The following is a 60,948-nucleotide window of genomic DNA, read 5'->3' as shown; positions in this document are numbered from 1 at the left end:
TTCTAGTTTCCCGGACCTGTGTACCTGATGTCTTTCAATCTCTCTCTCTCGCGCGCTCGCTCGCTCTCTCTCTCTCTCTCTCTCTCTCTCTCTGTCTCTCTCTCTCTCTCTCTCTGCAATGTCTAATGACATGCGCATTCTCGGGGACGTTCTTAAGTTGTTTGACTTGACGCGAAGCTGCTAGACCTCGGAAGATAATGCGCATGTATTAAAAACGCGTCGTGCAAATTAGCGGTTAAAACCCGGTCGGCAATTCTCAAACTCCGTATTCAAGAGCATGAACCATACCTGAATGAAATAATCGCTTTGCGTTAATGGCCAGGGGTTTCTTTCATAAGAATTGAATTGAGGGTCTTTATTAGCCCGCGCCTGTCTCGTCCCTCTCCGTGGTTCTTTTTGCGCTTTCCCCCGCCCATCAATCAATCATCCGTGGCGCGTCTTTTTCACCTTACTTTTTAATTTATTTTTACTCAGTAACGGATATGATTTAACATGTTGCGTAGTAGTCTTCAATACTTTAAACATACTTAAGTAAAAGTTAAGTACCGATTTTAAAAACTACTCAAAGTAAAAGTACACAAAAAAAAACTCAGTTATACCAAGGTGAGTAAATGTAATTTGTTACTTTCACCTCTGCATGAATGCATAAAAATGTTTTCTTGATCGTTTATCTGCTTCTGTTCTCAGAAAACGAAATATGTTCATGTTTATATGTCAAAATAGTCCAGTTTTAAAACATATGAGGATAAATTGATAAGTGATGGGAAACGTTGTATTCGCGTCGGCTCTGTACACTTCTCTACCACCGGACTGTGTGTCGATAGTTAGGTAAAAGGGGCGCGGGCAGTGGACCAAACCACTGTGAGGCAAGGGAGGGGGAATCAAAATGTTTAAAACGTTTTTTTTGTTGTTGCTCCGTTTGCATTTGTATTGTTTCACTTCTTACACAACTATTTTAAGTGTTATAAATCATTAAATTATTTTCAATACACATATTTTAATGATATTTTAGGGGGGACAACCCTCAGATGGGGGGGTCCTGTCCCCCCCGACCCCCCCGGGATTTCCGCCCATGCCTACAGGGGCTTGTTTTTTTCTGGAAAAGTAGCAGTACACTGCAAAAATGACTTTCTTAATATTTTGTAGAAATATCTAAAAATTCTCAAATTTAGATGCCCTTTCCCGATGGGCAAAATGACCCAAGAAAACAAGTATAGTTTATAGACAAAAAGTATACATTTTAAGTAGATTAGAACAAAACAAGCAAAAATATCTGCCAATGGGCTGAGAAAAAAGTTTTTTCTTAAACACCCCATTGGCAGAAACTTTTGCTTGTTTTAATTTCTAATCTACTTAAATTGTGTAATTTTTGTCTAAAAACTAGACTTATTTTCTTAGGTCATTTTGCTCATTAAGAAAATATATCTTGTTTTAAGTATTTTTAGATATTTCTACTGAAAACAAGACAAAATACTAAAAAAGTAATTTTTTGCAGTGTACAGCTGATCTGCTTTATAAATCTGATAAAACCAAAGACTTTTCAGAGATATGAAGGATGCAATACTACTCTATATTGTAGGTACTCAAGATTACCATAAGATTAACAGAAACACTGTGTGTTATGTGACCTTTAATCAATGTATGACTGAATGGTTCTTTAAAGAACCAAAAGTGGTTCTATGGCATGACTGTGAAGAGTGTAGTTCAGTATATGAGGAGTAATGCAAAATCTTTCATGCACTTCTATTGACCCATAAAATACAGGAAGTATTTCACTCATCTTGCCCTTCATCTCCAAATTGTGGTTCCCAATGTTTTGGTAGACCTTCAAACAAGACTCATTTCCACTGCATCTCAAGTAAGTTCTGTTTGTTCTGGACTATTTGCTATCCAAGTACTAAAACATCCTCATAATTCTCATATTGAAGACACAGTAGTACATCATTTCAATAACAAGCTTATTTCTATTTTCATCAGTGCAGTTTCTATGTGTCCAACTGCAATGTCTTTGTTTTTCCCTTAAACTCGAAAAATGGTTTTTAAAACCTTATTTTCAGTCTATTATTTATTCCACAGTCTGCAAGCATGCCAAGTCGGTACATGGCCTCAGTAAAGCACAGAACACTTCACACAGTGAGGGCATTCATACGATATACTCGTCTCCCGCTTCCCTTCCCAAATTCACTCTTCCATTGAGAGTTTATGTTATACCAACCAATCTGAAAGGGAATCTCAGGGGAAATGTTCACTTAAATCAGGAAACCTGGGGTTACCCACAGTTCCTTTGAATCCTGCTAGCAGACAAACATCTATGGGGCTCAAACATGGGTCAGAATAACATACAGCTAGGAGGTCTGAAAGTTTCACAGGTTGTTGAAGTTTTTCTGTGTGGCTCCATAAAGGTTTTCAGCAGTGTGATATTTTAAAAAGCCCTAATAGGTACTGTATCCTTATTAAGTTAGGGATAATTGATAAGCCCGATGTTATCGTAGAAATAACCCCCGACAGTGCAAAAGCGGAGAAAATGGGCTCATTTCACCAACAACCAGCTGCCTGTACTTTATCCACTTATTACACGGCTTTTCATCTCACAAGTAAGGTAAGGAGCATTAAATATTGATTTGAATTGTTTTATGAGCTAATTTTTTACAAATGCAGACTATCTGTGAGGAAAACACTTTTATATTTCGATAAGATGTCACAAACACACTATTTGGTTCAATTATTTGTAATTAAAAAAAATTATTTTTTTCCTTTAATATTAAACTGTACCTGTCAAAATGATTTGCAGGTTTTTAGTTTTTAGCTCTGGGAATAACAAACCTGCAAATGACGCGACTGTTCAATCAGAATCAAGCATTTCAACTGTGTAATAAATAAACCTATTATAACATATAATTGTGCTTTTCATTATAACAACAACAGGCATTACATTTTTATTACTTTTACATTTTTTATGGTTCTTTAAAAAACTTCCAATATCTCATGTGTCAATGAAAAGTGACAACGTATTTTTGTATCATAATACAAAAGGCTTATTATACAAATCTCAATATAAAGCACAAAAAGCTTTCCAAAAAGGGAAATACCTGCCTTGTAGTCAACCTAATAGTGTTGGAAATAGTCTTTGTCTGTTTAAAAGGCATAAACAATGAATATCAGACAAACAATTCAGTTAAATCTTTTATATTTTTAAATATTCCCTTTCATTACTTTCAATACACTGTCAAAAAAAAGGTCAAAATACGTAGGGGAGAGCGAGGTAAGTTTTTAACACTGTCTATCATTTACTGAGCACCACAATGGTATAAATGTCATACCAAATGAAACAAGAAAGTCTTGGGCACATATCTTGTATTCATTACATTTTCATATCTTATCTCATTATGGAGTTGTACTGTAGACTAATGAATAAAGAATGTTAACCGTGGGTTATCTTCACCCTAAACCCCACTTTTAAACCTAGATTAAGGATCATTTCACACTTGTAATTTAGAAATGGGGTTATCCCTGAAATTAACCCAGTGAAAGGAAGCAGGGTTAATGTTATGAGCCCAATTAAACCCAGCTGAAGCAGCTAATCAATGTGTTCAGGGTTGTTGATAATTACAGACAGGTGTGTATAAGCAGGGTTTCAGACACCTGACTTTTGGTTTAGGAATGCACAGTGTGAAAAGTCAGATTATGAATACCCAGGGTTATCTCTTAACCCCTGGTGAAATGTGAAACAGATAACCCAGGATTCCGTTTATCCAGGGTTTAGAATAACCTGGGGCCTCATGTATAAAACTGTGGGTAGGATTCTTACTAAAAGTCTACGTACGCACAAAAACCAAAAATGGCATACACCAAAATTATGAAGACTTATAAAACAAAGCAATGATCCCTTTATAAATCACAGATCACCTGCAAGTGTGCGTACATGAATCATCCTAATATCCCACCCTGCGAGCCTATTCTCCCATCAAGTTAGTTTTTTATAAATCACAACCTTTGTGTGGGAACTGGCATACGCACGTTTCCAGCCCTGTTTTGTGCGTACGCATGCTTTATACATGTAGAATAAACCGGGGTTAACTATTTTCAGTGTGACAACTTGCCCCAAAGTCATTAGCCTCTTTCACACCGTAATTCTGGTAAATTACCATGAATTTACCAGAATGAATTTACCAGTAAATACAAAAATGTGCTGTTCACACATGCAGTAAACTACTTTTTACCAGTAAGACATCATACACACATCAGTATCAAAAAACCGATAAACTCGGAGAGAAAGCGGAAGTTACCTGTGGCGCGCAGCCGGCGAGCTCCGTCCGTGTCGTATTTGTAAACGGCGGGTTATGACTTAATATCCACAGTCCGTATTTTGTTGTTTTCACATCTGTGGCAAACGGTCGCGAAGTTGCTCGTGACCAAACAACATTGCGTTAGGCGGCGTCAAACGGAACCTGCGCGTTTGCACATTAGGCTTCACAGATGGTGTGCTAAGGACGTCAGCAATTAGATGGTAAGTTGTTTTAAACAACTTTGGTGAAGAAATGTGGATGTTAACTTCAGGTGTGCTCGACTTTTAACCAACATGTGTGTGGAAACGTCTGTAAACAGTCTGGGGGAAACCGCGTCACCTGTATAAAAAACTTTCTGATTGGCCCGCCCGATCTGTCAGCGCGGTCTGACGTCATCTAAATGCCGGTAATGCTATGTTTTTCGTTCACACACAGCGCTTACCGGCAAATTACCGTTAATCTTACAACCTGTCTTACTGGTAAATTGGGAGCACTGATTTACCGGAAAGGTTCTGTTCACACATGACATGTTAACTGCAATTTACCAGTAAATTACCAGTAAAGACTGTATGTGTGAAAGGGACTATTGAGACAGCTTGCCCCAAACTGAGCTGTGTGCTAATGTTGGCTAAATCTCAGAGTTAGCTCAACATAGCATGTCAGCTAAAGTATCAAAAGACACGTTATTGTCTCTTATATTTTGTGCAAAATAATCATTTTTAAGATTCATACCTAACAAAGTTGTACTGCATAAAATATAAAATGCTAATTTTTACTTTTTAAGCCAAAAAATAAGAAAATTGTGCTAACGTCAGATTAGAGTGATCACCACATGTGAAAACAAAGTTGACTAGAAGAGGTAATCACACAAAGTGGCTATTTGATTATTAATAGAGCTTCTAGTGTAGGTTATTTGAACAGTGTGACTACCCCACTCTCCCCTACTCCAGCTGTCACTGGGGCAGTTCCCTTTAAAAAAGGTCCATTAGGTACAGATATGTATATATTTGGTACCAATATGTACCTTTGAGGTGCTACTATGAGATCTTTAGGTACAGATCTTTTTTAAAGGGTATCACCCCAGTAACAGCTGGGGTACATATTTTGACATTTTGTTCTGAGTTTGTAGAATATTATTATCTGCTTAACATTGCAATAATGTATTGAAATTCAATGAGTAGCTGTCCATTCATCTTGCAGAGTCGGCACAGTTGCATCAGTGCAGCTTTGGTTTGCTCAGTCTGGCCATCTCCATAGCCTTCTTCCTCTTCAGTTTTTTCTTGACCAGAAAGAGGTCAATATATACTATTCGATTTAGCACTGAAGAGGCACAAAGTAGTCCACCGTGCATTGCACCAGCAATACCACAGCTAAACACATCCTGACCTGAAACATAAAAAAATGTCTTCTTACTAATAAGCCTCTCATATCAGAATTTAGCTCAATTTTGCACTTTTGAATACTTATATAAAAATAAAGGATATCCCGCACACTTTTAACTTGCAAAATATACAAAATATTTATTGTGACGTTTCGATCCCGTGATCGAACATCGCAATAAATATTTTGTATATTTTGCAAGTTAAAAGTGTGCGGGATATCCTTTATTTTTTATATATGTTTGGGCCATTGTCTCTCTATCCAACGCACCTATCCGGAACTAACAGGTGTGTGACATTGTTCTTCTAAAACACTTTTTAATACTAAACTTTTTTTTATCATGGTTACTCTCTTCCATATTCGTATCTAATAAAAGTGAAAAGACGACTTCAATGACAATAAATTGAATAAAATAATGCAAAATTATCATAAAAGTAGTTATTATGATTCAGACAGCTGTGGGTGAGGAAAAGACAACATTTCTGTTTTTTTTTTTACTGATAATATTTCTCTTTTTTGTATAACAGTTTCTGCACACGTTGACCGAACAATTTCTTTACTGCACTGTAAAAAATACTTTGCTGCCTTAAAATATTTTGTTGAATCAACTGAATTTACAAGTCATTTCAACTTACTATTATTTATCTTGACTAGAGATGAGTTTTTATAACTACAGGTGAGTTGTTATAACTTATAAAATTAAGTTGACTTTTCTCAACTATATTTTATAAGTTGTGACAACTCATCTCTGTTGACATGATTTGTAAATCTGAGTTGATTTAACAAAAAGATTTAAGGAAGCAAAGTATTTTTTACAGTGTGTGTATTGTGTAATAGAACAGGTGTTTACTTTTTAGATACATTTTTACTGTACTACTACTTTTATGGTGTAAGTTTACCTTTCAGGTGTTACCTTTTAGATAACTTAATTAACAGTTTTCTGCTAAGATAAATGACTGTGCTTATACAGACTATCCAGCTACTAAACTTTGATCTTGTTTGACCGCAAAGATGCTACATGGGTTGGTTGGTAAGATCAATATATACCTATTGAAGTTGATCTTTACTGTGGTTGTAAATTCTCAGAGCACTGGATTAGTCAGAGTCATGAATAAATAATTTAGACTGGTTTGTGAACTGCAAAATTGCAATATTTGAATGCCTCTATAATGCTTAAGAATGTACATGGCAATGGGTACTAGAATTGATGTCATGACAAATGATTTGCTCTTCACTTTTTCTTTACCATCTGGCTTCAGAAGTCTTCTGTGTGACTCAGAAGAATATAATGCACAACTGTATGGACTAGTTTTATATTGTCCTTTTTGAACCACTGTGATGCTTGATAGGTTTAATCATAATTCCCTTTAATTATCAGAAAAAAATCCTTTTGTGATCTATAAAAGAAAAGCAGATGAATTCGAAATGACAGGAGCAATGAATATATTACAGTTACAGTAATACCACCATACCTGAAATGTAAAGGTTTTTTACAGAGCTATCACAGCGATTCTTAGCAATGGTCTCTGCGTTAAAGCGTTCCAAGTTGTGATCAGCTGAATAAATGGCTCCTCGCATAGAGCCAAGATAGTGCACAGTTGTCAAAGGAGATGCTGCCTCCTGAAAAACAAGCTAAAAACAGAGAGATTTTGAGATGAATAGACTGGGAGTTCGGTGAAGTGAAAAACATTTTTTTTAAGAGATAATAGGAATGTTTGGCACAAAAATGAAAATTCCTTGATCCTTTAATTATCTGCACGCAAACCCAGATATAGCTTTTCCTTTAGCAGATTTTTATAAAACGTCATTGGTTCTTGTGAGTCATGTGACCATGTAATATGCTATTTAGTCACAATACATGCAAGAACAAATGAGATGTGAAGTTATTGACATTTCATTGGTTAAATAATGTGCTTTATTCCTTGATTTTGCTAAATAAGTTTAAAAATCTGGGGTGGCATGAAGATGTAGAGTAAATGACTTTAATGTTTGCGCTAAGATATTAATATTATCTATTTAATATAACAGTTGTTTCTAGTCTACTGATACTTTAAAGGGCACCTATTATGTCCATTTTTACAAGATGTAAAATAAATCTTAGGTGTGCTCAGAACATGTCTGTAAAGTTTGGGTGGAAACGATGGTAATTCAGAACTGTCAGTTAGTGGCCGTGGGTGGGGCTTTATCAGTTGTTTATGACATCACAAAAGACATGCTGTTTTGATTCACTTATCAATGTGACTGGTTTAATGGGAATAAAACAGGAGTGAAACATAACTTAACTCCATTACACTACATAGAGCATCTCTGAGCAATGAAACAGTCCCCTGTCAGGCACTTTATTTCTGTGTAAGAATGACGGACAGTTTTGTACCTTTTCTCTGAGTTTTGGGAAGTGTTTACAGGCCCAGTCAAAGAGGTAGTTGGCATATCTCATTTTATAGGTGTAATAGTCATCCCCTCTTTTCCTCACTTTTGTATCCTTCCACTCCTCAAACCATTCATAATTCACCATGGTCAGGATGGTCATACATGATTTGCCTGGAAAATGAAGCATACACTACTCATGCTTTATATGCTGATAAATCTTAATGTTTTAAAATTGTATAATTTTCCAGTTGGGTACTTTGCCCAGATATAAAAAATTCGGTCACCATTTTCTTACCCATTATGTTATTTGAAACATTAACAGGATCTGATTTGAGCTACAAAGACTGCTTTTGCTTAGAAACACTTTATACTACCATTAAGGGCATTTATGGTACGTGCATCGTTACATATTAGCTTATTTCTTTAATAGTGTGCACATTTCTACTCAATGTTAGTTATACCAATTTAATACAAGAAAGTTGTGGATACTGAGTTTAACTGTTTTGTTGTGTAGCTGCTCAAGTTTAAGCTTAACTCATGTTGTGTTACCTGGATGTCGGATTTGTGATGTGGGGTCTTTGGCAGAGGGAAAGGTGATCAACATCATGGGTATATTTTCTGGTGCCTCCTCTTTACCCATACTGAAGAACTCATCCATCCTACAGATTCATTTTATAAAAAATTGTACACATGATATAATTTGTGTGCTTATAATACACAGTGACATTACAGCGCACACAGAAAACAACATGTGATTGCAGTAATGTTAGGATTGGAAATGTGTTTTCCCACAGGCAGGAAAAATGAGAATTGCTGCCTGGATTGAGAGCAGATTCATTGTCCAGACAGAAGTATGGCAGCAAGCCCAGATGCAGGCTGCACCAAGACTTGACCCATAATTCATAGTTTAGGCAACAGCACTGCCTTGTGTTTGATTTAAGTAGCTACAAGTCATTTTACACACCTGAGGTGATCATGCACACACTATGTTGACAAATATTTCACTTTTATAAGCACATATAAAGTACATAAAATAACACATTCAAACAAAAGCTGTGGTTTTCTTAGCAATAATATCATGTAATAAATTACAAAAGGTGCACTTTGTTTATGCATCAACAAACTATAATGTAAAAACTGATAGCTGCTCTACTTCACAAACTTACTTTAATTGGCAACACCTAAAAAATTAAGGGGCCTATAACATACAGCCGGCGCAATGCAGCGCAAAGCACAACGCAAGTGTTTTTGCTAGTTTCAGCTTGACACAGTTATCATTTGCACGTTGTTTAAATAGCAAATGCATTTGCGCCCATTTGTGTGCCCATATTTGTGTCCTGTTCTGGTCTAAAAACGAGGTGTGTTCAGGTGCATTGGCGAGTTGCTATTTTAAGGCAACTAAAAAAACTATGCCATTGACCAACTAAAACCTGCTCCAAAGTCAGTGGCGCAATATTGCTTTTGTTATTTAATGAGTGCATTAGTAATATGCACCTATAAACGGGATGACAACGTGCATTTGCTTTTACACGCATGAAGCAGCACACAAATGCTTTTAAATATGAAAAATTAAAGGATTACAATTATTATTGAGTCTCTTGGACATAAATGAAGACAGTTTAAAAGCTGCTTCACCTGTACCCTGGTAAGCAGATTTTTTTTGCTTTTAAAAGTGCAAATATTGCATTTATTTAGATTTTTTTATGCTACCACACATTTTATATGATGACGATGACTCTCATTGGTTTATTGCATGTTACAGCCAAAACACAGCCATTATTCATTACGAGAATAGGAAAAACCCTTTTAGACTCTGTGCTAGGCGCACAAACCATTTTTTCCCATTGTTAGATTAGCAAAAAGTGGATTGGGACACGGCCGTTTAGACTGCACCGTACACTTTAGATCATGCACTTAGATCGTTAAAATAGGGCCCGAAGTTTTTACTTTAAGTGAAAAATTTAAGGTGAAATGAAAAAAAATTCACTTCTTTTTAGCTGTTATTTATCCAATTGAAGTAATTTTTTAAGTTGATCCAACTTTTACTTTTTACTGTGTACTATATGTACTTTATGTGTTAGGTTTACATAGTAAGTTAACGCTATCTCATGGCAATTTGTACGTATTTAATAAGGTGACTAATTCGTATTGGACCACACTTTTTTGTAAATTTTTTACGATGTGCTTTTGCTCCTGTTATGTTGGTGTTAGGGGTGGGGTTTCATTATTGTTTTTTTATAATAATCGTATATTTTTGTGCGATTCACTTCATAAAAATTCATACAAATTAGGCAACTTGTAAAATACTTACGAATTCCTGTGAGATCAGGCTAAGTAAGTACACTGCATTGACATTTAGAAATTAGATAAATGCCTAATAATATAGTTACTGATTCTGTACTTTACGAGTGTTATAGCTATAATAAATAATATAAAATAAGTTGTTTTGTTACTAACATTGCATCCATGTCATTGGATTTGAAAAGCCACAAATTCGTGGATGTGATGCCTAGTTCTTCTTGGGTTGCATCGAATCCTGAGAATAGAAGAAATGATGCTTTCCCTGGCTTTATATCCAAACGATTCTGAATCTCTGAAAGATTAAAAAATGTGTATTTAGTTTGAGTATTTTAAAGGGATAGTTAGTTCACCCAAAAATTATTCAATCTCATTTTCAATAATTTACTGTGTGGCTTTAAACCTGTGTAAGTTTCTTATTTCTGTTGAACACATGAAAAGATATTCGGATAAATGATGGTAACCACAAAGTTGGCAGTACCTATTGACTTCTATAGTAGGAAAAACAAATACTATAGAAGTCAGTGGGTACCATCAACTGTTTGGTTATCATCATTTATCCAAATATATTTTGTGTTTAACAGAATAAAGAAGCTTATACAGGAAAAAAGAAACACACATTAAGAGATACAGACTATGCTTACCTGGCTTAGCTTGTATCTCTGGAGGTAAGAGCTTCTGGAAGGTGGTGTAGATTCCACAGTTGGAGATAACAACAGGAGCCCAAACCTCCACCTCCTCACCACCTTTCCTGACTGCTACCCCTGTCAATCAAACCCCAACATTGATAGATACATAAGGAAATTATGTAAAAACTACATTTAAAAGAGAAAATCCAACATGAAAATTAGCCCACATTTTATACTTATCCATGTGACTATCTTCTTTCAGCCAAACATAATCACAGTTATATGAAATAATATTCTGTCTCTTTTCAGGTTTATAATGTCATTAGATTATTATTAGTTTTTTGCTATCTTGACGGTTAGTTTTCCCTGTACTCACCATATGCAGATCCCTTCTCATCAACCAGAATACGACTGACAGGGGCACGGACAAGCACATTTCCTCCATATTTCTGTATGACTTTTGTGATGTGAAATGGAATCTCACTGGCGCCCCCTTTGGGGTAGTATGCACCACGCTTGTAGTGATGGAGCAGCAGAGCATTAATCATACAGCTAGAATCTTTGGGAGGAACACCTGAAACAGATATCAAAGACAGACGGCTTTTCTCCACAAAAGTTCCATAAGCCACGGAGACACAAGCTAAAAAACATGAGCCAAAGATTTCACCATAGAAGAAATAGGAGAAGATCAAGTGCAAATCCTTGTTGCTTGTCAGTCTGTAGTTCATCTCTGTGGCACTGGTGCCTGAGAGACGAAACACAGATGAACAAAAGTCAGCCATGCCAGTCTTGAGCAGAAACAGGGCTAACCACCTTGGGATCAGCTTCAGGATAGCTAATAATGGAGTCCTGCTGGCTGCAATCTGTGGAAACCGAGAAAAAAAAACATCATTACCATATGGCTGGAGAATGAGCCATTAACTTACCCACACACCACTTGCTTTGTCAGTGTCTCACATTATGAATGGCCTGTTATATGGCTTCAAAGTAGTTAAACTTTTTGGGAACCCCTTCTGTTGCTCTCCTCTTAACACAGTAGTTGGTTGTGCTTAACATATACTCATGGCGAGAACTGTTTAATCCATACACAAGTTGATCCATACAAAGGTTAGTAAAGGGGCAATTTGGCATCTCGAATTCATCTAACATCCATGTTTTTGGCGTGTGGGAGGAAACCATGATAACACAGGAAGAACATGTAAACTTTACACAGAAAGGCCACCTGACCCAGCCGAGACTCAAACCAGAGACCTTCTTGCTGTAAGGCAACAGTGCCACTCACTGAGCAACTGTGCCACCCAAAATTCACTAACACTGTTTTATCTGGAGTATATTAATTATTATACAACAGTTCTTTCTGGTTCTCGAATCTGATTGGCTAAGAGCTATGAGATATTGTACTGATAACGGCACTGTAACCGCTTCACCTTTCGTATTATTCAGCCACCTAGTGAATGGAGGTCCTAAACAGGCTCATCTCTGAATGGAAAAACACAGACGCCCTGTTTTTAAACACTCTCTGTGTGTCTCATTAGTTCACTAGCTCATAAATCAGTCTGTGAATCCCAATCGGAAGTTATTATTCCGTTAAAGATCAGCGCTTTTGGATGTTACGTTAAACTTAATGGGATTAATGTCTTGTCACATCGTGTGGACGATTAACACTTGGAAAGAGGAATATAAACACTCGGTTTTTCTTCTGGAGCTATCTCTCTTATCAGAACGCGAAAACACCGTGGAACTGCAGGTAAGCACCGCAGCTTTTAAATGTGGACATTAATCATTTATTTAATCGCGACGTGACTATTAAAACATGTTATGAGAATATCGCCACTGGTATATTTATAAGCAGCATGCAAAAACATCTCTCTGACACTTATAAAAAAACAGTTTTATATAGTACTGACAAGAACAAAGATTAATAATAATCGAGTGCTCGTATCGCGTTAAGAGTAAATGGGAAACCAATAGTAACATTATATAAGTATAGTTTTATTAACTTTTACCTCGCACCAAAACAATAACAACACAAAAGACACTTAATATGAATAAGAAAACAAGTAATAGTTTTATCATGACACCAAATACTGCTGATTTGATCTCATTTTGACCATCAAAAACAAACAAGGCGAATATCAGAGCCAGGGAATCCCTGTCAGAGATGTAGCCCAGAGAGGGCGGTGGTCAGCGGGGCGAGTGAACACTGATGTCCGCTCATGCTTTGGTTCTCATACGTACCGAACCTCACTAAGCAAACTTTCAAACAGGCACTATCTTTACTAATCGACTGTAGAATTAAATATGATACATATATATTCTCGCTCTCGGAGTCGTGTGATATAGATCTATATCATCACTGCTGTGATTGCCTCCGGCACTCGGCCTACAGCCTCGTGCCTCTGGCCTAATCACAGCCGTGATGATATAGAGCTATATCACACTCCTACTCGAGCGATATTGCTTAATTATATATTTGGATATAGAAGCGAGCCGGCATCAAATCAATGAAAGAACAGACCCTCTGCTTTCAAACAAACAAAAAATGTTTCATCCTACCTTCATTTGTTTATCACCTCTCAAATATGGGTAGGTTTCTTTAAAAAATTCATAATATAAGATAATTGAGATAATTGCACTTTTGTGAAGGACTTTGTTAGAGATCAGATTCAGAATGATGATCAAACAAACACAGATTTTTTACTGTTTCTAAATCCATGGATACTTTAGTGTTGTAAAAGTTGTGTAAGACTGCCACCTAGTGGATAAAAGTGTAATTGGGAATTGTCATAAAACTCGTCATTGGCAGGAAAGCATTTTTTCTTAATTGACGAGATTGACTCCTCCATGGTGGGAAAAGAGTTATAATCGACAAAAATCTTGAACAACTATATTTGAAAGCACTAAGAATGTAGTTTTTATATTTCATTACCTTTTAGCAGTAGTAAAAATGCGGTGACAACAATTCATTAATTTGTGACAAGAGTAAGCCGCAAACCAATGACACCTAGTGGCCTGTGTTGGTAAAACCATTAAAAGTGTGACACAAATATAATTTTTTATTTAAAAGGTATAGTGGAAGATTTTCTTTTTCCGGGATCATCAAGACTATTATTCATCCCAGTTGTCAATCATTCTGATAAAATGTTTATGTAAGGCCGTCGTACTTGCTCGTCCTATAGGTTCTCACCGTATTTTTCAAAATGTCTGAGGGTCTCAAGAGAAAAGGTGTTTACGAATTCTATGACAAGAAGATAAAGGCCTCTGAAAAAAGAAACAAGACCAGAGTGTTTTTGGAAGAAAAACAGGTTGGGCTTTCCACTGATGCCTCAGTCGCAAAGTTTCTTTTCGACAGGTAAAGTTTGTCATGCTATGTGGAGAAATCCATTTAAAATCACTGGTAGTAAAAGTTGATGTAAGCTATGATTAGCGATGCCAGCCCTGGCACGAGTCACAAACTGCGCAGACATGGTAAACATCTCAAGGTATGAGCCATGCCGGCAGCAACTTGTAAACAGAGTAAAGAGAAGAGGCTTGTGCATGCTCTCTCTCGTGCAGCATTTATAGGCATTCCATCTCGGGAGCAGGTAGAGTGCCTTTTTTTTAAAAGTGGAGGGGCGTTTCTTTTCAAAAATTTGGGAAAATCTTCTGATGTACCTTTAGTTTTAAATTTGATCAAAACTAATTTAGACTTATGGCTTGTATTTTGAAAGCTTTTATTTTTTTTATTTATAATTTTTTATTATATTTATTTATTAAAATAAATTTAAACTGCTATAAAAGAGGCCAGGATAATGCTTCTAATTATATTCTTTTGAAGGTGCACATTACATTTTCAGCCCCCTCTGCGCCAGTTAAGTGGTAGCTCACATGATTTGAAATATTTGTGGCCATCCTCTAAAATGTAAAAGTTAAATCGTTCAAAATGAAATCATTCAACAGTAAAGTTTCTCTGAAAAGTTGTATTTGTGCTCTACCTTCATTAGCTTAAAAAACTTCTCCACAGCTTTGACATCCTCAGGGAACTGCTTCTTCAGCTGTTGCTCCATCTCAGTCTTGCCTGTGTAAATGCTGTAATCTCTCCGTTCCTCTCCAGCACCAATCACAAGATGGTCAAAACGCTGATCTATCTCCACAAACTCCAGCTGACCCTCAGTGATTTGGTCCATAGCAACCTTAAACAGACTGTTCTCGTGTAGCTGTCCAATGTAGTGAAGTCCTGTCGTGACATGAAAACATGATTAAATGACCTCTAGCAAACATGGACAAAAACATCATTGTGTTTTGGAACAACATAAGAATTTTTATTAAAGAAGTTTTATTAAACTTTAAAGAGGTTAAAATTTGGACAAGTACATACCAACATCGAACTCAAAACCCTGTTTGGTGAAAGTGTGGCAACAGCCTCCTGCCACATCATGTTGCTCCAACACCAGGACTCTCTTCCCTACTTTTGCCATTGTGGCTGCGGCCGTCATTCCTCCAATGCCACTTCCTATAACAATGGCATCCAGATTTTTGGGAATTTTCTCCCTGGTGAATCCTGTGCACAAGTAAGTAGACATTTTAAACTGTGCTCTAAACAGTACACCTGTTAGAAGGACAATGGCCTGAATAAATTTTGACAATATTGATTGGCAGTGGCAGTGTTGTTGTCAAGTCCAAGACCAGAGGTCGAAGGTCAAATCTGAGTCAAGACCGAGTCCACATCCAGCTTTATCTGGACTCGGTCTTGACTCAGACTTGACAAATAGGTCCAGATTTACAAAAAGGGGCAAATTAGCATGAGAGCGCAATTACAAAAAACATCAACAGGAGTGGTAAGATCTGCGGGTTATTTACTAAAAAGGCGCAAATTAAACAACAGGTGTAACAGCTGATTTCCATAATCACCAATGCAATCTATTAAAAGCAGCGCAAATTAGTTCAGGGTCGCAAATAAGCAGAGCTGATGAGGTGCATCTACTGACACCTGATGCGCTTGAGTTCAACACCATGGACATCACGGCTGTAAATTCTGTGTGAAATCCCAGCCAACGAAGCAATAGTACACTGAAAAGAACTGGAGGACAAAAAATTGACTAGAAGTTTTGAAACACCTGCTATTGTGGGACTTTTCCTAGTGACTCCTATTTTATTTACTTCAGCAAATAAAAAATAACATGGCTTGGTAAACAATAACATTACAAAAAATTATTTAGGACATGCTTTTTTGGCGTTACATAATGGCGCAAATACCAGTTATATCACATGTGCAAACATTAGTAAATCGCGTTGTGTGAATCATTTAAATAATCTCCTCCCATACATTTTGTGAAAGTTGCACTCGACTACAACACTGCTCTTAGGTCATCTGCAGATGCTTTTAAGCCTTTTGGGTGTAAACAGATAAAAATACCATATAGCCAAATTTATATATACCCAAATACCACATCCATTATGATCTGCATGATTGAGTATTTCATTTGCAATGACATTTACAGTACAGGGAGTGAGTCTGTCAGTCAGTCCTTCCAAGCATCTTTCACCTTTCACTAGATTGTGAAACATGGCTGTGGGGATTTCCTTCAATTATTTAACAGGAACATATTAAGATTGCACTGATGGAAAGTGATGAGGCCTGGCCCAAAGTCTGCATTTCAGTTCATTACAAACATGATCAATGGGGTTGCAATCAGTTCCCCTGGTTCAGTAAATCATGCTGGAACGGAAAAACACTAACTAACCTGATATGACGATCATAAATGCACAAAAAGTTTACCAAAGTGATCAAATAAATGTCCCTTTCCTGATCTGGGTCAATTCTTAGCATTTTCTGCTGAAAGAAGTGGTTGAGTATGAGAGCATAGATAATTGAATATCTATGGCCCTTACAACATACCGCCATATGCAAGATTATCATTATCTTTGAGTCAACATCATATACTTTACATAAGGAACTGTCTACAGAATGCAATCTTATCACAATTGGCTAATTTAATTAAGATACAACAAAGCCATTGACACATATATGTGAACTATATGTATGTACATTGTTAGAAACAATGGTCCCTAGCTGTACTGAAGCAGTACCCTTTCAAAAAGTACACAGTGTTCATATTAGTATATTTTAAGCATAAACTGTGAGTAAAATGATGATCCAAAAGTGCTGGATTTGCAAACTATACCCGCTGACAGAAAATTTTAGACTTATGTCATGTAGCAATCTTTACTCAAACATTATATATAAAAAATACATGGTAAATTCGCTTTTAAATTGTGACAGATTAGCCAAAGAAGCTTAAAGTAGCCATTCTCAGGTCAAGTTCCCACCCCCATCCCGGTCAGAGAAGCATTTCTTTCTTATTCACCTTGTTTCAACACTTTGTCTCTTTCCTTCTGGTCTTTCTCATAAGGTCCCGGTGGTCTCACTGACTCCAGTGTAAATGGACTTGGTCTTCCGAACAGATACCAGTATGATCTTGCAGCCATAATCAGGAAGCTCACCAATATTATCAGCAACCACATCCTAAAAGTTGATTTGGTGCTAAGCAGTCAAATGAAGAAAAAAATAAAAATCTTCCCAAACATGTACGCATGCAATCAACTCCAAATACAGTTTTCTTTGGGAAAGTATATAGTTTGTGAAAAGAGAGGGTGCATTATAGTTTGTGCTATTCCGAGTGAAAGTTATGTCTCTTTTATATGCAAGCAAGGACCAAAGGTCTCAGACTTTAGATATGTGCTTGTATGATAGGTCACAGTGACCTAGCCAGTGACTAATGTTGGTTAACCTTCTGTATTTAAAGTATTTCAAAGTTCAAAAGTTACATATACAGTAAAAATATGATATTTTTCTAGTAAATAAATGAAATATCAGGACAGTTTGACTTTTTCCCCTATGAGATTTTTTACTGAAAGATTCTTAAAGTCATTTCACAAAAAAATCTATTTAAAATCTTTAGTATTTCGTTTGCATTAGATGATGTTTTGAAGTTTTATTTTCAGATACATTATTTTGATAAATTAAGCAACAATGATCATTTATTCTTTATCTTTTATTACGAGATAAGGCAATTAAGATAAGACTGTTGTGCAAAACACTCTACCCATAGGCGTGTACGTGCATCAAAGTTACCTTGACTTAATCATTCAGTGTTTATCTCAAACTTTATAAAAGACATTTTTATCGATAAGATTGTTCAGGTCTATACTTCACAGAACTAAACGAAGGAGTAAATATTTATTTCAGATTTTAAACCTTATCAAAGCATGTAGGTGCAGTATGTTATGATGACTATTTACAATATAACTTTTATTTTTACATAGTTTCTCTAAGCCTGTTTGATTTCTACATTTTATACATTCATACATTAACAATACAATTGGTTAAAAGTTACAAGTTAACATTAAATTTCTTACATAAGGATTCTTTTCAAACATTTATTTCTATTTGTGACACTTTTTAAAGGGGTCATAGCATGAAAATGTTAGCATTGCCACTTTGTAACTTTGAGCAAAAAGTGTGTCGTTTTGGGTGTGTCTTTTAAAATGCAAATGAGCTGATGAAGTGCAAACAATGATCACAATGATGGTGGTTTGTTGCAATTCAAACTCAATTGTGCTGTCAAGTCCTTCTTTTCTCTTTCGTTCTATCTTCACTAAATAGCAGTGCAGGGGTTGGATAGTACAGATATCCTTATGACATCATAATGAAAGCCAAATTTCAATGACCTATTTTTGCTCAAACCTACAAAGTGGCAATGCTAACATTTTCATGCCATGGCCCCTTTAATGTTTTTAAAGAAAATAAAAAATACTTGAGTTATATAACTGCATTAATTGTGAAGCTACTGAGTTACAGAATTAACTTCAGTTTAGTTTTTTTTACTGCTACACATCTATCTGGCGTATTGTCAGTATATTTCCTCCATCAGTACTGTTATCCCATGTCTTCTGCAGCTCCAGCCAAAGGCTTTCCTTTGATACAAGTGCCGTTTATTTTTCAAATTGCCTTCTCGTTATGATGGCCACCACTGTAGAATAGAGCCATCATAAAGATATTTAGGACATTTTCCTTACTGGCCCCCTCAAAAAGGCCTGGGTTGGATGAGCACACATTTTACATTTAGGCATTTAGTAGATGCTTTTATCCAAAGCTACTTACAAAAATTAGGAAACAATTAAGCGATTTGTCATAGGGAGGCAATAATTTAAGAAGTGCTAACAAAGTTTTCACTATTCTTATCCAAACTAGCCAGTGTCATAATGCCATTTACCTACAGGTGTCCTCAAGAAACCAATGCAAAAATAAATCAAAAGATCCAACTGGGTTTCTTTCACATACACAAACAGCAACCATACAGTCAACAGTGAAGCTGCAGTTCATCCCAATCACTGCTCTTAAATAAAATGAAAACAGCAGGAGAGGAGTAAAGACAGCAATACAAATTGGTAAACGAGCTTACCGGATGAAGAGCTCAATAAGGATCAGTGAATGAGCTTAAGTTCTTGAAAAACAGGAGCCAGACACTCATTAGAAAAGACATCTGACAGCCAAATCTCATTAAGACCAGCAGCCAATGACAACAAGTGTGAATGATTTAATGTACTGTACCTGCTTTACTCATGCAGTACAAAAAAAACATAGCAGTGTGTGTGCTAAGTAAGGAATAATTGACGACGGACCGTTGAATTATTCGAAAATAATGCACACCCAAGGTGGTGGTGCGTCACGACGTGAGGCGTGCCCTTACAACATGTGTGTATTATTTTCAAAGGACCGGAGTCAATTATTCCTCATACACCAAGGTTTCCACAAACATTGCTCTGGTGGTTATTTAAGACATTTGACAGGTCAAGTGTGCATAAAATAAATAACGGCCATGGAGCATTTTTGGACCAATTAGAATAAAGCATTCAACAGCCCCGTGGCATAATGCAGAATACACACAGTTTTTATTGGTCCTTTGTACATCCCCAACCTTTCTTAAATAAAAAGAAAATGCATTTGCTAGATTTTATTACTATACAGTACAGTAGATCTAAAATGTGTGTACACGTTCCTGTTAAATAATGTTAAATTAGGGGAAAATTGGCATTTCTAACCAATCCATTAGACAGTGAGACTTTTACTTAGGTTGCAAATGTGTTTATTGGATTAAAAGAGACAGATAGCACTGTATCGCAAAAGATGTTGATAGACACGAGGGTGGTCGTCTTTCTCTTCAGCCCCTGTAATATTTATAACTACAGTGGAAAATTGCAGTTTTCCCATAATCCCCACTTAAAGACTGATACTCCATACCAAAGAACATGTTTAGTGCCTCCAAGGTCAAGTCATTGCTACGTGATAATACAGCCACCCTTCTCCTTGAATGGGTTCTTGTCTTCAGGAACACCTTTGATAAGAGGATCCTCTGCTGACTTTGCTTCAACAAAAGCAATGATCTCTGGTGCTGATGCTGAAATCTAAAGGGAAACAATGAAGAATTATAGTTTAGGGAAGATTAAGGGGTCAGTGTCGCGCTGCGTCGAGACGCGTCTAGGAGAACTCATAGGTATCGTAAACCGGAAGTGCACATTAAATAGTGCAAGCTTCGTCAGATAGTGTCTACTTCAAACTACAAAATGTTAGCAGCCAATGTTAATCGTTAATGATTTGGGACAAATATGATGTTAGTTAATGTTAAACTACGTGAGTGGTGCTCTGTGGCGCGACAGGGATTTGAGTCGTAGCTGGGCGGCTCGGACAGGCACCACATGTCGGCGCCGGTGTTCGTATACTAATAGAAAACAATGTTTTCGATTTTTTAGAATGCCGCGACGCTGCACGTTCGGTGTGCGATCCCCTTTAGGGTCATTGATCTTGATCAAACAGTGAAAATGTAGTTGATGACTTTGGTACATAATGATGATGAATGAACTATAGGCTTCAATGTAAGTGCTCACCGCAACTCTGGTGGTGTTCACCTCTTTCTTCAGCTGTTCCAGCTCCATGTTCATGATTTCTTTATCTGACATATCCCGAGCCATCCTGTCTATCAGAGACAAACAGATGAAAAACATGAAATAGATTTAAACTTTCCATGTCAACATTAAAGGTTTACATAAAAACCTTATATATATATATGTATGTATATATATATATATATATATATATATATATATATATATATATATATATATATATATATATATATATATATATATATATATATATATATATATATAAAACTAAATATATATATATATATATATATATATATATATATATATATATATATATATATATATATATATATATATATAAAACTAAATATATATATATATATATAGGAAATAATTATCCATTTGATAATATATTTAACAAATATATTCTGTATCTATTACCTGTTGTTTTTGGGATTCCCAGCAGTCAGAGAAATGTCCTAAAGTCTCTTAGGAGATCATCATCTTCTCTGTGTAAGCACTGATCACTGCCTTCCTCTTCCTAACTCTCAGGTGTATGGGTTGATCCTGGTGGGGATTGGGATTGCTGTGATGTCATCAGTCTTTTCTGATCTCATTATGTCAATGAGAGGAAGTAGGTTGGCCATGAAGTGTAACCTCTGAAGCATATTGGAAATCTGAGTTAAGGGGAGCAGGAAAAGCAAAATGTAAAAGTTGATATGTGATGATTGTAAAGTGAAATTAAATTATAACAGCTTGAAACTCAATTAATATATGCATACACATCATAACAACATTTTATTAATTCATTGACTTACACTTCTATTCAATCTTGTATTCATTTTTTAAGGAAAAATATAATTGCTTCTCATATGGAGCCGACTTAAATTGTTTACTTAAAGGGCCCTCATGAGATCCATCACTACCTGCCAGGCGCGAGGCCCTGTGCTGCCGTACACTTCGCACAGCTCTTGCAATGGCCCTGCACCCATATGCTCATTGAGAACGCCGCTAAACGCCACCTCCGTTAAAAATTATGTAAGGGATAATGTAGAGGCAGCCGGTAGTTATTGGGAAATAAGCCCCGACAGTGTGATCAGGACCCGACGCGAAGCGGTTATTATTCGAAAAGAACGAACCTGCAAATGTCTCAACTGACCAATCAGAATCAAGCATTCCAGAGAGCCGTGTAATAAATTATGATATTGATCAAATGCTCTCAGCGTGTAGGCATCTTACATGTTCATCAAATAACTTCATATCGGCTTAATTCCGGCCTCAGGCCATGAAATACTGCTTTGTTGACAGAATTTGTTAATGGGGACATATCATGAGAATTTAACTTGCATGTTTAAAGATTAACTAAACCCTAAACCAGCTTTATTTAGTTAATGATCTGTAAGAATTGGGCTTTATTAGTTTTGTTCATTGATTTTAATAACTTTTTTGACATTTGGGTATAAAGTGTTTCAATGCTATGGTGTAAAAACATCTGAGTGCTGCCCCCTTCAGGTTGAACATTGGCTACTGCAGTTGAATTTTCCTGTTGGATGTTGAGGTACCGTGTCACGTACAGTAGTAAGCAGGTTCAAGCTTACCACGCCCTTGTTAAGATCTCACCACACACTTGGTATGAGCTCAGTTCGTCTCTTCTATCTCCGTTGGGGTCTGCCCCCTTTTCTTGCATTTTTCAAATATTGCCAGTGGGTGGAGTGAGACTCTGACCAGGGCTTTAGTTACTCTTTAAGTGCTATAAATAGGTCCACAGTGCTTCTATCAACCTAGAAAATGTGAAAAAGATCAACTCAGAAAATTTGCATTTTAAAGGACACACCCAAAAATAGTACATTTTTGCTCACACCTACAAAGTATCAATTTTAACATGTTATAATAAATTATCGGTAACACTTTACAATAAGGTTCATTAGTTAACATTAGTTAATGTATTAACTAACATGAACAAACCATGAGCAATACATTTGTTACAGTATTTATTAATCTTTGTTAACGTTAGTTAATATAAATAAAGCTTTATTTGCTTGTAATCATGTTTGTTCAAAGTACATTAACTAACATTAACAAAATTTTAATAAAAGTATTAGTAATTGTTGAAATTAACATTAACAAAGATGAATAAATGCTGTATAAGAGCAGTTCATTATTAGTTCATGTAAATTAATGTAGTTAACTAATGTTAACTAATGAACCTTATTGTAAAGTGTTACCAAATTATCTATATGGTTTTTTGAGCTAGAACTTCACGAACATACTCTGGGGACACTAAAGATTTATTTTACATCTTAAAAAAGTCTTGTGAAGTGTCTCCTTTAAAGTCCTCTAAGTGCACAGAAGATGAATTGGATGAACAGTGGCACACGAAACAACTGTGGATTACATTCAAACCTGTGTCCCTTGTGCTTACTTGGACCTGATATAATCTGAATGTGGTAATAACATGGATCACATTGCCCCCTAATGTGTGGTTCAGTTTCTTCATTTTTACATTTTGACTTTCATCATTTGCAGTGTTTCTAGTTACATCTTTAGTTATTTTGCAACTGTTTACTATGACCTTGAATTATTGTGATTGGTGAATGGATTACTATCAGCAAAACTATGGTTTTACTACACTAACCATGGTTTTTAAAAAACATAGTTGTCAAAACCATGGTTATTTTGTGGTTACCATGGTTTTACTACAGTAACCATGTTTTTTTGGTTTTAACTGTAGTAAAACCATTGTTAATTTTCGTAAGGGATTATAACAACTGGCTTGTTAAAACTTTACTTTAACACATAAGTAAATAAAATAAAATATAATTATGCAGCAATGATGACTGACACATTGAGTTGTATAACAAGTATGTACCTTATAGCTAGGCGTTTATACCAAAAGTATTACATTTAATTTGGGAACACAAAAGAGCACTACAGTAATTTTAACAGCATTAATGCAATAACTAATAAATACAATAAAGCTATATCTATTAATGAATCAATTTCTGTTCAATTCTGTTTAGTGGTAAAAAAATATGTCTTGTTTCTGCAAGACATAAAGATCAAATAAAGACTTTTGTTTAAGTCTCCTGCATCTTAGATGTTTTCCTTGAATATGTCTCAATGGGATTTTGTGATGTATGAGCCACCATGCGCCACCTAGTGGAACATACAAGAAAGCGCTTTGCTTTTAGCAAGAGTCCACATCAAAGAATATAGAAGAACAATATGCGAAACTCTGATTCGTTTTTGGCAACAGTCACTAGGTGGCGCTTCAGTAGCGCGGTCGCCATTTTGGAATGAAAATTCATGCAGCCAATTCATTCTCAGCGAAGAGCGATCTCACAGCCAAATCAGAAGTGCAATAGTAAGTTTCTTAAAGTAAAATTTTGTTCACTTGCTACACCTACACGAAACGCTGTATTGTATTGTATGTATGTGTTGTTGTTGTTATAAGTTGTGGAATCCAATCATTAAATAGATACACATTTGAGGTAGTTTTTTTCTTGCTTTATTATGTAATTCTAATTTATGCTACTTTACACATTTACTATTATTATTAGTTACAAACTCCACAAGGTATGAAATATATTTTAATCCCCTGGATCCCGATACAATTGCCACTTTTGGACAGTGGCTGTGTTTTTTTTACTTAATCCATTTCGAGCAATTCTGATGTATGTGTATTATGTGTATATGGAGCCAAAGTATTATGTGTGGATGAGTTTATGTCGGTATGTAGGTAAGGTTAGCCTATATAAAATTGAAGACTTGTCGAAATATCTGAAAATATGCTGTAAATAGGGATTAATGATCACTGGTCTGATTGTATGTTATTCGGTGTTATCATCATTTAGTTTGAATTTGATCTTTTAATGTACAAAGTAGCATCACTTCTAGTTGACTCCCGAGTCGCTCTCATTCCAAAATGGCGGATTCGTAGGGCTGCTGCTGGGCCCTGATGTTGCAATGGAACGTTCTATTGACTTTCACTTCTTGTCAATGTAAGTTCTTTGTCCACATTTAACAGCGCGAGGGTCCTGGAAGGACTGAAAAGTACTTCCGCCATCCTGAGCCATGGCTGCTGCTGAAAACCGCAAAAAAGCAATGAGATTTCTCTCGCAGTTTGGAGCCTTTATCTTGACTCGATTCGCGTTCTGGAACTGCTTTTGCATGCTGATGCTGTTTGCGGAGCGGGCTGATGTTAAAAGGTACGTGTATATGTTAGACCCAACACACGGAAGTCACTACAGACACGTGACATAATAGTTTAACAAAAGACTTAATACAGATCATGTGAAATAAAAATGAAAGTTTTGTGGCTTTTAGTTCATGACAGGTCGTTTTAAGGCCATTCTAGTGTTTTATATGAAGTTTTAGCGGCTATATACATCTTGAAAAGTCTTAAACATATTGAGGATGCGTTTTATACTCTAGTTGTGTTCACGTTCCACCTAAGCCATTAAATATGATCTAATAAGACTGAACAAACATGTGGTTCAGCTGCGAAATAGCGTATTTTCTTATTTTTAGGAAGCCGGATATTCCAGTGCCTTACCTGTACATTGATTTGGGAGCTGCAGTGCTGTGTGCCAGCTTTATGTCATTTGGGGTGAAGAGAAGATGGTTTGCGATGGCTGCTGCCATTCACTTGGCTCTGAGCACGTATGTTTCCTATGTTGGTGGGCAAGTCCATTATGGTGATTGGTTAAAGGTAAGTTGTTGATTAAATAACCTTGTCCCTTTCTGTCAGGAGTGCGCGTGTTCTCCCTGTGTATAACTTTGTTACTAACTTGCGAATGATGTCATTGTCACTGCTGGCATCAGACAGAGCTGCACCAATAGGTGTGTTTGACCTCATGATGAGTAACTGTAATGTATGGAAATAATTGTTGCGTTTATGTTAGTCTCTTATATGTCAGTACAGAATGTATACCTACAGAATGTATCAAGTGATATGTTCATGCAACACAGTTAATACTGACACAGTTTGTGGTTTTGGGCGTAGTGTTCCTATTGAAGGCTGCTTTCAACTCCATCCCTGACTTCAAACCACTAATTGGTCAAGCATGGCTCAACCAAAATTGAACACACCTACTGTAAAAAGTATAGAGGGTATGCATTGACGTCACTTTTCCACGTGACCATGAGAGAGCTTGCCCGGTTGAGTGGCGAAACGTGCAACAAAATGGCTGGTTTTCACAGGGGCTGCTGCGAAAATGCCAGTAAAACTGACTATTATCAGCTTAATTTAAATTTAGTTGGACTTGATAGCAGAGGTGGACAATACTTAGTTACATTAGTTAAATTTTCCAAGCATCTGTGCTTTATTAGGATGTTTACTTTGTATTGGGAAAAATGTTACTTCACTACATTCTAAAGCATATAATCATACTGTGTGTGTATTCTTTAATATTGCACATTAACATTTATTTAATATCGAATTACATTAAAATTGTGTACTTTTACTTGAGTAAAAGTATGTTAATGTACTTAATTATTAAATGTTAAACAAACACGTGTATTTATGAAATGTAAAATTATGATAATATTCTTGGAATGTATGTTTTCCAAAGAAAAACACGGATAAAATACAAACACTTGAAAATTACTTTTAAGATAGAAAGTAAAACCTCTGCTTGATAGTGACCCTAGCAACTTATCAACCCACCTGTGGTCTGTGGACGTTGGCATGAACGATCAATTAACTTCTTTCAGTGTTTTTTGTCAGTCTGTAAAACGATAGCTCCGAATTCTTGTTAATCTGTTAGTACAGTCTATCACACAACAGCTGTTTCCCATTTCGATGCGTTTTCACTGTGTTTTCGCCGATGTCACGCTGTACTCAAATCCTGCCGCTCTGTCTTTTGCCACTCAGTGAGCGTAACCGCAGTCCCTCTCGCCTACGGTGATGTCATGTTTATAGAGGGTATGCACACTCCTCCCATCTTCGTTTGGTTTGGTAAATAAGTAGCTTCAACTCAAATGCCATTGGTTAAGCCAGAAAGCTCAGTGTTCACACTCTTTTGAGAACTCACTAATTACTTATGTATTATAATCTCTACTTATACCTGGGCCTGTTGAATGCTTTATTCTGATTGGTTGAGAAATGTTCTATGGTATGCATTATTTTTTGATAAACACACTTAACCTGTGAAAATAATGTCTTAAATAACCACCAGGGCAAAATTTGTGGTAACTGTGGTATAAGCAGAATAAAACTCTGGTTCTTTGGTGTAACAGCCCGACCGATATGCGTTTTTTTTTTTTTTGGGGCCGATGCCGATACAGATATTAGGGAGTAAAAAAAGCCCGATAACGATATATCGGCCGATATCTTTATGTGTATATTATAGTTCAGTACACATATACTGCAGTATATTATACTACAGTACTGTACATAGAATACACTATATACTTTAACATAATATACTGTATATGAATAAATACAATGCAATGCAATGATCACTCACAAATGTGGTGATTACTCACAAATATGGTGATCCAACACTTATATTGATGTGACAAATTATGTACTATAGCTAAGAAGTTAACAATAAACTTTATTATCCAAAATGAGTCGGATATCAGTGCACTAAACAGTAAACCTGACTTATTATAAATAACTTTACAACACAAAGAGAACAAAATACATAAAACTTGCATCATTTGCAGTTTTGACAAGAATAACGTTATAAAGAGAAACTTATAAAGTCATTGATTATTAGCTTTACAGTAAGTTGTGTACTTCACAAATTTGTTAGCCACTCACCGTTACGAAGACAATGCTTGACGGAGCACATACTAATGTACGCTATGTTTAATGTTGTGCACAACGTTTTTATAACACAAACCCAGGGTTCCGTGCAAACTTTAGACTTTATAAAAATAAAGCGTCTTCGCTCCGCCTCTTTTATTTAGCAAGGGTGTAGAGTTGCGCGAGCTTATTGAATCAATTGCTCTGAAATTAGCATGTTAACTAACAACACAAGCAGCAGTAATCTCATATAGTGATATATAAGTGCACGGCTGCGCGTAGTTTAAACGTGTCATTTCTCCGTCTCGCGTCATTTCTCCCGCTTGCGTTTTAACTCGCAAGTCAACAAAGAGACGGATTAAAAACACAAAATGTAAACGGGAATGCGTCTCTTTTGTCCATTTATAATCCAATCGACCAAAGCGCGTCTTAATACCAGGTGTAACAATGTTGTGAAGAAGACACTGTGTGACTGCTTCCATGCCACCTGAACTGAGAGACTGACTGACTGAAGTGAAGGGGGTGGGGGATTGGCTGGTGTCACTACAGTGAGTGATCTGGGTCGCCATTAGCAACCAGTATGGCGCACTCTGCTGGACAAACAAGTACTTACATCTTTCAAATGCATTAAATGTGTTCTGTAACAAACGTTCATATCGGCGCATATCTGCGGCTTATACGCCGATACAGATATATCTGCGACATGCTCATATCGGCAGATAAAATCCGCAAAACGATAAATCGGTCGGGCTCTAGTAACAGCATTACCACTTTGGGTGTGCATTATTTTCGAATAATTCAATGGCCCGTTGTCAATTATTTCTTACATATTTACCAGGTTTACAGGAGAAGAGTTTTTTTTATTAGTGCCTTTGCTTGCTAAAGCAAATCCATTTTTCATATCACACCCAGGAGATTAACCATCTGCAGTATATTGTTATGTAACTGCAGTATAATACAGAAATGTGGGTCATTCAGGTCATCATTGAAAGTCTATTGCTTGTATTTTAACTCCGTTAGACATTTGTTGAAATGCTTTGAGGTCTTGTGAAGATTCAGTGTTATTCCAGTTTTAAAACCATGTTTGTATTTTTTTTCTCATAACCATCACAGGTGAGGATGTACTCCAGAGCAATGGCCATTATTGGAGGGTTTCTGGTGTTGGCCAGTGGAGCAGGAGAGGTTTATAGACAGAAACCTCGCACACGTTCTCTTCAGTCAACTGGACAGGTCTTCATTGGGATCTACTTGATCTGCATGGTGTGTTTCTATCACTATTATCACTGTGCACTCAGTACAGAGTCTTATCAGGGTTCCTAAAGTTATGGAAAACCCAAAAATTTGGGCTTTTTAAAAAAGTAGGGTGAAATTGACTTCATTACAGATATCAATGTATGAAGTAGGGCTGCACGATAAATCGCATGTGTTTGTCATGCGCATCTCGTCAGTAATGCCGGTTCCTTGATTAGTATTAAATCTCCAACAACTGCTTTCATATGGAGCAGCTTTAATTACACAGAGCCGTAGTTCACTGACAATTGGGGCAATTACGCATTAATTATCGCGGACGTATCGCCTGCAATATGTATGGCAGTGGTTCTCAAACTGGGGTACGGGGCCCCCAGGGGGGCCGCGAGATGGTGCCAGGGGGGCCCCAGTTTTATGAAATTTTATAAAATACATTAATGTATCATGAATTCTGTGAAATTAAACATAAAAAAATAACGCATCACTACTTTGTATAATTTAATGTTTTGTTTAATTCAAATGTCAAGTTTTAGAACAGTTTTTTGGTCATACATTTTCTTTGGGGGGGCCGTGAAGGAATGCACCGTACACAAAGGGGGCCGTCCGCTGAAAAAGTTTGAGAACGACTGATGTATGCGATATGGCCCAGGTTGTCAGGGAACTACGGTTCTGTGCAGTTGGTGTCGCGCCATCTGAAGGCAGTTGTTGGCGATTTACTACTAATCAAGGAACCGGTAGGGTTGCCGCGGTGACGGATTTTTCCCGCCGGTTAATCAGCGCGTCACAAACCCGGTTATCCCGGTATCAGCGGGTGGGAGGGGCTTATAAATGAGCATGCAAACGTGCACATTTTACTTTCACTTTTGAATTACGCAACTGTTCGTTAAATCGCGTATGAATTTGTGTGCAATGCGAGTGCAACAGCTGGTAATTAAGTGCTTGAGTCAATGTGCGCAGGTAATTCTCACAGAACCCGCCGGTCCCAAGCAGAGCAACCGGCTACTTCTCCATAAAGCGCTGCTTGAATGATGGGTTTATTATTTTTCTTGATGAAAAACACAACAACAAAACGATCTCGCTTATATTAAACATCATATATGTATACATCATATATGCATATTATAACAAAAACGAGTAAGCACGCGGCTTCTGTCATCTTCTGGTCAGTCAGCTTGCCTTGCACTCTGACAGGAATAAATGAAAGACGGTGTCGCGGTGGGCAAGTGATCTAACCGGTGTGAGGCTGAAGCACCGGTAATCACCGTTTCACAGACTATCGCGGCAAGCCTAGGAACAGGAATTACTGTTGTGATGCACGTGTTATCGCATGCGATTTATCGTGCAGCCCTAGGATGAAGCAGCTACATGGGTTATATTTTTCACTTTATATTACCAAAAATAAGGTGCATTTAATTTGTCAAGTGAAAAGACAACTGATGTTTGACCAATATGACCTAAAAGGACTCGTACAGTCGTTACCATGAGTTAAAAAGACCTATGACATAATGGATAATGTTGTTATATATGATATAGACTAATACATTTTAGGTGCATTTATTATAATGATACTAACAGTATGTGAAGTTATCTTGCCACAATTGACTTTTTCATTTGTGCATTGAACAAAATTTGCATCGATTTCAATTAAGTTAAACTTAAGTGGACAAAAAAAGCTGCGTTCCGGTCCAAAGTCAACATCCAGAGTTAATGCTCAACATCATGATGGAGCACTGTGGATAAATCCCCAGTAATAATTCAGTTTTTATTTCTCCAGTTATACACGCTACAGCACAGCAAGGAAGACAGGCTGGCCTACCTGGACCACATTCCCGGTGGAGAGATCACTATCCAGTTACTAGTGCTTGTGTTTGGAGTGCTAGCACTTTCCTACCTCTCTGGCTGCTATGTACGAGTGGCCTCCCAGATCCTGGCCATTCTGTTGCCTTTAGTTGTGTTATTCATCGACGGCAACGTCGGCTATTGGCACCACACCCGCCGAGTGGAGTTCTGGAACCAGATGAAGCTCATCGGGCAGAATATCGGCATCTTTGGCGCCGTGCTTATTCTTGCTACAGATGGATGAAGGTCTGGGGATAAAATAACATTCTGTACAGGCTCTGCTTGGGACCGATAACACACTTCAAGAGTTTGTCTCAGGGGATATTAAAGAGTTTATTGCCCACGCAATGACAGAGATTAAGTATGTGTATGTAAACATACAGTACAGGAGGATGCAGTTCTCAGCATTGTGACTCATTCGCCTTTGAAATCTCTCAAATACGCAAACATTAAGTCTTTAAAAGACTGTTTACATTTTGTTTATGTTTCATTTTATGCATTATTTAATTTTTACCTATCTAAGTCTTAAAATGTTATTAAATGTTATTTAAATTGAATAATGAATTGTGCTCAGCTATGATGTAAGTTATAGTGATGTATAGGGGATTTCCCCTAATGTTGCAGGTAGTTAAAATATCAATTTTTATTTTGCATTTATTCTCCATTCCTTATAGAACTTGGATAAAAGTATCGCAATATTGCTGTCAATAAAAACATCATTGTTTTCTATGAAATTGTGGCATGTCCTAAATATACTACTTTTAGATTACTTTTATTAATACTTTTAATTATTTTCTGTCCATGGAGCGGGGAAACTGTCATTTCACTTCTGGTTATATACTTTTTTTTTAAGAATTTTGAAAATAACTAAAAAATACATGCATATAGTGCTGGGCAAAGATTAATCGCATACAAAATAAAAGTGATTTTTTTTTGCATAATATATGAGTGTGTGCTGTATGTAATTATGATGTATATATAAATACACACACATTCATGTATGTATATGCACTCACCTAAAGAATTATTAGGAACACCATAGTAATACTGTGTTTGACCCACTTTCGCCTTCAGAACTGCCTTAATTCTACGTGGCATTGATTCAACAAGGTGCTGAAAGCATTCTTTAGAAATCTTGGCCCATATTGATAGCATCTTGCAGTTGATGGAGATTTGTGGGATGCACATCTAGAGCACAAAGCTCCCGTTCCACCACATCCCAAAGATACTTTATTGCAGTGGTTCTCAACTCCAGTCCTCGAGCGCCCTCCCAGAATGTTTTAAATGTCTCCTGATATGAAACACCTGATTCCACTCATTAGACTCCTTCCAAAATGTTTGATTCTGTTTATGCCAAATTCTGACTCTACGATCTGAATGTCTCAACAGAAATCGAGACTCATCAGACCAGGCATTTTGAGACAGTCTTTAACTGTCCAATTTTAATGAGCTTGTGCAACTTGTAGCCTCTTTTTCTATTTGCAGTGGAGATGAGTGGTACCCGGTGGGGTCTTCTGTTGTTGTATCACATCCGCCTCAAGGTTGTGAGTGTTGTGGCTTCACAAATGCTTTGCTGCATACCTCGGTTGTAATGAGTGATTATTTCAGTCAAAGTTGCTCTTCTATCAGCTTGAATCAGTCGGGCCATTCTCCTCTGACCTCTAGCATCAACAAAGCATTTTCACCCACAGGACTGCAGCATACTGGATGTTTTTCCCTTTTCACACCATTCTTTGTAAACTTTAGTTGTGCGTGAAAATCCCAGTAACTGAGCAGATTGTGAAATACTCAGACCGGCCTGTCTGGCACCAATAACCATGCCACGCTCAAAATTGCTAAATCACCTTTCTTTCCCAATCTGACATTCAGTTTGGAGTTGAGGAGATCCCTTAATGCATTGAAGCAACTACCATCTGATTGGTTGATTAGATAATTGTAGGGCTGTAACGATTAATCGTGCAAATGCACGTTTTCTAAATGAATACATTTTAATGAATTATGGTGAAATCCTATGCACGTGAAAGAATAACTAACGTTAATTAAAGCTCGTAGAAAGCGCTCTTAAAGGGATAGTTCGGCCAAAAAACGATATTAAACCCATGATTTACTCACCCCCAAGCTGTCCGAGTTGCATATGTCCATCGTTTTTCAGACAAACACATTTTCGGATATTTTAGAAAATATTTTAGATCTTTCTGTTGATTAAATGTAATGTTACGGGGTCCAGCCATAGTCCACGACCTTCAAGTCCAAAAAAAGTGCATCCATCCTTCACAAATTAAATCCAAACGGCTCCAGGATGATAAACAAAGGTCTTCTGAGGGTAATCCGTGCAGTGTTGTTGTAGAAATATCCATATTTAAAATTGTATTAACGTAATTAACTACCTTCCGGTAGCGCCGCCATCTTAGTCTCATCCGCATTCAGGATGAGCGCTTACGCAGCGTACAGAGGTTTCTCTGGTGCTGCTCTGTCCCCCCGCCCTCCGAATTCGTCATACGTCACTAAGAAAAGTGCGTACACTACGCTAATACTCTCTCCTGAGTCTAAGATGGCGGCGCTACCGGAAGGTAGTTAATTACATTAATAAAATTTTAAATATGGATATTTCTACAACAACACCGCACGGATTACCCTCAGAAGACCTTTGTTTATCATCCTGGAGCCGTTTGGATTTAATTTGTGAAGGATGGACGCACTTTTTTTTGTACTTGAAGGTCGTGGACTATGGCTGGACCCCGTAACATTACATTTATTCAACTGAAAGATCTAAAATATTTTCTAAAATATCCGAAAATGTGGACATAACTTGGACAGTTTGGGGGTGAGTAAATCATGGGTTTAATATCGTTTTTGGCCGAACTATCCCTTTAAGTGCTAAGTTCAATTTTATCGGGAAACACAGGCCAGACCGCCCGTTCCCGTCAGGGAAGACCAGAGTTCCGTCCCCTACCGTATTTATACTCTTAAATTTAATCCCACACCACAAGAATCCTTTTTGTCATTTTACACGGTATGCTGCAAACAGTGAAATCGCAACGCAGCCACATTTATTGGGCAATAGCATACACATTTTTTTTATCACCGTGCCATATCCGAATAAATAATAATTGCAAGAAAAAAAGTTTAAAAGTCGGACTGTATAAGCGAATAAGACTTACAGGAGAGCATGATTGCTCTGTCATATGCACAATCTTATTAAAATGATTTCATTGGCATATGTCTGCTAAGGTATTACATTGATTTAAGTGTGAAGAAGCCTATGGGGCTGTTCTACAACTTAAGGCCTATAAATTTGTCTTCAAGCTTGTGTATTATTTATTATTCTAGTATATGCCTATTATATATTATTATTATTATAGTACAATAATGTTGTTCGCTGGTACAGGTATGCTACACCCTCACGCTCCAGCACATAGGGTGGCCATTCGTGCCAGTTCCGCCGGACACATTCCGAACATGTTTTCGGGTTCGTTCTCCAGAAGTCGCGTTGCTCGTCCGCATACGTCATCGAGGTTCTCACATTTTAGTTAAAATACATTAGAAAGTTAAGATTTATTTCTTTTAAGACATACAATCATTGTAGTTTCATTCGTACCTTGAAATGTAGCGGTTGCTTTTCTGAAATTAAACCCGAACTATTAAACCTTGAGGATGTATGCGGTTGACCAACGCGACTTCCAGAGAACGAACCTAAAAACATGTTTGGGACGTGTCCGGTGGAACTGGCACGAATGGCCACCCTACCAGCACAGCAGGTAGCTTTATGTGTCCGTCTCTTCCTTAAGTGATGAACTGCGACATAGTGTTCCCCTTAAGTTGCTTTTTGATGTTAATATTTATAATGCTCCTGTTCACAAGCTCTCAGAACAAGAGAACTTCGGGTGGACAAAAACGAACTTTGATCATAAAATGTTCGATTTTTTGTTTTGGTTTTATTGTAAATTTATTTGATGCATTAGATCACATTCTGACAAAAACAAACCCAAAACTGGTGTTTTATGTTCACAAGTATAGTGGAATAATAAATGAACTGTTTATTTGTTTTTCTGTTTTGAAGACAGAAACGAATAAACAAATTATCCGAAGGTACACAGACCTTTTTGAAATAAAACAGCCTGTTGAATTGTACTACTTGAAAAAATATGCATTGTATTAACCGTGCTTGACCCAGGTTCGAATCCCACAAGGTCTAAGTGGAATTCTCCATTGACAAGTTAGTTATTTCTTTACCTCTGATAGAGTTTGTGGGCAGCTTCTTGCCTGCAATTCTATTTTACATTCACAAAGCGAGTAGATTGTTATTTTAATCACTGGTCCTATGCTTCCTGAAGCAGTCTTCATAGCTGATGTGGCCTTAAGGTTTCTGCTGGACATTTGAGATCAAATTTAAGATAAAGTAATGGACATAACACTCAGTGCTTTCAAGCAAAATGTATTCATGTAAGTTTCTATACAAGAAAGAGTCCTGGACACAGAGATGGGCATAAATACATGGAAATGTATTTCAAATACAAATACAAAATACTGCGTCGAAAAATGTATTTAAATACAAATACAAAATACCGTGAGGAAAAATGTATTTAAATACAAATACAGTATTTTGTATTTTGAAAATACACAAAATACATGTGAAATTGGTGATTCTGTGCAAGTATCCCTATTAGGCTAAAAATCTATCTGGGTCTATTTCTGAATGCCAAAAAGCATTTAGATGTGTGCAACTGCTTAGAAACTTTCATTTTATTTTACGTACCTCTTGCTTTCCCCTGCCCTGTAAAAAATAAAAAACTAGAAAAAAAACTTGGTAACACTTTACTTGAAGGGGTGTGCATAAGGCTGACATGACACATTCATAATCATAACATGTGTCATGAACATGAAGAAGATTTTATGCACATTTATGACAACTGCCATTAAGTGTCATTTTCTCAATTATGTTATTTTTAATGCAAAGATGACATTGTTTGAGATATCTTTGTTATGACAACTTGACACATAAACCAATACAACACAACTTGTTATAAATTATAAACAATAATTATCAAACTTAAGAAACTACCTAGCTTTGTGGGTTAACATTACATTAAACCATGATTTAAATGGCATTAAGTGTTAATACCATGTCAAATATTATTAATACTCGGTCAAATAAACATTATAAACTGAAGAATATTCATGATGCTGTTTTAAAAACTATTTAACAGAGTATTAACACTTAATGACATTTTAATGACAAATTATATTTGTATCACTGGTAAAAAGTGGTCAGTTATGTTGTCTTGGTTAATGTCAAGTTGTCATGGCAAGTTATGATGTATGGGTTAAAGCAACACAATGTAGTTTCCATGTAAAAATGACTTACAGCTCCCCCATGTGGTTGAAAAGCGCAACAGTGCCTGGTATCAGACACTCTTCTGCAGGCAGGGGGAGGGGCGGGGCTGTGTTTCCTACCCTCCACCGCCACTTTCAGAGTGTGCTTGTAGCAGCTAGGAGGCTGTTCAGGTTGCACCAACAGTTCAATTTGTCCAGTTAAAAGTTGTTCTATCACTGAAATAATTTTAGAGACATTATTTAAAGGTAAAAAAAACTACATAGTGTTGCTTTAATGTCAAGTTGTCATAACAAAGACATCTCAAACAATGTCATCTTTGCAATAAAAATGACATAATTGAACAAATGACACTTAATGACAGTTGTCATAAACATCCATAAAATCTCCTTCATATTCATGACACGTGTCATGTTATGATTATGAATGTGTCATGTCAACCTTATGAACACCCCTTCAAGTAAAGTGATGTTTTATAAAAACATCATAAAAACTTTTTCATGTGTCGTCAAAATGACCCACAACCTAATCAGTTTATATGTTAAGAAATCCATACATTTACAAACGTCTCACGAGACAAATTATTCGGCAAACTAATTCCTCTCGTTGCTGCTTTTTGATGGTTTTGAGAACAATTACTTACGAGTCGCCCTCTGTCATTTCACAGAATTATACAATGGAAAGCATGTCAAGCATAAAAGCCTTTTAGGTTTACACAGTTTTTCAATATTTTACTATGTTCTTACCTGATGAATGAATACATGCCTATCTTTTTTCAATACTGTATGTGCACTTAATCTTTGCACAGCATGTCATTAATGTGTTAGCATTTAGCCTAGTCCCATTTATTCCTTAGGATCCAAACAGGAATGAATTTAGAAGCCACCAAACACTTCCATGTTTTCCCTATTTAAAGACTGTTACATAGTTACACAAGTAAGTATGGTGGCACAAAATAAAACGTGATTTTTAAGTGAATAAACAATTAGAACTATATTGTATGCACTTGAACTCTGGTGTCTGGTCTGAACTAGTTGATGCATGAAAACAGCACCCTGACTGGTTGACTGGCTCAAAGTATTTTGAGTATTTTAAAAATACAAAAATACTCATCTTAAATGTATTTAAATACAAATTACATTTCATTTTTTTCAAAGGCTTTAAAATACAAAATACAAAATACTATTTTGTATTTCAAATACGTATTTTAAATACATGTATTTGAAATACTGCCCATCCCTGCCTGGACATACAATTAGCAAATAATACAGCAGATGCCAACAGTGTCTTTGGGTTTTGAAAGAAACAAACAAACCTTCTTTAGATCTGATAGTTTTCATGTATTTGTGGGTTTGACTCTGACTGTACCAGCCAGCCAACAGTTTGAGCATAGGCAGCAATGCACAGGAACAGAATTTGGCTGCTCAGCTTCAACACATCCTCTGTGGTCTAGGGCTTAGAACACTAGTTCTCCCATATGGGAAACCCAGGTTCAAATCCCACAAGGTCTAAGTGGAATTCTCCATTGACACGTTAGTAGTTTCTTTATCTCTGATAAAGTTTGTGTGCAGCTTCTTGCCTGCAAATTCTATTTTACCTTCAAAAACCGAGTAGGTTGTTAATTTAATCACTGGTCCTATGTCTTCTGAAGCAGTCTTCATAGCTGATGTGGGCTTAAGGTTTCTGCTGGGCATTTGAGATCAAATTTAGGATAAAGTAATGGACATAACACTCAGTGGTTTCAAGCAATATGTATTCATGTAAGTTTCTATTCAAGAAAGAGTCCTGGACATACAATTAGCAAATAATACAGCAGATGCCAACAGTGTCTTTGGGTTTTGAAAGAAGCAAACAAATCTTCTTTAGATCTGATAGTTTTCATTTATTTGTGGGTTTGACTCTGACTGTACCAGCCAGCCAACAGTTTGAGCATAGTCAGCAATACACAGGAACAGATTTTGGCTGCCTGGCTTCAACACATCCTCCGTGGTCTAGGGGTTAGAACACTAGTTCTCCCAAATGGGAGACCCAGGTTCAAATCCCACAAGGTCTAAGTGGAATTCTCTATTGACAAGTTAGTTGTTTCTTTACCTCTGATAGAGTTTGTGGGCAGCTTCTTGCCTGCAAATTCTATATTACCTTCACAAAACGAGTAGATTGTTAATTCAATCACTGGTCCTATGTTTCCTGAAGCAGTCTTCATAGCTGATGTGGACTTAAGGTTTCTGCTGGACATTTGAGATCAAATTTAAGATAAAGTACTGGACATAACACTCAGTGCTTTCAAGCTAAATGTATTTATGTAAGTTTCTATTCAAGAAAGAGTCCTGGACAAACAATTAGCAAATAATACAGCAGATGCCAACAGTGTCTTTGGGTTTTGAAAGAAGCAAAGAAATCTTCTTTAGATCTGATAGTTTTCATGTATTTGTGGGTTTGACTCTGACTGTACCAGCCAGCCAACAGATTGAGCATAGGCAGCAATACACAGTAACAGAATTTGGCTGCCTAGATTCAACACATCCTCTGTGGTCTAGGGGTTAGAACACTAGTTCTCCCATATGGGAGACCCAGGTTCAAATCCCAAAAGGTCTAAGTGGAATTCTCCATTGACAACTTAGTTGTTTCTTTACCTCTGATAGTTTTCTCACTGGTCCTATGTTTCCTGAAGCAGTCTTCATAGCTGATGTGGGCTTAAGGTTTCTGCTGGACATTTGAGATCAAATTTAAGATAAAGTAATGGACATAACACTCAGTGCTTTCAAGCAAAATGTATTCATGAAAGTTTCTATACAAGAAAGAGTCCTTGACATACAATTAGCAAATAATACAGCAGATGCCAACAGTGTCTTTGGGTTTTGAAAGAAGCAAACAAATATTTAGATCTGATAGTTTTCATGTATTTGTGGGTTTGACTCTGACTGTACCAGCCAGCCAACAGTTTGAGCATAGTCAGCAATACACAGGAACAGAATTTGGCTGGCCGGTTACAACATATTCTCTGTGGTCTAGGGGTTAGAGCACTAGTTCTCCCATATGGGAGACCCAGGTTCAAATCCCACAAGGTCTAAGTGGAATTCTCCATTGACAGGTTAGTTGGTTCTTTATCTCTGATAGAGTTTGTGGACAGCTTCTTGCCTGCAAATTCTATTTAACCTTCACAAGGCGAGTAGATTGTTAATTTAATCACTGGTCCTATGTTTCCTGAAGCAGTCTTCATAGCTGATGTGGGCTTAAGGTTTCTGCTGGACATTTGAGATCAAATTTAAGATAAAGTACTGGACATAACACTCAGTGCTTTCAAGCAAAATGTATTCAAGTAAGTTTTTATACAAGAAAGAGTCGTTGACATACAATTAGCAAATAAAACAGCAGATGCCAACAGTGTCTTTGGTTTTGAAAGAAGCAAATAAATCTTCTTTAGATCTGATAGTTTTCATGTATTTGTGGGTTTGACTCTGACTGTACCAGCCAGCCAACAGTTTGAGCATAGTCAGCAATACACAGGAACAGAATTTGGCTGCCTAGCTTCAATACATCCTCTGTGGTCTAGGTGTTAGAACACTAGTTCTCCCATATGGGAGACCCAGGTTCAAATCCCAAAAGGTCTAAGTGGAATTCTCCATTGACAACTTAGTTGTTTCTTTACCTCTGATAGTTTTCTCACTGGTCCTATGTTTCCTGAAGCAGTCTTCATAGCTGATGTGGGCTTAAGGTTTCTGCTGGACATTTGAGATCAAATTTAAGATAAAGTAATGGACATAACACTCAGTGCTTTCAAGCAAAATGTATTCATGTAAGTTTCTATTTAAGAAAGAGTCCTTGACATACAATTAGCAATTAATACAGCAGATGCCAACAGTGTCTTTGGGTTTTGAAAGAAGCAAACAAATCTTTAGATCTGATAGTTTTCATGTATTTGTGGGTTTGACTCTGACTGTACCAGCCAGCCAAAAGTTTGAGCATAGTGAGCAATACACAGGAACAGAATTTGGCTGCCAGGCTTCAACATATCCTCTGTGGTCTAGGGGTTAGAACACTAGTTCTCCCATATGGGAGACCGGGGTTCAAATCCCACAAGGTCTAAGTGGAATTCTCCATTGACAAGTTAGTTGTTTCTTTACCTCTGATAGAGTTTGTGGGAAGCTTCTTGCCTGCAAATTCTATTTTACCTTCACAAAGCGAGTAGATTGTTAATTTAATCACTGGTCCTATGTTTCCTGAAGCAGTCTTCACAGCTGATGTGGGCTTAAGGTTTCTGCTGGACATTTGAGATCAAAATTAAGATAAAGTACTGGACATAACACTCAGTGCTTTCAAGCAAAATGTATTCATGTAAGTTTCTATTTAAGAAAGAGTCCTTGACATACAATTAGCAAATAATACAGCAGATGCCAACAGTGTCTTTGTGTTTTGAAAGAAGCAAACAAATCTTTAGATCTGATAGTTTCCATGTAATTGTGGGTTTGACTCTGACTGTACCAGCCAGCCAACAGTTTGAGCATAGTCAGCAATACACAGGAACAGAATTTGGCTTCTTGGCTTCAACATATCCTCTGTGGTCTAGGGGTTAGAACACTAGTTCTCCCATATGGGAGACCCAGGTTCAAATCCCACAAGATCTAAGTGGAGTTCTCCAATGATAGGATAGTTGTTTCTTTATCTCTGATAGAGTTTGTGGGCAGCTTCTTGCCTGCAAATTCAATTTTACCTTCACAAAGCGAGTAGATTGTTAATTTAATCACTGGTCCTATGTTTCCTGAAGCAGTCTTGATAGCTGATGTGGGCTTAAGGTTTCTGCTGGACATTTGAGATCAAATTTAAGATAAAGTACTGGACATAACACTCAGTGCTTTCAAGCAAAATGTATTCATGTAAGTTTCTATACAAGAAAGAGTTGTTGACATACAATTAGCAAATAATACAGCAGATGCCAACAGTGTCTTTGGGTTTTGAAAGAAGCAAACAAATCTTCTTTAGATCTGATAGTTTTCATGTATTTGTGGGTTTGACTCTGACTGTACCAGCCAGCCAACAGTTTGAGCATAGTCAGCAATACACAGGAACAGAATTTGGCTTGCTGGCTTCAACATATCCTTTGTGGTATAGGGGTTAGAACACTAGTTCTCCCATATGGGAGACCCAGGTTCAAATCCCACAAGGTCTAAGTAGATTTCTCCATTGACACGTTAGTAGTTTCTTTATCTCTGATAGAGTTTGTGGGCAGCTTCTTGCCTGCAAATTCAATTTTACCTTCACAAAGCGAGTAGATTGTTAATTTAATCACTGGTCCTATGCTTCCTGAAGCAGTCTTCATAGCTGATGTGGGCTTAAGGTTTCTGCTGGACATTTGAGATCAAATTTAAGATAAAGTACTGGACATAACACTCAGTGCTTTCAAGCAAAATGTATTCATGTAAGTTTCTATTTAAGAAAGAGTCCTTGACATACAATTAGCAATTAATACAGCAGATGCCAACAGTGTCTTTGGGTTTTGAAAGAAGCAAACAAATCTTTAGATCTGATAGTTTTCATGTATTTGTGGGTTTGACTCTGACTGTACCAGCCAGCCAACAGTTTGAACATAGTCAGCAATACACACGAACAGAATTTGGCTGCTAGGCTTCAACATATCCTCTGTGGTCTAGGGGTTAGAACACTAGTTCTCCCATATGGGAGACCGGGGTTCAAATCCCACAAGGTCTAAGTGGAATTCTCCATTGACAAGTTAGTTGTTTCTTTACCTCTGATAGAGTTTGTGGGCAGCTTCTTGTCTGCAAATACTATTTTACCTTCACAAAGCGAGTAGATTGTTAATTTAATCACTGGTCCTATGTTTCCTGAAGCAGTCTTCACAGCTGATGTGGGCTTAAGGTTTCTGCTGGACATTTGAGATCAAATTTAAGATAAAGTACTGGACATAACACTCAGTGCTTTCAAGCAAAATGTATTCATGTAAGTTTCTATTTAAGAAAGAGTCCTTGACATACAATTAGCAAATAATACAGCAGATGCCAACAGTGTCTTTGGGTTTTGAAAGAAGCAAACAAATCTTTAGATCTGATAGTTTTCATGTAATTGTGGGTTTGACTCTGACTGTACCAGCCAGCCAACAGTTTGAGCATAGTCAGCAATACACAGGAACAGAATTTGGCTTCATGGCTTCAACATATCCTCTGTGGTCTAGGGGTTAGAACACTAGTTCTCCCATATGGGAGACCCAGGTTCAAATCCCACAAGGTCTAAGTAGATTTCTACATTGACATGTTAGTTGTTTCTTTACCTCTGATAGAGTTTGTGGGCAGCTTCTTGCCTGCAAATTCAATTTTACCTTCACAAAGCGAGTAGATTGTTAATTTAATCACTGGTCCTATGTTTCCTGAAGCAGTCTTGATAGCTGATGTGGGCTTAAGGTTTCTGCTGGACATTTGAGATCAAATTTAAGATAAAGTACTGGACATAACACTCAGTGCTTTCAAGCAAAATGTATTCATGTAAGTTTATATTTAAGAAAGAGTCCTTGACATACAATTAGCAATTAATACAGCAGATGCCAACAGTGTCTTTGGGTTTTGAAAGAAGCAAACAAATCTTTAGATCTGATAGTTTTCATGTATTTGTGGGTTTGACTCTGACTGTACCAGCCAGCCAACAGTTTGAGCATAGTCAGCAATACACAGGAACAGAATTTGGCTGCCAGGCTTCAACATATCCTCTGTGGTCTAGGGGTTAGAACACTAGTTCTCCCATATGGGAGACCGGGGTTCAAATCCCACAAGGTCTAAGTGGAATTCTCCATTGGCAAGTTAGTTGTTTCATTACCTCTGATAGAGTTTGTGGGCAGCTTCTTGCCTGCAAATTCTATTTTACCTTCACAAAGCGAGTAGATTGTTAATTTAATCACTGGTCCTATGCTTCCTGAAGCAGTCTTCATAGCTGATGTGGGCTTAAGGTTTCTGCTGGACATTTGAAATGAAATTTAAGATAAAGTAATGGACATAACACTCAGTGCTTTCAAGCAAAATGTATTCATGTAAGTTTCTATTTAAGAAAGAGTCCTCGACATACAATTAGCAAATAATACAGCAGATGCCAACAGTGTCTTTGGTTTTGAAAGAAGCAAATAAGTCTTTTTTAGATCTGATAGTTTTCATGTATTTGTGGGTTTGACTCTGACTGTACCAGCCAGCCAACAGTTTGAGCATAGTCAGCAATACACAGGAACAGAATTTGGCTCCCCAGCTTCAACACATCCTCTGTGGTCTAGGGGTTAGAACACTAGTTCTCCCATATGGGAGACACAGGTTCAAATCCCAAAAGGTCTAAGTGGAATTCTCCATTGACAAGTTAGTTGTTTCTTTACCTCTGATAGTTTTCTCACTGGTCCTATGTTTCCTGAAGCAGTCTTCATAGCTGATGTGGGCTTAAGGTTTCTGCTGGACATTTGAGATCAAATTTAAGATAAAGTAATGGACATAACACTCAGTGCTTTCAAGCAAAATGTTTTCATGTAAGTTTCTATTTAAGAAAGAGTCCTTGACATACAATTAGCAATTAATACAGCAGATGCCAACAGTGTCTTTGGGTTTTGAAAGATGCAAACAAATCTTTAGATCTGATAGTTTTCATGTATTTGTGGGTTTGACTCTGACTGTACCAGCCAGCCAACAGTTTGAGCATAGGCAGCAATACACAGGAACAGAATTTGGCTCCCCCGCTTCAACACATCCTCTGTGGTCTAGGGCTTAGAACAATAGTTCTCCCACATGGGAGACCCCGGTTCAAATCCCACAAGGTCTAAGTGGAATTCTCAATTGACAAGTTAGTTGTTTCTTTACCTCTGATAGAGTTTGTGGGCAGCTTCTTGCCTGCAAATTCAATTTTACCTTCACAAAGCGAGTAGATTGTTAATTTAATCACTGGTCCTATGTTTCCTGAAGCAGTCTTGATAGCTGATGTGGGCTTAAGGTTTCTGCTGGACATTTGAGATCAAATTTAAGATAAAGTACTGGACATAACACTCAGTGCTTTCAAGCAAAATGTATTCATGTAAGTTTCTATACAAGAAAGAGTTGTTGACATACAATTAGCAAATAATACAGCAGATGCCAACAGTGTCTTTGGGTTTTGAAAGAAGCAAACAAATCTTCTTTAGATCTGATAGTTTTCATGTATTTGTGGGTTTGACTCTGACTGTACCAGCCAGCCAACAGTTTGAGCATAGTCAGCAATACACAGGAACAGAATTTGGCTCCCCAGCTTCAACATATCCTCTGTGGTCTAGGGGTTAGAACACTAGTTCTCCCATATGGGAGACCCAGGTTCAAATCCCACAAGGTCTAAGTAGATTTCTCCATTGACACGTTAGTAGTTTCTTTATCTCTGATAGAGTTTGTGGGCAGCTTCTTGCCTGCAAATTCAATTTTACCTTCACAAAGCGAGTAGATTGTTAATTTAATCACTGGTCCTATGCTTCCTGAAGCAGTCTTCATAGCTGATGTGGGCTTAAGGTTTCTGCTGGACATTTGAGATCAAATTTAAAGGGGACATATTATGAAAATCTGACTTTTTCCATGTTTAAGTGCTATAATTGTGTCCCCAGTGCTTCTATCAACCTAGAAAATGTTAAAAAGATCAACCCAATAACTTAGTTTTGGTAAACCATTTTCTGCAAGCATGTGAAAAAATAGGTCATTGTAATTTGGCCCTTATTGTGATGTCAGAATAAGGTAATACCGCCCCCTTTATCTGCACTATCCAACCACAGCACAACCATTTAGTATGGAGAGAAAGAGAGAGATAAAATATTTCACAGCACAATAGAGTTTCAATTGCAACAAACCACCATCATTGTGATCAGTGGTTGCACTTCATCCGCTCATTTGCATTTTAAATGACACACCTAAAACGGCACACTTTTGCTCAGACCTATTTTAGACTTAGTTTACATCTTAAAAAAAATCTCATAATATGTCCCCTTTAAGATAAAGTACTGGACATAACAATCAGTGCTTTCAAGCAAAATGTATTCATGTAAGTTTCTATTTAAGAAAGAGTCCTTGACATACAATTAGCAATTAATACAGCAGATGCCAACAGTGTCTTTGGGTTTTGAAAGAAGCAAACAAATCTTTAGATCTGATAGTTTTCATGTATTTGTGGGTTTGACTCTGACTGTACCAGCCAGCCAACAGTTTGAGCATAGGCAGCAATACACAGGAACAGAATTTGGCTCCCCAGCTTCAACATATCCTCTGTGGTCTAGGGGTTAGAACACTAGTTCTCCCATATGGGAGACCGGGGTTCAAATCCCACAAGGTCTAAGTGGAATTCTACATTGACAAGTTAGTTGTTTCTTTACCTCTGATAGAGTTTGTGGGCAGCTTCTTGTCTGCAAATACTATTTTACCTTCACAAAGCGAGTAGATTGTTAATTTAATCACTGGTCCTATGTTTCCTGAAGCAGTCTTCACAGCTGATGTGGGCTTAAGGTTTCTGCTGGACATTTGAGATCAAATTTAAGATAAAGTACTGGACATAACACTCAGTGCTTTCAAGCAAAATGTATTCATGTAAGTTTCTATTTAAGAAAGAGTCCTTGACATACAATTAGCAAATAATACAGCAGATGCCAACAGTGTCTTTGGGTTTTGAAAGAAGCAAACAAATCTTTAGATCTGATAGTTTTCATGTAATTGTGGGTTTGACTCTGACTGTACCAGCCAGCCAACAGTTTGAGCATAGTCAGCAATACACAGGAACAGAATTTGGCTTCCTGGCTTCAACATATCCTCTGTGGTCTAGGGGTTAGAACACTAGTTCTCCCATATGGGAGACCCAGGTTCAAATCCCACAAGGTCTAAGTAGATTTCTCCATTGACACGTTAGTTGTTTCTTTACCTCTGATAGAGTTTGTGGGCAGCTTCTTGCCTGCAAATTCAATTTTACCTTCACAAAGCGAGTAGATTGTTAATTTAATCACTGGTCCTATGTTTCCTGAAGCAGTCTTCATAGCTGATGTGGGCTTAAGGTTTCTGCTGGACATTTGAGATCAAATTTAAGATAAAGTACTGGACATAACACTCAGTGCTTTCAAGCAAAATGTATTCATGTAAGTTTCTATTTAAGAAAGAGTCCTTGACATACAATTAGCAAATAATACAGCAGATGCCAACAGTGTCTTTGTGTTTTGAAAGAAGCAAACAAATCTTTAGATCTGATAGTTTTCATGTATTTGTGGGTTTGACTCTGACTGTACCAGCCAGCCAACAGTTTGAGCATAGTGAGCAATACACAGGAACAGAATTTGGCTGCCAGGCTTCAACATATCCTCTGTGGTCTAGGGGTTAGAACACTAGTTCTCCCATATGGGAGACCGGGGTTCAAATCCCACAAGGTCTAAGTGGAATTCTCCATTGACAAGTTAGTTGTTTCTTTACCTCTGATAGAGTTTGTGGGCAGCTTCTTGCCTGCAAATACTATTTTACCTTCACAAAGCGAGTAGATTGTTAATTTAATCACTGGTCCTATGTTTCCTGAAGCAGTCTTCACAGCTGATGTGGGCTTAAGGTTTCTGCTGGACATTTGAGATCAAATTTAAGATAAAGTACTGGACATAACACTCAGTGCTTTCAAGCAAAATGTATTCATGTAAGTTTCTATTTAAGAAAGAGTCCTTGACATACAATTAGCAAATAATACAGCAGATGCCAACAGTGTCTTTGGGTTTTGAAAGAAGCAAACAAATCTTTAGATCTGATAGTTTTCATGTAATTGTGGGTTTGACTCTGACTGTACCAGCCAGCCAACAGTTTGAGCATAGTCAGCAATACACAGGAACAGAATTTGGCTTCCTGGCTTCAACATATCCTCTGTGGTCTAGGGGTTAGAACACTAGTTCTCCCATATGGGAGACCCAGGTTAAAATCCCACAAGGTCTAAGTGGAGTTCTCCAATGATAGGATAGTTGTTTCTTTATCTCTGATAGAGTTTGTGGGCAGCTTCTTGCCTGCAAATTCAATTTTACCTTCACAAAGCGAGTAGATTGTTAATTTAATCACTGGTCCTATGTTTCCTGAAGCAGTCTTGATAGCTGATGTGGGCTTTAGGTTTCTGCTGGACATTTGAGATCAAATTTAAGATAAAGTACTGGACATAACACTCAGTGCTTTCAAGCAAAATGTATTCATGTAAGTTTATATTTAAGAAAGAGTCCTTGACATACAATTAGCAATTAATACAGCAGATGCCAACAGTGTCTTTGGGTTTTGAAAGAAGCAAACAAATCTTTAGATCTGATAGTTTTCATGTATTTGTGGGTTTGACTCTGACTGTACCAGCCAGCCAACAGTTTGAGCATAGTCAGCAATACACAGGAACAGAATTTGGCTGCCAGGCTTCAACATATCCTCAGTGGTCTAGGGGTTAGAACACTTGTTCTCCCATATGGGAGACCGGGGTTCAAATCCCACAAGGTCTAAGTGGAATTCTCCATTGGCAAGTTAGTTGTTTCTTTACCTCTGATAGAGTTTGTGGGCAGCTTCTTGCCTGCAAATTCTATTTTACCTTCACAAAGCGAGTAGATTGTTAATTTAATCACTGGTCCTATGCTTCCTGAAGCAGTCTTCATAGCTGATGTGGGCTTAAGGTTTCTGCTGGACATTTGAAATGAAATTTAAGATAAAGTAATGGACATAACACTCAGTGCTTTCAAGCAAAATGTATTCATGTAAGTTTCTATTTAAGAAAGAGTCCTCGACATACAATTAGCAAATAATACAGCAGATGCCAACAGTGTCTTTGGTTTTGAAAGAAGCAAATAAATCTTCTTTAGATCTGATAGTTTTCATGTATTTGTGGGTTTGACTCTGACTGTACCAGCCAGCCAACAGTTTGAGCATAGTCAGCAATACACAGGAACAGAATTTGGCTCCCCAGCTTCAACACATCCTCTGTGGTCTAGGGGTTAGAACACTAGTTCTCCCATATGGGAGACCCAGGTTCAAATCCCAAAAGGTCTAAGTGGAATTCTCCATTGACAAGTTAGTTGTTTCTTTACCTCTGATAGTTTTCTCACTGGTCCTATGTTTCCTAAAGCAGTCTTCATAGCTGATGTGGGCTTAAGGTTTCTGCTGGACATTTGAGATCAAATTTAAGATAAAGTAATGGACATAACACTCAGTGCTTTCAAGCAAAATGTATTCATGTAAGTTTCTATTTAAGAAAGAGTCCTTGACATACAATTAGCAATTAATACAGCAGATGCCAACAGTGTCTTTGGGTTTTGAAAGATGCAAACAAATCTTTAGATCTGATAGTTTTCATGTATTTGTGGGTTTGACTCTGACTGTACCAGCCAGCCAACAGTTTGAGCATAGGCAGCAATACACAGGAACAGAATTTGGCTCCCTGGCTTCAACACATCCTCTGTGGTCTAGGGCTTAGAACACTACTTCTCCCATATGGGAGACCCCGGTTCAAATCCCACAAGGTCTAAGTGGAATTCTCAATTGACAAGTTAGTTGTTTCTTTACCTCTGATAGAGTTTGTGGGCAGCTTCTTGCCTGCAAATTCAATTTTACCTTCACAAAGCGAGTAGATTGTTAATTTAATCACTGGTCCTATGTTTCCTGAAGCAGTCTTCACAGCTGATGTGGGCTTAAGGTTTCTGCTGGACATTTGAGATCAAATTTAAGATAAAGTACTGGACATAACACTCAGTGCTTTCAAGCAAAATGTATTCATGTAAGTTTCTATTTAAGAAAGAGTCCTTGACATACAATTAGCAAATAATACAGCAGATGCCAACAGTGTCTTTGGGTTTTGAAAGAAGCAAACAAATCTTTAGATCTGATAGTTTTCATGTAATTGTGGGTTTGACTCTGACTGTACCAGCCAGCCAACAGTTTGAGCATAGTCAGCAATACACAGGAACAGAATTTGGCTTCCTGGCTTCAGCATATCCTCTGTGGTCTAGGGGTTAGAACACTAGTTCTCCCATATGGGAGACCCAGGTTCAAATCCCACAAGGTCTAAGTAGATTTCTCCATTGACACGTTAGTTGTTTCTTTACCTCTGATAGAGTTTGTGGGCAGCTTCTTGCCTGCAAATTCAATTTTACCTTCACAAAGCGAGTAGATTGTTAATTTAATCACTGGTCCTATGTTTCCTGAAGCAGTCTTCATAGCTGATGTGGGCTTAAGGTTTCTGCTGGACATTTGAGATCAAATTTAAGATAAAGTACTGGACATAACACTCAGTGCTTTCAAGCAAAATGTATTCATGTAAGTTTCTATTTAAGAAAGAGTCCTTGACATACAATTAGCAATTAATACAGCAGATGCCAACAGTGTCTTTGTGTTTTGAAAGAAGCAAACAAATCTTTAGATCTGATAGTTTTCATGTATTTGTGGGTTTGACTCTGACTGTACCAGCCAGCCAACAGTTTGAGCATAGTGAGCAATACACAGGAACAGAATTTGGCTGCCAGGCTTCAACATATCCTCTGTGGTCTAGGGGTTAGAACACTAGTTCTCCCATATGGGAGACCGGGGTTCAAATCCCACAAGGTCTAAGTGGAATTCTCCATTGACAAGTTAGTTGTTTCTTTACCTCTGATAGAGTTTGTGGGCAGCTTCTTGCCTGCAAATACTATTTTACCTTCACAAAGCGAGTAGATTGTTAATTTAATCACTGGTCCTATGTTTCCTGAAGCAGTCTTCACAGCTGATGTGGGCTTAAAGTTTCTGCTGGACATTTGAGATCAAATTTAAGATAAAGTACTGGACATAACACTCAGTGCTTTCAAGCAAAATGTATTCATGTAAGTTTCTATTTAAGAAAGAGTCCTTGACATACAATTAGCAAATAATACAGCAGATGCCAACAGTGTCTTTGGGTTTTGAAAGAAGCAAACAAATCTTCTTTAGATCTGATAGTTTTCATGTATTTGTGGGTTTGACTCTGACTGTACCAGCCAGCCAACAGTTTGAGCATAGTCAGCAATACACAGGAACAGAATTTGGCTCCCCAGCTTCAACACATCCTCTATGGTCTAGGGGTTAGAACACTAGTTCTCCCATATGGGAGACCCAGGTTCAAATCCCAAAAGGTCTAAGTGGAATTCTCCATTGACAAGTTAGTTGTTTCTTTACCTCTGATAGTTTTCTCACTGGTCCTATGTTTCCTGAAGCAGTCTTCATAGCTGATGTGGGCTTAAGGTTTCTGCTGGACATTTGAGATCAAATTTAAGATAAAGTAATGGACATAACACTCAGTGCTTTCAAGCAAAATGTATTCATGTAAGTTTCTATTTAAGAAAGAGTCCTTGACATACAATTAGCAATTAATACAGCAGATGCCAACAGTGTCTTTGGGTTTTGAAAGATGCAAACAAATCTTTAGATCTGATAGTTTTCATGTATTTGTGGGTTTGACTCTGACTGTACCAGCCAGCCAACAGTTTGAGCATAGGCAGCAATACACAGGAACAGAATTTGGCTCCCCGGCTTCAACACATCCTCTGTGGTCTAGGGCTTAGAACACTACTTCTCCCATATGGGAGACCCCGGTTCAAATCCCACAAGGTCTAAGTGGAATTCTCAATTGACAAGTTAGTTGTTTCTTTACCTCTGATAGAGTTTGTGGGCAGCTTCTTGCCTGCAAATTCAATTTTACCTTCACAAAGCGAGTAGATTGTTAATTTAATCACTGGTCCTATGTTTCCTGAAGCAGTCTTGATAGCTGATGTGGGCTTAAGGTTTCTGCTGGACATTTGAGATCAAATTTAAGATAAAGTACTGGACATAACACTCAGTGCTTTCAAGCAAAATGTATTCATGTAAGTTTCTATACAAGAAAGAGTCCTTGACATACAATTAGCAAATAATACAGCAGATGCCAACAGTGTCTTTGGGTTTTGAAAGAAGCAAACAAATCTTTAGATCTGATAGTTTTCATGTAATTGTGGGTTTGACTCTGACTGTACCAGCCAGCCAACAGTTTGAGCATAGTCAGCAATACACAGGAACAGAATTTGGCTTCCTGGCTTCAACATATCCTCTGTGGTCTAGGGGTTAGAACACTAGTTCTCCCATATGGGAGACTCAGGTTCAAATCCCACAAGGTCTAAGTGGAGTTCTCCAATGATAGGATAGTTGTTTCTTTACCTCTGATAGAGTTTGTGGGCAGCTTCTTGCCTGCAAATTCTATTTTACCTTCACAAAGCGAGTAGATTGTTAATTTAATCACTGGTCCTATGCTTCCTGAAGCAGTCTTCATAGCTGATGTGGGCTTAAGCTTTCTGCTGGACATTTGAGATCAAATTTAAGATAAAGTAATAGACATAACACTCAGTGCTTTCAAGCAAAATGTATTCAAGTAAGTTTCTATACAAGAAAGAGTTGTTGACATACAATTAGCAAATAATACAGCAGATGCCAACAGTGTCTTTGGGTTTTGAAAGAAGCAAACAAATCTTCTTTAGATCTGATAGTTTTCATGTATTTGTGGGTTTGACTCTGACTGTACCAGCCAGCCAACAGTTTGAGCATAGTGAGCAATACACAGGAACAGAATTTGGCTGCCAGGCTTCAACATATCCTCTGTGGTCTAGGGGTTAGAACACTAGTTCTCCCATATGGGAGACCGGGGTTCAAATCCCACAAGGTCTAAGTGGAATTCTCCATTGACAAGTTAGTTGTTTCTTTACCTCTGATAGAGTTTGTGGGCAGCTTCTTGCCTGCAAATACTATTTTACCTTCACAAAGCGAGTAGATTGTTAATTTAATCACTGGTCCTATGTTTCCTGAAGCAGTCTTCACAGCTGATGTGGGCTTAAGGTTTCTGCTGGACATTTGAGATCAAATTTAAGATAAAGTACTGGACATAACACTCAGTGCTTTCAAGCAAAATGTATTCATGTAAGTTTCTATTTAAGAAAGAGTCCTTGACATACAATTAGCAAATAATACAGCAGATGCCAACAGTGTCTTTGGGTTTTGAAAGAAGCAAACAAATCTTTAGATCTGATAGTTTTCATGTAATTGTGGGTTTGACTCTGACTGTACCAGCCAGCCAACAGTTTGAGCATAGTCAGCAATACACAGGAACAGAATTTGGCTTCCTGGCTTCAACATATCCTCTGTGGTCTAGGGGTTAGAACACTAGTTCTCCCATATGGGAGACCCAGGTTCAAATCCCACAAGGTCTAAGTGGAGTTCTCCAATGATAGGATAGTTGTTTCTTTATCTCTGATAGAGTTTGTGGGCAGCTTCTTGCCTGCAAATTCAATTTTACCTTCACAAAGCGAGTAGATTGTTAATTTAATCACTGGTCCTATGTTTCCTGAAGCAGTCTTGATAGCTGATGTGGGCTTTAGGTTTCTGCTGGACATTTGAGATCAAATTTAAGATAAAGTACTGGACATAACACTCAGTGCTTTCAAGCAAAATGTATTCATGTAAGTTTATATTTAAGAAAGAGTCCTTGACATACAATTAGCAATTAATACAGCAGATGCCAACAGTGTCTTTGGGTTTTGAAAGAAGCAAACAAATCTTTAGATCTGATAGTTTTCATGTATTTGTGGGTTTGACTCTGACTGTACCAGCCAGCCAACAGTTTGAGCATAGTCAGCAATACACAGGAACAGAATTTGGCTGCCAGGCTTCAACATATCCTCTGTGGTCTAGGGGTTAGAACACTTGTTCTCCCATATGGGAGACCGGGGTTCAAATCCCACAAGGTCTAAGTGGAATTCTCCATTGGCAAGTTAGTTGTTTCTTTACCTCTGATAGAGTTTGTGGGCAGCTTCTTGCCTGCAAATTCTATTTTACCTTCACAAAGCGAGTAGATTGTTAATTTAATCACTGGTCCTATGCTTCCTGAAGCAGTCTTCATAGCTGATGTGGGCTTAAGGTTTCTGCTGGACATTTGAAATGAAATTTAAGATAAAGTAATGGACATAACACTCAGTGCTTTCAAGCAAAATGTATTCATGTAAGTTTCTATTTGAGAAAGAGTCCTCGACATACAATTAGCAAATAATACAGCAGATGCCAACAGTGTCTTTGGTTTTGAAAGAAGCAAATAAATCTTCTTTAGATCTGATAGTTTTCATGTATTTGTGGGTTTGACTTTGACTGTACCAGCCAGCCAACAGTTTGAGCATAGTCAGCAATACACAGGAACAGAATTTGGCTCCCCAGCTTCAACACATCCTCTGTGGTCTAGGGGTTAGAACACTAGTTCTCCCATATGGGAGACCCAGGTTCAAATCCCAAAAGGTCTAAGTGGAATTCTCCATTGACAAGTTAGTTGTTTCTTTACCTCTGATAGTTTTCTCACTGGTCCTATGTTTCCTGAAGCAGTCTTCATAGCTGATGTGGGCTTAAGGTTTCTGCTGGACATTTGAGATCAAATTTAAGATAAAGTAATGGACATAACACTCAGTGCTTTCAAGCAAAATGTATTCATGTAAGTTTCTATTTAAGAAAGAGTCCTTGACATACAATTGCTAATTAATACAGCAGATGCCAACAGTGTCTTTGGGTTTTGAAAGATGCAAACAAATCTTTAGATCTGATAGTTTTCATGTATTTGTGGGTTTGACTCTGACTGTACCAGCCAGCCAACAGTTTGAGCATAGGCAGCAATACACAGGAACAGAATTTGGCTCCCTGGCTTCAACACATCCTCTGTGGTCTAGGGCTTAGAACACTACTTCTCCCATATGGGAGACCCCGGTTCAAATCCCACAAGGTCTAAGTGGAATTCTCAATTGACAAGTTAGTTGTTTCTTTACCTCTGATAGAGTTTGTGGGCAGCTTCTTGCCTGCAAATTCAATTTTACCTTCACAAAGCGAGTAGATTGTTAATTTAATCACTGGTCCTATGTTTCCTGAAGCAGTCTTCACAGCTGATGTGGGCTTAAGGTTTCTGCTGGACATTTGAGATCAAATTTAAGATAAAGTACTGGACATAACACTCAGTGCTTTCAAGCAAAATGTATTCATGTAAGTTTCTATTTAAGAAAGAGTCCTTGACATACAATTAGCAAATAATACAGCAGATGCCAACAGTGTCTTTGGGTTTTGAAAGAAGCAAACAAATCTTTAGATCTGATAGTTTTCATGTAATTGTGGGTTGGACTCTGACTGTACCAGCCAGCCAACAGTTTGAGCATAGTCAGCAATACACAGGAACAGAATTTGGCTTCCTGGCTTCAGCATATCCTCTGTGGTCTAGGGGTTAGAACACTAGTTCTCCCATATGGGAGACCCCGGTTCAAATCCCACAAGGTCTAAGTAGATTTCTCCATTGACACGTTAGTTGTTTCTTTACCTCTGATAGAGTTTGTGGGCAGCTTCTTGCCTGCAAATTCAATTTTACCTTCACAAAGCGAGTAGATTGTTAATTTAATCACTGGTCCTATGTTTCCTGAAGCAGTCTTCATAGCTGATGTGGGCTTAAGGTTTCTGCTGGACATTTGAGATCAAATTTAAGATAAAGTACTGGACATAACACTCAGTGCTTTCAAGCAAAATGTATTCATGTAAGTTTCTATTTAAGAAAGAGTCCTTGACATACAATTAGCAATTAATACAGCAGATGCCAACAGTCTCTTTGTGTTTTGAAAGAAGCAAACAAATCTTTAGATCTGATAGTTTTCATGTATTTGTGGGTTTGACTCTGACTGTACCAGCCAGCCAACAGTTTGAGCATAGTGAGCAATACACAGGAACAGAATTTGGCTGCCAGGCTTCAACATATCCTCTGTGGTCTATGGGTTAGAACACTAGTTCTCCCATATGGGAGACCGGGGTTCAAATCCCACAAGGTCTAAGTGGAATTCTCCATTGACAAGTTAGTTGTTTCTTTACCTCTGATAGAGTTTGTGGGCAGCTTCTTGCCTGCAAATACTATTTTACCTTCACAAAGCGAGTAGATTGTTAATTTAATCACTGGTCCTATGTTTCCTGAAGCAGTCTTCACAGCTGATGTGGGCTTAAGGTTTCTGCTGGACATTTGAGATCAAATTTAAGATAAAGTACTGGACATAACACTCAGTGCTTTCAAGCAAAATGTATTCATGTAAGTTTCTATTTAAGAAAGAGTCCTTGACATACAATTAGCAAATAATACAGCAGATGCCAACAGTGTCTTTGGGTTTTGAAAGAAGCAAACAAATCTTTAGATCTGATAGTTTTCATGTAATTGTGGGTTTGACTCTGACTGTACCAGCCAGCCAACAGTTTGAGCATAGTCAGCAATACACAGGAACAGAATTTGGCTTCCTGGCTTCAACATATCCTCTGTGGTCTAGGGGTTAGAACACTAGTTCTCCCATATGGGAGACCCAGGTTCAAATCCCACAAGGTCTAAGTAGATTTCTCCATTGACACGTTAGTTGTTTCTTTACCTCTGATAGAGTTTGTGGGCAGCTTCTTGCCTGCAAATTCAATTTTACCTTCACAAAGCGAGTAGATTGTTAATTTAATCACTGGTCCTATGTTTCCTGAAGCAGTCTTGATAGCTGATGTGGGCTTTAGGTTTCTGCTGGACATTTGAGATCAAATTTAAGATAAAGTACTGGACATAACACTCAGTGCTTTCAAGCAAAATGTATTCATGTAAGTTTATATTTAAGAAAGAGTCCTTGACATACAATTAGCAATTAATACAGCAGATGCCAACAGTGTCTTTGGGTTTTGAAAGAAGCAAACAAATCTTTAGATCTGATAGTTTTCATGTATTTGTGGGTTTGACTCTGACTGTACCAGCCAGCCAACAGTTTGAGCATAGTCAGCAATACACAGGAACAGAATTTGGCTGCCAGGCTTCAACATATCCTCTGTGGTCTAGGGGTTAGAACACTTGTTCTCCCATATGGGAGACCGGGGTTCAAATCCCACAAGGTCTAAGTGGAATTCTCCATTGGCAAGTTAGTTGTTTCTTTACCTCTGATAGAGTTTGTGGGCAGCTTCTTGCCTGCAAATTCTATTTTACCTTCACAAAGCGAGTAGATTGTTAATTTAATCACTGGTCCTATGCTTCCTGAAGCAGTCTTCATAGCTGATGTGGGCTTAAGGTTTCTGCTGGACATTTGAAATGAAATTTAAGATAAAGTAATGGACATAACACTCAGTGCTTTCAAGCAAAATGTATTCATGTAAGTTTCTATTTAAGAAAGAGTCCTCGACATACAATTAGCAAATAATACAGCAGATGCCAACAGTGTCTTTGGTTTTGAAAGAAGCAAACAAATCTTTAGATCTGATAGTTTTCATGTATTTGTGGGTTTGACTCTGACTGTACCAGCCAGCCAACAGTTTGAGCATAGTCAGCAATACACAGGAACAGAATTTGGCTCCCCAGCTTCAACACATCCTCTGTGGTCTAGGGGTTAGAACACTAGTTCTCCCATATGGGAGACCCAGGTTCAAATCCCAAAAGGTCTAAGTGGAATTCTCCATTGACAAGTTAGTTGTTTCTTTACCTCTGATAGTTTTCTCACTGGTCCTATGTTTCCTGAAGCAGTCTTCATAGCTGATGTGGGCTTAAGGTTTCTGCTGGACATTTGAGATCAAATTTAAGATAAAGTAATGGACATAACACTCAGTGCTTTCAAGCAAAATGTATTCATGTAAGTTTCTATTTAAGAAAGAGTCCTTGACATACAATTAGCAATTAATACAGCAGATGCCAACAGTGTCTTTGGGTTTTGAAAGAAGCAAACAAATCTTCTTTAGATCTGATAGTTTTCATGTATTTATGGGTTTGACTCTGACTGTACCAGCCAGCCAACAGTCTTAGCATAGGCAGCAATACACAGGACCAGGTTTTGCTGGCCCAGCTTCAACTCATCCTCTGTAGTCTAGTGGTTGGAGCACTGATTCTCCCATATGGGAGACCCAGGTTCAAATTCCACAAGGTTTAAGTGGAAATCTCTGTTGACCAGTAGTCACTTCTTTAGCTCTGATAGAGTTTGTGGGCATCTTATAGCCTGCAATTCTATTTTCCCTTCCCAAAGCCAGTAGGTTGTTCATTTTATTACTGTACCCAAGTCTCCTAAAGCAGTCTTCATAGTTGATGTGGGCTTAAGGTTTCTGCTGGACATTTGAGATCAAATTTAACATAGAGTACTGGACATAGCATTTAGTGCTTTCAGGCAAAATATATCCATGTAAGTTTCAATTTAAGAAAGAGACCAAGACATACAATTAGCAAAAATACATCAGATGCCAACAGTGTCTTTGGGGTTTGAAAGAAGCTAACAAATCTTCTTTAGATCTGATAGTTTTCATGTATTTGTGGGTTTGACTCTGACTGTACCAGCCAGCCAACAGTCTTAGCATAGGCAGCAATACACAGGACCAGGTTTTGCTGTCCCAGCTTCAACTCATCCTCTGTAGCCTAGTGGTTATAGCATTGATTCTCCCATTGGGAGACCCAGGTTCAAATCCCACAAGGTTTAAGTGGTATTATCCACTGACCAGTAGTCACTGCTTTAGCTCTGATAGAGTTTATAGGCATCTTACAGCCTGCAATTCGTTTTTCCCTTCCCAAAGCCAGTAGGTTGTTCATTTTATTACTGTTCCTAAGTCTCCTAAAGCAGTCTTCATAGTTGATGTGGGCTTAAGGTTTCTGCTGGACATTTGAGATCAAATTTAACATAGAGTACTGGACATAACATTTAGTGCTTTCAAGCAAAATATATCCATGTAAGTTTCAATTTAAGAAAGAGACCAAGACATACAATTAGCAAAAAATACATCAGATGCCAACAGTGTCTTTGGGTTTTGATAGAAGCAAACAAATCTTCTTTAGATCTGATAGTTTTCATGTATTTATGGGTTTGACTCTGACTGTACCAGCCAGCCAACAGTCTTAGCATAGGCAGCAATACACAGGACCAGGTTTTGCTGGCCCAGCTTCAACTCATCCTCTGTAGTCTAGTGGTTGGAGCACTGATTCTCCCATATGGGAGACCCAGGTTCAAATTCCACAAGGTTTAAGTGGAAATCTCTGTTGACCAGTAGTCACTTCTTTAGCTCTGATAGAGTTTGTGGGCATCTTATAGCCTGCAATTCTATTTTCCCTTCCCAAAGCCAGTAGGTTGTTCATTTTATTACTGTACCCAAGTCTCCTAAAGCAGTCTTCATAGTTGATGTGGGCTTAAGGTTTCTGCTGGACATTTGAGATCAAATTTAACATAGAGTACTGGACATAGCATTTAGTGCTTTCAGGCAAAATATATCCATGTAAGTTTCAATTTAAGAAAGAGACCAAGACATACAATTAGCAAAAATACATCAGATGCCAACAGTGTCTTTGGGGTTTGAAAGAAGCAAACAAATCTTCTTTAGATCTGATAGTTTTCATGTATTTGTGGGTTTGACTCTGACTGTACCAGCCAGCCAACAGTCTTAGCATAGGCAGCAATACACAGGACCAGGTTTTGCTGGCCCAGCTTCAACTCATCCTCTGTAGTCTAGTGGTTAGAGCATTGATTCTCCCATATGGGAGACCCAGTTTCAAATCCCACAAGGTTTAAGTTGAATTCTCCGTTGACCAGTAGTTATTTCTTTAGCTCTGATAGAGTTTATGGGCATCTTACAGCCTGCAATTGGTTTTTCCCTTCCCAAAGCCAGTAGGTTGTTAAATTTATTACTGTTCCTAAGTCTCCTAAAGCAGTCTTCATAGTTGATGTGGGCTTAATGTTTCTGTTGGACATTTGAGATCAAATTTAACATAGAGTACTGGACATAACATTCAGTGCTTTCAAGCAAAATGTATCCATGTAAGTTTCAATTTAAGAAAGAGTCCTGGACATAAAATTAACAAAAAATACATCAGATGCCAACAGTGTCTTTGGGTTTTGAATGAAGCAAACAAATCTTCTGATAGTTTTCATGTATTTGTGGGTTTGACTCTGTACCAGCCAGCCAACAGTCTTAGCATAGGCAGCAATACACAGGACCAGGTTTTGCTGGCCCAGCTTCAACTCATCCTCTGTAGTCTAGTGGTTAGAGCATTGATTCTCCCATATGGGAGACCGAGGTTCAAATCCCACAAGGTTTAAGGGGTATTATCCATTGACCAGTAGTCACTGCTTTAGCTCTGATAGAGTTTATAGGCATCTTACAGCCTGCAATTCGTTTTTCCCTTCCCAAAGCCAGTAGGTTGTTCATTTTATTACTGTTCCTAAGTCTCCTAAAGCAGTCTTCATAGTTGATGTGGGCTTAAGGTTTCTGCTGGACATTTGAGATCAAATTTAACATAGAGTACTGGACATAACATTTAGTGCTTTCAAGCAAAATCTATCCATGTAAGTTTCAATTTAAGAAAGAGACCAAGACATACAATTAGCAAAAAATACATCAGATGCCAACAGTGTCTTTGGGTTTTGATAGAAGCAAACAAATCTTCTTTAGATCTGATAGTTTTCATGTATTTATGGGTTTGACTCTGACTGTACCAGCCAGCCAACAGTCTTAGCATAGGCAGCAATACACAGGACCAGGTTTTGCTGGCCCAGCTTCAACTCATCCTCTGTAGTCTAGTGTTTGGAGCACTGATTCTCCCATATGGGAGACCCAGGATCAAATTCCACAAGGTTTAAGTGGATTTCTCTGTCGACCAGTAGTCACTTCTTTAGCTCTGATAGAGTTTGTGGGCATCTTATAGCCTGCAATTCTATTTTCCCTTCCCAAAGCCAGTAGGTTGTTCATTTTATTACTGTACCCAAGTCTCCTAAAGCAGACTTCATAGTTGATGTGGGCTTAAGGTTTCTGCTGGACATTTGAGATCAAATTTAACATAGAGTACTGGACATAGCATTTATTGCTTTCAGGCAAAATATATCCATGTAAGTTTCAATTTAAGAAAGAGACCAAGACATACAATTAGCAAAAATACATCAGATGCCAACAGTGTCTTTGGGGTTTGAAAGAAGCAAACAAATCTTCTTTAGATCTGATAGTTTTCATGTATTTGTGGGTTTGACTCTGACTGTACCAGCCAGCCAACAGTCTTAGCATAGGCAGCAATACACAGGACCAGGTTTTGCTGGCCCAGCTTCAACTCATCCTCTGTAGTCTAGTGTTTGGAGCACTGATTCTCCCATATGGGAGACCCAGGATCAAATTCCACAAGGTTTAAGTGGAAATCTCTGTTGACCAGTAGTCACTTCTTTAGCTCTGATAGAGTTTGTGGGCATCTTATAGCCTGCAATTCTATTTTCCCTTCCCAAAGCCAGTAGGTTGTTCATTTTATTACTGTACCCAAGTCTCCTAAAGCAGTCTTCATAGTTGATGTGGGCTTAAGGTTTCTGCTGGACATTTGAGATCAAATTTAACATAGAGTACTGGACATAGCATTTAGTGCTTTCAGGCAGAATATATCCATGTAAGTTTCAATTTAAGAAAGAGACCAAGACATACAATTAGCAAAAATACATCAGATGCCAACAGTGTCTTTGGGGTTTGAAAGAAGCAAACAAATCTTCTTTAGATCTGATAGTTTTCATGTATTTGTGGGTTTGACTCTGACTGTACCAGCCAGCCAACAGTCTTAGCATAGGCAGCAATACACAGGACCAGGTTTTGCTGGCCCAGCTTCAACTCATCCTCTGTAGTCTAGTGATTAGAGCACTGATTCTCCCATATGGGAGACCTAGTTTCAAATCCCACAAGGTTTAAGTTGAATTCTCCGTTGACCAGTAGTTATTTCTTTAGCTCTGATAGAGTTTATGGGCATCTTACAGCCTGCAATTGGTTTTTCCCTTCCCAAAGCCAGTAGGTTGTTAAATTTATTACTGTTCCTAAGTCTCCTAAAGCAGTCTTCATAGTTGATGTGGGCTTAATGTTTCTGTTGGACATTTGA

The 60,948-nt window shown here is 37.7% G+C and overlaps 3 protein-coding genes across 5 annotated transcripts; 1 reads left to right on the top strand and 2 right to left on the bottom strand.

Annotated features, from left to right (window-relative positions):
- Nucleotides 1-5,329: 5,329 nt before the first annotated feature.
- Nucleotides 5,330-17,628, bottom strand: LOC129421353 (inactive all-trans-retinol 13,14-reductase). Its single transcript, XM_055176814.2, has 11 exons — nucleotides 17,311-17,628; nucleotides 15,321-15,503; nucleotides 14,938-15,179; nucleotides 11,631-11,826; nucleotides 11,340-11,537; nucleotides 10,979-11,098; nucleotides 10,494-10,629; nucleotides 8,586-8,695; nucleotides 8,041-8,207; nucleotides 7,139-7,298; nucleotides 5,330-5,672 (listed from the first exon to the last, which is right to left on the bottom strand). Exons 1-11 carry the CDS (start codon nucleotides 17,465-17,467, stop codon nucleotides 5,503-5,505), a joined length of 1,839 nt encoding a protein of 612 aa, XP_055032789.2. The 5' UTR covers nucleotides 17,468-17,628; the 3' UTR covers nucleotides 5,330-5,502.
- A 1,135-nt stretch (nucleotides 17,629-18,763) lies between these two features.
- gngt2b (guanine nucleotide binding protein (G protein), gamma transducing activity polypeptide 2b) lies at nucleotides 18,764-22,667 on the bottom strand. Of its 3 annotated transcripts, none has more exons than XM_055176692.2 (4): nucleotides 22,489-22,667; nucleotides 21,332-21,567; nucleotides 20,891-20,975; nucleotides 18,764-20,410 (listed from the first exon to the last, which is right to left on the bottom strand). In XM_055176692.2, exons 3-4 carry the CDS (start codon nucleotides 20,972-20,974, stop codon nucleotides 20,285-20,287), a joined length of 210 nt encoding a protein of 69 aa, XP_055032667.1. In that variant the 5' UTR covers nucleotide 20,975; nucleotides 21,332-21,567; nucleotides 22,489-22,667; the 3' UTR covers nucleotides 18,764-20,284. The 3 variants fall into 3 exon arrangements, with proteins under 3 accessions (XP_055032667.1, XP_055032665.1, XP_055032666.1); XM_055176690.2 differs by having other exon boundaries at nucleotides 18,829-20,410; nucleotides 20,891-20,979; XM_055176691.2 differs by having other exon boundaries at nucleotides 18,829-20,410; nucleotides 20,891-20,979; nucleotides 21,332-21,549.
- Nucleotides 22,668-24,859: 2,192 nt separating this feature from the next.
- tmem101 (transmembrane protein 101) lies at nucleotides 24,860-31,465 on the top strand. The gene is made up of 4 exons (XM_055176689.2): nucleotides 24,860-25,098; nucleotides 25,421-25,601; nucleotides 28,758-28,904; nucleotides 30,667-31,465. Exons 1-4 carry the CDS (start codon nucleotides 24,965-24,967, stop codon nucleotides 30,973-30,975), a joined length of 771 nt encoding a protein of 256 aa, XP_055032664.1. The 5' UTR covers nucleotides 24,860-24,964; the 3' UTR covers nucleotides 30,976-31,465.
- Nucleotides 31,466-60,948: the final 29,483 nt, after the last annotated feature.

This window comes from Misgurnus anguillicaudatus, chromosome 4, assembly GCF_027580225.2.
Source record: "Misgurnus anguillicaudatus chromosome 4, ASM2758022v2, whole genome shotgun sequence".
Lineage (NCBI taxonomy): Eukaryota > Metazoa > Chordata > Actinopteri > Cypriniformes > Cobitidae > Misgurnus > Misgurnus anguillicaudatus.
The sequence above is the reverse complement of the archived record's forward strand: the minus strand, read 5'-3'. Positions and strand labels throughout refer to the sequence as shown.

Excerpts from the sequence above, each read along its gene's own strand:
- LOC129421353 (XM_055176814.2), bottom strand. The coding sequence starts at position 17,467 with ATGTGGTTGCTGATAATATTGGTGAGCTTCCTGATTATGGCTGCAAGA. Across the intron at positions 15,180-15,320 it reads GGGTTTTGAGTTCGATGTTG|GACTTCACTACATTGGACAG; the intron begins GTATGTACTTGT and ends ATGTCACGACAG. Across the intron at positions 8,208-8,585 it reads ATCACAAATCCGACATCCAG|GCAAATCATGTATGACCATC; the intron begins GTAACACAACAT and ends TTCATTTTCCAG.
- gngt2b (XM_055176692.2), bottom strand. The coding sequence starts at position 20,974 with ATGGCTCGGGATATGTCAGATAAAGAAATCATGAACATGGAGCTGGAA. Across the intron at positions 20,411-20,890 it reads TGAACACCACCAGAGTTGCG|ATTTCAGCATCAGCACCAGA; the intron begins GTGAGCACTTAC and ends GTTTCCCTTTAG.
- tmem101 (XM_055176689.2), top strand. The coding sequence starts at position 24,965 with ATGGCTGCTGCTGAAAACCGCAAAAAAGCAATGAGATTTCTCTCGCAG. Across the intron at positions 25,099-25,420 it reads GAGCGGGCTGATGTTAAAAG|GAAGCCGGATATTCCAGTGC; the intron begins GTACGTGTATAT and ends TCTTATTTTTAG. Across the intron at positions 28,905-30,666 it reads GGATCTACTTGATCTGCATG|TTATACACGCTACAGCACAG; the intron begins GTGTGTTTCTAT and ends TTATTTCTCCAG.